The 72089-nt window shown below is 32.8% G+C and overlaps 1 protein-coding gene across 1 annotated transcript; it reads left to right on the forward strand.

Moving 5' to 3' along the window:
- Window positions 1-7398: 7398 nt before the first annotated feature.
- On the forward strand, window positions 7399-53894 carry LOC133180328 (receptor-type tyrosine-protein phosphatase mu-like). Its single transcript, XM_061314874.1, has 25 exons — window positions 7399-7495; window positions 12248-12478; window positions 13071-13322; window positions 13502-13642; window positions 13810-14051; window positions 19041-19178; window positions 19498-19554; window positions 20235-20372; window positions 26079-26188; window positions 41512-41585; window positions 41792-42093; window positions 42168-42255; window positions 42506-42570; window positions 45151-45187; window positions 45312-45409; window positions 45641-45769; window positions 46275-46423; window positions 46827-46962; window positions 49140-49286; window positions 49498-49585; window positions 50245-50318; window positions 50588-50722; window positions 51997-52145; window positions 53290-53425; window positions 53561-53894. Exons 1-25 carry the CDS (start codon window positions 7399-7401, stop codon window positions 53648-53650), a joined length of 3303 nt encoding a protein of 1100 aa, XP_061170858.1. The 3' UTR covers window positions 53651-53894.
- The last annotated feature ends 18195 nt before the right edge of the window (window positions 53895-72089 follow it).

A 72089-nucleotide genomic window follows, 5' to 3' on the forward strand; every position in this document is an offset into this window, starting at 1 on the left:
GATACTGCGAGTATCTGGTTTTATTAGATACCCTTAGATGTCATGTAGATACAGTAAATAGACTACAGGGTGCTAAGAATAAGGTAATGCAATCTTACCTGTGTCTGTTCCTTCTATGAAATAAATGAGTACTTACCAGAACTCATGAATATTCATGTATTGACCCTGGACTATTAATTATTCAAGTGATCGAGTCACTTGTAACATTACATTCCCATACATCAAAGGGACGCTGAACCCCAGGGAATACCACTACCAGTCAATTTAAGAGGAGTACATCAAGGACAATGCTGAATGTGAAGTTTCATTTCAATATCACAGCAATAAAATCAAGAGGGGTCAAAATAAGTTTTATTGATCATCTATCATTTAAAAGAGGTTAGCGCCAATTTTAAAGTATATCAAAATCGTAGTATATTATTATTGATTTATCGAATGGTATACTTAGATATTTTGTTAGAGAGCTTTGAATGTTACTGAATTTTTCTACGATGATTAACTTTATAATTGCCCGTTGTAAAAAAGAAATGAAACTTTAATTCATTCAATTATAATCCTCCCATAAAATGGAACATTAACACTAAAAGAAAAAAAAAACCTGGAGTGAATCTTTCAAGTGGTTCAAAGGATGTAGCATTGCTTTCTTTGAAAATGCTTCTGTTAGTTTTGGTTTTATTAAATTCCTGCTTAAAAGCGGAAGTATATAGTGATGGGGGTGTCTGCCCGCCTGAACACCAGTTACGCTAGGAAGCAGCTATTCCTTATCAGCAATATCTTTTATATTCAATGAGACTTTCACAGAATATTTATGATTTAGTGTCATTGCACACCTCCTATATTACATTTTCATCGGTCAGATATTTAAGGGGTCCCCGTAGAAAAAACATGAACACTTTCATTCCTTATTTAATATTAAGAGTACCCATCTCTTATCCATAACGCCTCCTAATCCACTGAATAAAATTTAATGATACTTTCACAGAATCTTTGATACCCTATTTAATGTTTTGATCAGACAGATACTTCGGGTTACAATAGCCAAATACGGAAACTGTTATGCTTTCTAAAATACTAGGGATACCCCTCTTTTATCCGCAATTCATCTTATATCATTAAATAAAATTTAATGAGACTTTTTGCAGAACCTTCATTATATAGTGCCGTTGAGCACCTCTTATTCTACGTTTTGATCAAACATATATTTGGGGTTTCCAATAGCAAAACACGGACATTGTTCATTGCCTTTCTTTCTTTAATATCAAAGTTACTCCTCCCACACCACTGAATAAAAATTAAGACTTTTACAAAATCCTTTTTTACACAGGTCATTGTACACATCCTATTGTACATTTTCGTATATTTTGGTTTACCCATATCAAAACTTGAACCTTGCTATTATACACATATGAAAGGGGGATGTTAACATTTTGTGAGCTCAATGGTCATAGTACCTTTAATATAAATTAAAATTTGATCGAATTAAGATGACATCATGGTAAAGGCGAGAAAAGGAAATGCTTCAACTGTTGCTCCGAGAGCATTAACTAAGAAAAGACATGTCTGATTTATATTTTTACTTAACAAAGATATTTAAATAGTTATATGTATTTATAATATTAAAAACCAAGCACATGATTAAAATTTTATATAATTCAAACTTTTTAAAAATAAATATAAATTGAAATATTTACTTCAATCCTCTCACATTTTATGATCTTGAGAACATTTGTAACTTTCTTTACCATCTTTACCAATTTTATAAGTACACTGTACTGTAAAAGCTTGTAATCTAACCAGAGACTCCTGAATTTCAAATGTTTGGAAAGTACTTATCAAACAATACCATGCGGCACCTCAGCCTGGTTGTTTTGAGAAAGGGCTGGCTGATGAAATAAAACAAAAAAGGGATCGTGTACTAAGTCTTCCTTTCAATAATTGGATTTAAAGTGACAAAACATTGTATAGATTAATAAGGATGATTACAGAAAGGTGGAATTTTGAACACCGTAGAACGTTTACAATTTCTGCATATTTCAGAAATTTATTATTGTAATCATTTACAATCATAATAGGTCAAAAAATATATACCAATCCAGGCATCCATTTTTTGGTTTGTATCATCTGTCCTTAATAGAAAAAAGTAAAATTTTAACATTTGAAAAATAACCTTGGTTAACATTTTTCATTTTCACCCGTCGGTTGTTGAGAAATAGAGATTAGTACTGATATTAGAGTGATCTAGTGGCTTATGTCTTTCACTCTCTGATACACTGTAGAAAAAGGCAAATATGCAGACAATGGTTTTACGAAAGTCAAGGGGGACCGAACGGTTCATTTTTGTCCAGGTTTGATACAATGTGTGCCTCCGTTGTGCACGATTCCTGTTGATTTTTTGAAGTATTTGTCCTAAGTTTGGTTCGTTCCCCGAGACTTAAATCGTACCCTTCATGCATCTGCATAACATTTTGACTTTAAAAATACTTCCTACTTTATATTTCCTCTGGCTTTTTAGGCATATACATGTACAGTGTACCAGTCACAGCGTTATCTATGTGTTTCCGGAGCTCGACAGCATTAAACTTATTTTAAGATGAGGGGAAACCTCCTCGAGTGTCATTGTATTTTCCATCTTGCAACTCGACATCACACTTCTAACGACGTTTACTATTTATAATTAAACTGGTCATGCATGGAAATTTTGCAACAAGTTTAATTAGATGCAGGAGAAAGTATAAACTATCATGGAATTCACAGTCTAGATCGACAGAGTATCAGGACTAAAATGCATTTGCACTAACATAAGGTATATAATTTGTCACACGATTGCCTTAAAAAAGTAATTAGAGTTATTTCTCTGGCACATATATTTAACCTAGGTTTTAAACTGTCATTAAAAAAACGCCCTGCATATATATTTCCTTCGCGGTAGATAATGCTGATAGTACATCTGTTTTATCTTTATTATCTAAAATGTAAACAAGGTTTGTTTCCTATAACATTTTAACTTCTCAACTTAATTTTACTTTCCACGTGCTTTTCTAATTTAGAATGGTAGTGTTTTATCGAAGTGGGCTTTAACCTCCTAAAAAAAATGTTCTTAATTGTTACGTCTGGACTTTAATTATTGTGAGTATTAATTATATTTTGTCCCCTATGCTTAATACCACTGACATCAGTATCATAGGGGTCATGTATTACCCGGGGCACGTTATATATGTGTGTTACGTTTTCCATTTCACTTTTTTTTTTTACCTTATTCAAACTATCAAAACCAGTTCCGTTGAAAAGAATACAAGTGCGTAGCCCTCAAGAAGCTTTTATATAGACTGCTGAGTATTCAATGACTTTCAAACGTTTAACTGAACTCGCTCTTAATAAACTTCCTTGTCCTCGGCCCTGCATAAAACAAAAAGTAAATGTTACCAATCCGTTTTTGACATTTATCAACGAGGTGTCTGCATTATATGGTAAGTAAAGATAGAAGATAAATAAATTTGCCTTTGGTGTGTATTTTAATATTTTGCATACTTGTGGAATCGAAAAATAATTACATGTATGATAATAATTAGTTGACCGTATTTTTACTATTTACAATGTGGTGAGCTTATTACATATATGTTCCTTCATATGCATTAATTTTATGTACAGTGTACTTATTCAAAAAATAACCAACACCATATCATCACTTTATACCTGTACAGACTCTAGCTACGTATAATAAACATGCAGTTGCCTTTTTTGTCTTGCTGAAATGCACATTTCCTTTTTCAGTTCAGTAAGGCTGTCTTAAACCTTTTATTTCCTTCACTACAGAAAAATGCTTTAAACTGTTTCTTCTAAATACCTTGAAAAACGAGCGTGCATGCCTTTTTGATAGATGTTCATGATTTAAAAAAAAAGGGGGATGGGTGAACATTGTAATCCGACTTTAACTTCGATTTTGTGATAATTAACGACAAAGATTGGAGCTCAATAGCGACTTATTTCACCTAGTAAGTTGTCCCTAAGGTTGACAAAAAAGTGTTCTTATATACCACAGTTGCAAACCTTTGTTTTCCTCATATGGTCATTGTTATTATTGCCGACGGTGGTTTTTACGACCTGTCCAATCTGTAAACAGTTAAATGAATAGCAATGTATGCTGGTTTACTGTTACTTTTCATTTTTACTTAAAACACATGGTGAAAGTCAATCCACAATGCAATATTAAGCGGATTTAAAGGAAAACAATTGAACACAATTTCATTGTTTTTTTAAGGAACAAAATAAAATAAAAAATTAAAATAAGGAACTTATACAGGAGTCATATTCTCTCACTGTGGTTTTTCCGTCTTAGATAGAGTATTGAAATACCCATCATAAAACCCTTCTCAAAACCAGGGAATCTACCTGACATCTGTATTCACTGATAGTACAACAAAGAAATGTAGATATAATGAAGTAGAAAAACTAGAATTATATGTTTATTTAACAGTTGTATATGAATCTGAGCATGGGAATAGTAAAAAATAATTTTCATCTGTGAAATGTACGTATAAAAACAAAATGCTTGTGTTTTTTTCGTGATCGAGTACATAATTTTGTACAATTCCTGTAATAGTTTTAGTTACCAATTATGCAGTTCAACTGGGGTGATTTTTTTCTGTTTATGTCACGCTGGAAACTCATTAACTAGTAGCAGGTAAATTTATTCTGATGTCAGAAAATACAGTTTCTTATTCAAGCATGTTTGTCGAAAAAGAAAATCAAATACATAACTGCAAAAGCTGCAATAAAAATAGCTGATTGAAGAAAGTTTAAATGAATACTAAAGAGAAAAAGACATTTCCACTGATTTACCTAGTCCATGGACAGTCTCGCTGTAGTCTCATTAGCTCTACTGGTCAAAGACCAGGCCCCAGGATTATGAAACAGCCTTAGACTTAAGTCAAATTTTCAATCAGCTGTAAAATGTTTATTAATTATTGAATCAATCTCTAAATTTCCAGAGAGCAACATTTTCGTCAAGCAATATTGAAAAATATTTTAATTTTGGTCTGCTTGACATCTATAACATTTAAATACAACTGAAAGATTTTGACTTAAGCTTAAAATGTTTCATGATCCCGGGGCCAGAGGAGCTTATGCGGTAGTAAGGTGTCCGTCCGTCCGTCCATCTTTCTGTCCGTCTGTCTGTAAACAACTTTTCAAAACGCTACTCCTCCTAGTTTTCGGTCTGATTTCAGTATATAATTAACTTGGCACACAAGTACAACTTCTGTAAGATACATAATTTAGTGCATCGGTTTTTGATTTTGATGAACGGTGTCGCCATGGTTACTAAAATAGATTTTTTTGAAATTCTTTCAAAACGCTACTCCTCCTACAGGTTTTAGTCCAATTTTAATAAGATGTTTTACACAAGTAGACAACATATAGATGTATTGTTCCATTTTTTGTTTATTAATGATGATGAAAGATGTTGCCATGGTTACCAAAAAAAAATTGTTTTAAATGCTACTCCTACTAAAGTTTAAGTCTTATTATGATTTTTATGTAGGTACACTTCACTAAAATATATCTTTCTTTATTATAAGTACACACCAGTAGAGCTTCAGTCTCGTCAGAGACTTCTGGCTTTATCTAGTAAGAGCTACATCTACTTCGATCTCCTCGGGCGGTATTATTATTTGAACACAGAAATAAAAACATTCTTATACATTTCAAGGGATTAATCTGATCCTGATAAATTTCGGTCGATATCTAGTGCGTTATGTAATAAAAAGGTTTTCTTTTTCCCCTAACAAAATATGAGTCGCTATCATTCTTAAGTATTGTCCTTTTTTGTGTTAAACCAGCATACGTCTTTTATCTGTCTATCTAACTTGATGTCAGCCATGTACTGTTATACCTCTATACTGATTTTTTCACTTCCTGAAAACCACGGTTCCTGATACTCAATGATTTTTTTTATCCATTTATGATGCAACATTTGTTGTTGAAATCAAATGACCGTAAATTAATAATTGAAAACGTCCAAGAGTGTTTTCAACACACACGTAAAAAAATTGTTAAAAAACAGAGCCATTATAATCGAATCTGAATATTCCGAATTTCATTCCTCTTTTGATCTCTATTTTTTTTTTTAGGTCCCTTAAATTTCGAAAAAAAAAAATGATGGTCACCTGTATTATTTTGCCCGTTAATTGAAGAGTTTGGATGAAGATACTCAACTAAATAAGTTCGATTTTAAAGCAATATGTATATGAAATAACTATTTTGTAAAAAAAAAAAAAAAAAAAAAAAAAAAAAAAAAAAAAAAAAAAAAAAGCTTCGAATTTCAAATGTAGAAATGTTACCATTTCGTTTTGTTTTAAGTTTATCCAAAAATTGATATGTAGCTAAACTTCGAAATCTCGAACACGAATATCTCGAATCGAATACCCCGGATATGTCGAAGTAAAGCCGCGGTCCCGACAAAATCTGCTCTATAAATGATTAAAATAAATCCCTTTATGTCGAACAGAGTAATATCGAATACCCCGGTTATCTCGAAGTAAAATTGTGTATCCATTCATTCAAATCACATGCGTCATCTCGAAGTCACGATAATTTTCCGCTCTGATTATCAAGTCGTTAGGTAAACTGAATGCTCTACTGATAACACCCACCTGTCTGTCACGCACGGGTTACCTGTGTTCCGTGATCAACAGATAATAGCGATATAATTATTCGAGGTGTATGTATGGCTTTATTACCTTGAATTAAATTATGCAAGCGTTGTGTGTATAAGGCTAATGCATACGCGTGGATGACACGTGAATTGTTTTTGTGGCTGGGGTACGTTAATCTTTATAATAGCTATTTTATGCTATGTGTAATATACGCTCTTGCTTAGTTTACATTGTATGCGTATCAAAGTGAAAACTATTAACGTCAAAGTGAAACAAAATTCCGTAATTTAATGCAATTAAAATTTATTTTTCCTGTGTAAGAGCGCGCAGAATTTACAATTGTTAAAACGCACATCATGTTAGCGTGTGTTTGAAATTCGTATTAACGTCAAAGTGAAACAACATTCCGTAATTTAATACATTTAAAATTTATTTTTCCTATGTAAGAGCGTGCAGAATTTACAATTGTTAGAACGCATATCATGTGAGCGTGTGTTGCAGTGAAAACTTGTGCTATAGTGCCATGCGATTCCGTGTTGCTCTGTAGTAAGAAAAAAGTGACTGTTCTTCTTTTGCATTTGATTTTATAATGATAAAATATTTTTTTGTTTTCACTGATTATACATGTATGACCATCTTTTTACAATTTAAAAAAAATGTATATTTCGTTTACGTTATTCTGAAAGCGACCGGTTTCAAATTTACAATGCATAGACGAGATCCGGTTATGTATACATTAGAAAGGATGCTAGAGGTTGGCAATCGGCAATCCTCGGCTGATTCCGCTACGCTCCATACAAATTATGCGAGGTACGAGCCACCCGAGGAGCTCCGAGTGAGCGGTTGGTATCCGTGCATACTATACAAAGTTTTTATTTTGTGAATTTTAAAGGGGAGGTCAAAATCTTTTTATTGCTAAATACATGCACGTGTATATTAAAGAAATCTTAATACAGAATTTCAAACAAGGAGGAGTTTGTGGTGTTATTACTATAAAGTACACGTTCAATACGCGAAGTTTATTTGAAGTCCATTTGAATTATAACCCTCGATATGTCGAACCCATGGATATCCCGAAGTTCATCAATGGTCCGTTCAACTTCGAGATAACGAAGTTTAACTGTATCAAATGTTAAAACAAAATTTTCATTCCAGGAATCTCTATAGAATTGTAAAAGTCAGTGTACTGAATTTCAATCGAAATGGGCATGCATTAATCCTAAATCTTTTGAAAAGAAAAAAATCTCTCTTTTTTTTCAATAAATAATATGTGATGAAATCCTGAGATTCTACTGGATATACTCGTACTATTAAAGTCCTTGATTTTAAACTAAAAACGTCCAGCGTCTCGTTTATCTGAATTGAGGATTCATTTGTTTATGCCATATTTAGGCATTTGTTATTTTTTTAGGGTGGAGATGTTGATTCTAAGCTTTGTCCAGTTTCTCTTGTGTGTGACATCTGCTTGTGGCGTTGGTAAGTTAATGAAAGATTAGGAAAAAACAGGCCTGGAATACATTGCATGTTTCTTATTTTATATTATTCACAGGTAATGTATCAAAAGCCACGTATTAGTCAATCCTTTAGATATTCAAAATGTTGCTTTGGTGGTTTTCAGCATGATATAATGTCAATGTAGCACATGTACAAACATAATTACATTAAGAGTTTTCTGTAATAAATTTTCGAATATTTTTCATTGAAATATTTTAAAAGACTGTGTTGAGTTTTGTGCAGGAGACACTCTACAGAGTTATCTAAAACTGCATGAATAGTAGCTGATCCAGCGATAAAGGAGTTAAGAAGGGAGTCAGGACACCACTTAAAACTTTGCCAAATACGCATGGCATCCTGAAGGGCTTAAGGAAGTGCAATACACTAATTATTTACTAACAGTTTAATGCTACTATAACAGTGTTTAGTTATTCATTATACAAAGTTGAAAATTGTAAATGTAAAAATAAAAAAAAATAATTATGTAATTTCATATGTGAGGGTAGATGTAATCCTTCTTTAGCAAGACAATTCTCTTGATAAGATTTAGCGAGACCCAATCTACTTGAAATATGCATACGTTTTCACGAAGCGTTGTTTCAGACGTGTCACGTGCACAGTAGCATTAATTGCCGTCAGAATTGAGTACAATAACCTCACAGTTCAAATGACGTCAAATACGCTAAAGTTTATTGCGATTCTTGCATAGGAGTAAAAAGCTTTATTTTTTTTCTGCCATTTATATCTACATGTATTATTATAATTTATTACATTTTCAACAGTGAAATACTGTAATTTATTTATTGAATAAAAGTGATATTCTCACACAGTGTGAAAGGATATCAAAATGGTATTCTCACAGTGTGAGAATATCAGAAGTACGGCAAAACTCTCCACTAGTGAGACAAGTTTTTTTTTTATATTTTCACTCGTGCTTCACACTCGTGAAAATATTTAAAAAAATCCTGTCCCATTCGTGAAATAAATTCCATATTTATCTACAAAACATAGACTATCCTCTATAGATAAATGTCGGATTCGATGCCTTCCGTAAATAATCTTATGCCCTGTTCACACGAATGCGCATTAAAAATTTCATTCGCAATAAATTTATTCGAAGTAAAATAATGAGAATTAAACTAATACGATTTAAATTGCGTTCACACGACAGCTAATGCGAAGTGAACTAATGCGCATTAGAAATTTGTTTCAACAGTAAGGCAATTATGACGTCATTTGTAAATCACGTCATCTGCAGAGCAGATGTACATTTGACACAATGTCTTAGCGTCTGTACACATTTTTAGCAATAAACTTGATTTTCCTTTGTTTTTATTTAAAAATAGCATAAGTACGTAAATCTGACCACCGCCATATGGCATGTGGTTTAATTTTGCTATTACGCATGCGTCAGAATTTAATTCGAATTAGCTTCGCTTGGCGTTCACAAGGAATTAATGCGAAGTACTTTGATGCGCAGTAAATTAATTCGAATTAAACTAATTCGCATTAAATTTTCCGTGTGAACGTGTTCAAATGAACAGGACACAAACTGTGTAAACATTGATATTTGTAAAAAAAATTCATAAATCGATTGCATATTATTAAAAAGTCTACCTCGAATAGGCGAAAAATCAGAACATTCTGAAAGAAACTGACTTTTAGTTAATGGACATGAGTAATTTTTAGATGGCCAATGCGTGTTCTTGAAATAATAATTTCATCCTGACGTTTCAGGTCGAAGTCTGAACTTTTATTAACTCTGTTTTCTACAGAATATTTTTTTTGTATCACAAATATTCCAGAAAATTTGCCAAAGAGAATAAAGGATAAAGTTTTACAAAATATATCAGATCTGCAGAAGGAATTTCAAAACGTGTAATTTGATACTGAAATGCTATTTTTGTAGCATTATGGGCCTTAGTGTTTCCAGGGATACCAATATGACTTGGAATCTAAAACAAGTCAATTGTTTTACCTTGTTGATTGAAAGGATAGCACTGGCTTAAGATGTATGGGTCACTAATGTTCATATTTTTTATGGATTTTAAACAAGAGAGCGATTTCGAAAATATTGTATAAAAATGTGAATACATGTTGAAGATTAAAAATATTCGAATGGAAGTGGAAGTGGTATATTGCTTTTGCTTCTGCTGTGAAAATTGTTGCTTCATTCGAAAGCTGTGAAAATGCCTTTTTAATCACTGCAGCCGATGCAACTTTATTTTTGTCTTTTGAACTATTTGTATAAATTTTTTATAATGTTTTTCTCGACTAATTTCTGTTTGAAAATGAGAGAATTTAATTGTCTTTGATTTCTTCAATTCCGTTAAAGATGTATCTACACTTGGTTTAATTAATTTACATGGTGCTATCTCAGAGTACGTTGAGTGTTTAATTAATGTCAAAAGGTAGGTCAGGGTCCCGGGTGTGTTTTCTAGATCTTAAACCAATGGGTTTTATACATGTTTTACTTTCATCATATACATCTTCACTCTGCGGATGACAAACACAATCAAATGCAGCGTTTTCAGTATTAGTTTTTACTTTCAGTATATACTCTAAGGTGAATTTAATTCTTCTTAAGGGCAGATGATATAAGCAAAAAATTGATTCCTGGATTGGTATATATTTTTAGACCTATTTTGCTTGTAAATGGCACAAATAATAAATTGCAGTTTCTTTCTATTACAGCTGTATGTTAAAAATTCTACGTTTCTGTAACCCTCCTTATTAATCTATACAACTTTTTGTCACTTTAAATCTCATTATTGTGAAACTTTTGATGAAAAATTAAAAACTATGCGGTTAAACTTACTCATTTTACTTACATAAACATGTCTTTAGTTGTTATTGTCAAGATATTTGATAAAAATTTGTTTGTATCACCTGTCCTAAAGTCGAGAAGTGGTTCATTTGCTTGACTGAATAAATTACTAATGACATTTATTATCGTTGTTGTTTACCGAAAACGAAAGTAGACTTAATCATTACTACATGTGTATGCCAGTGAAATTTAAGTACATTTTATGAAGAATATCTGTTACCTAGGGTAATAATAGAGGAGTAAGTATGAGTTCTTGTGCAGGCGTTTCGGAGTTTATCTGCAAATTTCATTAATTTATAATTACGAGTATACATATTATTTCTTTTATCAGATGACTTTTGATTCTGAATTTTCAGAGAATGCAGAACAGATTGCCTTTTTCCGTATCTTGTATCTTTCCACTTCTGTTCTTAAAAGATTTTTATGTATCTTTATACTAATTGCAACGTTGAAATATTTGCTACTATCATGACTAACAACTAAGGCGTTTTGACTAGTGATTCCTTTTCTTGCATATTTTTATGTTTTAGTTGTAATTGAAAAAGGGGTTCCAGACTATTGCAATTTTTGTAGGTCATACATGTAATAGCCAGGAATCTGAAATGTTATACATGTATTTAAAGTACATGAATTTATATTTGTTTTTGTTTAATCCTCAACACCTTTCATGAAATAAGCCCAATTTCGATATTCATAAAAATTTTTAAATTTTCACTGGAATTGTATTTATTGGTTTGAGGGTGAAATGGCAATTTTCACTTTCAGATAAACTTAACATTTCAGCATTGTTCACGTCACAATTTGGCAACTTATAAATTATATGGCTTTAAACTTCATTTTCTGTAAATGTACAACTTAATAAAATTCAGTTCTTCTCTCCTAGTCGCAGTGGTTAGAGCGTTTGCTCTAGATTCACGGAGTAAGGAGTTGATCCTTACCTCGCGGTTTCGAATCCCACTTTGGGACGTGGAGACCGGTCCTTCGGATGAGACTGTATTTATAAACCGAGGTCCCGTGTCGCAGTAGGTGCTGGCACGAAAAAGATCCCTAACTGCTCAATTGCCCTGAGTGCCGAGTATATGTCAAAATTTTCAGCTCTTCACTGGCAAGTGGTGGCGTCTCCATATGAGCGAGGAACGTTAAACAACATTAAACAAACAATCTTCTCTCCTAACACAAGTTCCTTTAACCTCACATAACACGGGATCTTTTTCAATAAGTGTCTTTTTGCAATATTTATTGTCAAATAATGTGCGTATTATTTATTTTATAGGAAATTTAGCATTACAGAGACCTGCTTGGCAGGAGTATAATTTTACCGATAAACCTATAAAATGGGGTGCCTCAAAGGCGGTGGATGGGCTGTTTGCCAACCGTGGAGCTAATGGAAACCAATGCACGATCTCGGGAAACGAACAGCGTACTGCGACATGGTGGGTGAATCTACAGAGTGTGGTCAGCATTAGTTATGTCAAAATCTACTACAGAACTGATAATTTTCCAAGTATGTATAATATATTCTTCGAATTATTTTGTGTTCGTTGGACATCAGAAGGAGTCATATCTTCTGGGGCTCCAGTTTAAATTTTAAAACTTCATATACTGTATGCAATGTCATTTTTGCCTAGTGTTATTTTCACCCTATCGTACCTCTAAACGACAAAGGATGTTAGAGAAATAACTCCGTTGTTCTTTAAATTCTCCCCGTTGTAAATTCCCTCAAACTGCGACGAGGGCGAAAATAAAACTTTTCTATATATCTCCTTAGGAAATGTGCAGCCCGAACATTTCATACTTCTCACCAAAAACTGTGTTTCGCTCATGTTATTGTTTATGCTCATTCAAAAGCGAGAGGACAAAACAGTATTCGACAAACTTCCCAAAACTATAAAACTGTCATTTTATTGTGTGTGCACACTAAAACGTTTAACTCCAATCCCTTATTTGTATTAAAATAATGAATTCTATAGATACATGTAATAGTTGAAGGCTATGGTACGAGGATTCATTCATCATATTCATTGCAAGAAAAAAATACAAATCTGACTCAGATGGATACTATGGCCTATGTACCTCTTGATTTTATATCATTGTAGGTCCTAGCGTATACGTTAGTCGATTTGCAGGGTTTTTCCTATATGTTTCCAACACGACCGCAAAAGAAAATGGTCATCTATGCTTCCATGAGATACAGAATATCAGTGGTACACCTATAGAAGATCAAAGGATAAACTGTTCTGTTTATGGACAATATGTTATATACTACAATGAAAGGAAAGCTAATGTGACGTATCCTAGCTACTACTCTAAAAAAGCATATAATGAATTATGTGAATTGGAGGTTTATGGTGAGCTGAATTATATATATTCATGTATATCTTGCATGTTTATAATAAAATACAGCTTTTGTGATTCCTTTTTGAATGTTGCGTTCTGCATGTTGGTAGATAATTAAGTTTATAAGATAACTATACTAATTCAGATACACCAAGAGCCAAAATTTATACACATAGAATATATAAAATAGGTTGCCCTGTTCCTGGAAAATATGGAGTACATTGTAATCAATCATGTTCAGAGAACTGTCAGGGACTGCAATGTGATGCTGTTACTGGAAACTGTCTGAATGGCTGTTATCCAGGATATCAAGGCCCCCACTGTAGTTATTGTAAGTCATTCCCTGTGATCTAGTATTCTCAATTTTCTATAAATATATTATGATCACTGAGTTGTGAAGGATAGAATGATAATTATGCAATTTAATTTCAAAATAAAACACGTACGGCATATCTTAATTATTTCTAATTCATTTAATAATGAACATTCATTCACTAGTAAATTTAGCATTGCGGAGACCTGCCTGGCAGGCAAATGAGTATTCGCAAACTTGGAATGCTGCCAAGGCAGTGGATGGACAATATTCTGACCGGTCAGCAGATGGAAACCAGTGCACAATATCAGCAGACAGGAAACAAACAGCTACGTGGGGAGTGGATCTAGGTAGTGTCGTCAGCATCAGTTATATCAACATCTACTACAGAACAGAGAATAAACCTAGTAAGCGTGCCATCTGTCTAGTATTCCCAGCTAGCAAAAAAACATTTTTAAAATGTTTTTAAAACATTTTCAAAATGGTACGAAAACATTTTCAAAAAATGTTTTAATCACGTGATTTTGTATGGTTTTTAAACGTTTTTAAAACATTTTAGCAAAATATTTCAGCAAATGGTATCAGAACATTTTCTTAAAATGTTACAAAAACATTTTTCGAAGATGTTTTATTCACGTGATTTTGTATGGTTTTTAAAACATTTTGCAAAATGTTTCAGTAAATGTTGTTAGAACATTTTCTTAAAATGTAACAAAAAGATTTTCAAAAATGTGTCATTCACGTGATTTTGTATGGTTTTTAAAACGTTTTTAAAACATTTAAGCCAAATATTGCAAAAATATTTTTCCTAAATTGTTACTTAAAATTTTCGTTTGTATGATTTTTAAACTTGATGTGCTTTTAGCATGTTTGATATGTTTCATCATTAATTAACTTTCAAAGAATGAAACAGAAAAATTCAAATGAATGAATTTTTTTTTAATTTTAATACAAACTCATATTCAATATGTAAATCACATTTAAGTTCCATTTCCGGTACAAGTTTTGACTTATTTTGTTTTAACCCACCAGGTTTTTTTTTTGTTTTTTTTTGTTTTTGTTTTTTTTTGTATTTTTTTTTTTAAGGGAAAAAAAAACCTTATCCAATCCATTCACTTAATTCACTAAAAGAACAAATTCCCGGAAATCCTTTCTACTGGCAGAATAAACAGGCCTTCGTTTAGGTCACTGTTTATTTACAATTCTACAAAAAGCATGTATTTACATCTGTTCACTGCAGGTTCAACAGAGCGGCGGATCTATTATTTAGAATCACACACACTGAAAAGGCTCACAAGGAACCTGTCCTCGAAAAGAAGCTCTTGCATGTTTTGTAAAGCGCAGCCTGTAAATATAGAGAAAATACATTTTAATCATCGGTCTACAATATATATATATATATATCTTTAAATGATGAAAATATACAAGAATTATATATTTTAAATAATAAAAGCACAAGTACTTTCCCCATTTGCATTAATGAAAAGAATTAGATCAATCACTATAAAAATAATATTGTTGAAGAGTAATATTATTTAAGTACACAAATGTTCCCTTCACCAAAGACGGGTCTTTTGAATGTGGCAATTTAAATGAAATTCAAATATCTTGATCCTGTTGATGGAACTGACAAAGCAATTTCATTTTTTGATAATCATTTTATATGATGATTCACATTAAACATAAATTTGATGCCTTAAATAAGTATTCAATTCAAATACCTATAAGGCTTTGTCTTTGCTACACATATGCATACAAAAATACAATCATGTACTGGTAGTAGAAAAAGTCATTTTAAAAAAATGATCTTTTTAAGTCTATGATAGAGGAATTATACTCACCAATCAGAGTTAATAATCCAGCGCTTATATGATCTAAAGTCTTTTCTTTCAAATCGGCAACAAGAAAACGCGCAAATCTTGTTTACCAGAATTCAAATTTTGGCCTAGATAAGCTACAAACCACTATACTCTGTAACGCGCTGCCCAGCAGGAAAAAAGCATAACAAGGTTACCATGTCACTGAAACTGACCAGTGTGCCAATCCTAATCTAATGCTTTAGAGTTAAATTTTGGGAGTGGATCACAAATATGACGACAAGATTTTAAAAAGGCTGTGTTATTGTTAACAGTGTTCTTATTTATTTAATTAATTATTTATTTGTTTATTTATGCTTTTATTTATTTGTTTTTTATTCATTCATTCATTCATTTATTTTTTAAAGTATCTTTTGTTTCTTCAGTGAACCTTGTACCTGCCTGTTAATTCAATAAGAATTAAAAGGAATTCTGAAGAAGAAAAAAGAAAATTACCGGGATAATGCTTTCGAGTTAAAAAAAAAAATACAATTCCTCATTTCAACACTATCTTTTCTGGATATTCTAAATATTTTTCACATCGAGGTCATAAATGATTTGAATGTTTTACGAACACTTTGAAAGTAATTAACATTACAAAATGTTGCAGCAATGGTAAATGAAATCTGAGTCTATAAAAAGAAAACATTCAATTAAATGTTCTGAAAACATTCTTACAATATACGCTGAAAATTACAAATTGATTAATGTCGACAATGATATGCCAATGTTTTAAAAACATTTTTAAAATGTTTCCAAAAAATGTTGCACAAATTAAAAATAAAATGTTTCAGTTGTAGGAAGAGAAAACATTTTCTTAAATGTTTAAAAACATTTTCACAACCTAGACTGAAAATACTTAAATATTTAACTATTAGCAATATTAAGAATGTTTTTAAAACATTTTGACAATGTTCCTTCAAAATGTTTCAGAAACGTTATATACATTGTTTCAGATTCATAGAAAAGTAATGTTTTATTTCACGTTTTTAAAACGTTTTTAAAACGTAATATGAAAATCTTTAAAATCTGCTAACTAGACATACCTTCGGAATCATTTTTAAAACGTTTCAAAAATATTTTATTGAAATGTTCCTGAAAGGTTTTATCAAAAGCTTCCTGAAAACATTTTAAAAATGTATTTAAAATGTTACAATGAGAATAGAAAATGTTTTAAAAACATTTTTAAAATGTTTACTCTGAAATGTTTTGAAAAAACCTTTTTACAACATTAATAAAATGTTTTGAAAATGTTTAGTGCTACCTGGATTGCTACTTGTCAAGTTGTTAATAGTACAAGCCAGTAATGTATATTTTAATGTATGGCATACTTCCTCATATATTGAGAAATAATTGCAATGCGATTTATTTGTCGTTTAAGAGGGCTGGGTGGCTGTGGCCATTTTCAGACTATATTGATCTCCTTTAGAAGAAGAGCTCCATATAAAGATATACAAAAATGATCAAATTTTAAAACTAAAATGTATGAAATTTTTGTTTGCCAAATGATAGTTGACAGCTTAAGATATATCTAAAAAATTAAGTTATATCTGATGGTTAATTTGTTGACCCCCCAGCCTCCTTAATTCATAAAAGAGGCATCTGCCTAGGACTCGTAATCTAACAAAAGGATGCTTCAAGATTGTTTATATAAAATCATCGGTTTTTGTTTGTTTGTTTTCTTTTGTTTCGTTTTTGTTTTTGTTTTTTTTTTTTGTAAATGGTCTACCCCAAAATAAGATTTATATCCTTAGGAAAAATCCTTGTAAAGGATATTTCAAATTTCTATAAACCAATGCTCTTTGGACCAAGTGGAGATTTTTTGGTGATCTCCTTGTGTGAGAAGGAAATGGAAGATATTGTATTTGTATGTAAGAAGAACAAAACATGCATTATAACATTCATAAAAGGGAAGGATATTTGAGCAGTTTTTCTTTAAATGTTATACATTGTATTGCAGAGTGAATATCCTCATGTTCTTGAATTAAGGAAGAGGAAAATAATAATTTTTCCTTTTCAGGTCTGAACTTTTTATTATACATTTGAGTTCACTGTATCAAGTTAATGATTATTACTTCGATATTTTATTTCTCGAAATAATTTTATTTTGTAAAGTGAAAGTTAATGAAATAACTGTCAGTACAATGACGAAAACCGATAAAAACCTCAACTAATTTACTTCTGTTAAATAACAATTTGTTAAAAAAAAAAACTTTAAAATTGATAACTTATCAAACATTACAAATGATTTCCATTTTTAGCTCACCTCAGTCGAAGTCTCAAGTATTGATTTGTTCTAATCATGACCCCTGGGGAAGGGAGGGACAGCAAGGGGCGATCAAAGTTTTACATAGGAATATATAGGAAATATCTTCAGAAATTTTCTTCTCAAGAACAGCAAATCCGTGATAAGTCATTAATTTAGTAGCATCCTTGGGTAGTGTAGTTTCACATGTTCCCCGAGGTTAGGGCGGGGTCACTATAGAAGATCAAACGTATAGAAAAAAACTTGAAAAATCTTCTAAAGCCATGATTAGTCATAAAAATATGGAAGCATCCTCAATAAGTGTGGATTCAAGTGTGAACAAATCATGCCCCCCCTCCCCCCTTCTGGGGGGGATGCGAGCACGTGTATGTTTATTTTTTTCAATACTCAACTGAACTGATTTTTGGTTCTTCCTGGGCAATGTGCTCAGGTGTGGGATGAGGCTCAAAGGCCTCTTGTTTTTTTCAATGTCATAACATTTGCTATATTGATGTTTCCATAAGATATATGAAATATAAATGCTAGAGGTTTTAATGAGTTTGTTTTAAAATAAAAACCAGGATTTCATATACTGAATCTCCTTCTAGCTTAAGTTGTTACTTTCATTTTTATATTGATCACGCTAAACACTCATTATATACAGCATAAGAAAATACAGTATATAATAGGTGTTTCTGTAATCTCTGTTTTAGAAGGAAGTGCATGTAAACAGATGTATCTTTTTATAGGTAAATCACAAAGATACAACAATTTGATTTTTACGAAAAGAAAATTACAGCACGCTGAATCGAAGACTAATATTAAAAGCATATCAAAACTGCAATTATGAACAAAACCAACAACATCCATATTATCCATATGGATAATTGGATTGGTTTCAGAAGTGGTCCAATAACAATGGTTATAATCAACGATTTGTTTTCTTTTTAAATTTCAATTAGGTCCTGGTAGATTCTACAACCGATTTGCTGGATTTTTCGTTTACGTTTCGAACGATACATCTAAGGATAATGGTAGCTTGTGTTTTCACAAATTGCAACAAGTGGACCATACACCAAAAGAGAACCAGACAATTATCTGTCCATTTGACGGAAGATATATCATATACTACAATGAACGTGGGAAAACTGGTGTTACCTATCCTGGATACTATTCTCAATATGCATTCAATGAATTGTGTGAATTGGAAGTTTATGGTGAGTTGTAAAATTGTTTGTTTTTGTTTATACTAAAATTGTGCTATTTTTTCAACCACCATGATTAGATTTGAAATAATTTTCATGTCTTTAAACAGGATGCCCTGATTCTAGATATTACGGAAAATACTGTGACCAACTTTGTCCAAACAATTGTCTTGGACAGAGGTGTAATATATCAACAGGGAACTGTCTGGGATGTAAACCGGGATATAAAGGACCTCGCTGTAGTCAGGGTAAGTAAAGCACAGAGAGAGGAAAGAAGTAAATCAATAATCTAAGGGTTTGACAACAAAGCTGATAACAATTCATTTTCGTAGTATTTCTTTTAAAACATTAACTCATGACTCAACTCTTCTGTTTTATAAAAAATGTACTAGGTTAAGCTTTTTGTTACAATAGATTTCAGTGTTCAGTATCGTTCCCACTAGCGAAATATGATATAAAAAGCAATAACAATAAATTGCAATTGCTTTCAATGCATGGATTGATATTTAATAAACACGCTTCTTATATATAGACAGTACAATTTAATATATCATAATTATCTTAAAGAATGTGAGGGTGGAATGTACGGAAGTGATTGCAGTAAGACGTGTGGTCAATGTCTCGGTAACACACAGTGTCACCATATAAACGGTACATGTGAAGAAGGATGTTCCGAAGGATATGAGGGATCTCTTTGTATGAAAAGTAAGAAATATTACAAACGTAAGCGAACCTGCAAATTGATACTCATGTAAATTGGATAAGTATACGTATATACACTTAACTCTTACAATTCATTTAGTTCATTCTTAAAAAAATGGCAATTGTATCTGGCATTGAGTGAAATACATGTAAATGTAATGATATCTGTGCATATTCTTTAACTCTTTGTATGGAAACAAACAAAATAACAAAAAAGACTTATAGGAGTATTGATATACTTTTAAAGAATGTTACATTTTAAAATTTGGCTTGAAATGCAAGAGAATCTGTGGATACTGTCGTGATGGATCACCCTGTAACCATATAGAAGGTACATGTCTTCTATGATAGACATGTACAGGATCCCATGTATCTCCTGGATATATGGGATCCCTCTGTGACAGTTGTTAGTAATTCTTTATTTATAAACAATTCATTGCCACTTTCTGACATTAATAAAGCTATGTTTGTCATACAAATAGAAAGTAAAATATAATCTATATATTGTCTATTTTGTGAAAGATGAATGGAATCACGTGTTTGAAAAAAAAGACACAAATAAAGATATTTTCATATTGTGTTTTTTTCTGATTATATCTAAGAATGTGACGGTGGAATGTATGGTGCTAACTGCAGCCGAACCTGTGGTCATTGTCTTAATGATACACAGTGCCACCATATTAACGGTACTTGTTTACAAGGATGTTCCACTGGCTACAAAGGATTTCCTTGTACTGAAGGTAAATAGGTACAATTAAATCCTACATCTGTATTCAGAAACGAAAATATAAAAAATCATTTTGTTACTGATTTTCTAAAAGTCCTTTTTTTCATTAATTTTTTTTAGCTCAACTGGTCAGAGACCAGAAGAGCTTATGCGATAGTTAGGTATCTGTCGTCCGTCTGTCTGTCTGTCAGTATGTAAACAATTTTTCAAAAATGCTTCTCTTCCTACAGTTTCTGTCTGATTTCAGTATAACTTGGCACACAAATAAACTACACTTAGATACCTAAATGTCTTTTTCGGTTTTTGATTTCGATGAACGATGACCAAATGATTACTAAAAATAAAATTGATGTGAAATTTTCTGAAATTCATATTCTATTCCTCCTAAAGTTTTGGTCTGGTATCAATATATAACTTGGCACACAAATTGACTACACTTCGAATTTCGATTTCGGTGAACGGTGTTTCCGTGGTTACAAAACCAGAATTTTGGTGAAATATTTTTAAAATGTTATTCCTCCTACAGTTTTGGTCTGATATCAATATAACTTGGCCACAGGTAGAATATACTAGGTACAATATTCTGTTTTTTTTTTTTTTAAATTTCGATAAGCGGGTTGCTATGGTTACCATAAACAGAAAAAACCACGTACGCTAACTCTCGATTCCCGCCTACATTTTACACCCATTTAATTCAATACTAATGGCAATTTGGCCAAGAAATCTTTGTTGAATGCAAAGAAAATTCAATGGTAATTGATTAATAATTTTAATACCAGTGTTAAATAGTTAAAATTACTCTTAATTTCAGGTCTTTTTATAAGGGGGTAGACGATGTTTTCCATTGAAATAAGGCTTGAAAACATCGGCATATTTTAAAATATTCTTGGATATGGATAAATGTTCTTAAAATCTTTTCTTATGTATTACATATATATATATATAATTAAACATATGTAATTGATTAAATACAACGTTTAAGTTGTAAACTCTTGCGAAATTGGTGAAAAAATGAGCATTTTTGTCGTTTGTCTGTAAACATATGCCCTCCTCCCCCACCCTCCACCCCCAGTGAAACATAAGAAGCTTTGGTATGAATTTGTGAAATAACAATCCATATTACCTGTAAAAAGATTTTTTGTTTCACGGGGGGGGGGGGATGTTTTAAAAATATTTTCCGTTTTCCATTGATTTCTGTAGTGAAAAACACAAGTTCTACCAAAATTATAGAGTTATCTCTCTTTGTTTTCCCAAATAAGTAATGTTTATGAAAATTCATTGAAATATCTATATGAATATGAAAAATCATTCAAATATTTTAACATTTGAAAATTGACTTGGAGGTAGGTGGGAGAACAATACTATCGTTCGCAGTTCTTTCTGTGAAACGCTCCGTGATTGGGAGGTCATGAGTTCGAATCTCGGCCGCGACTGACCTAAGTCGATAAAAAATGGGTAGCAACTGTTCCTTCGCCTTGCGCTCGGCACTTTGAAGTGAAAGTTGCGGGTCCTTCGGATGAGACCTTAAAAACCGAGGCCCCGTGTCACGGCAGGCGTTGGCACGATAAAGACTCCTCACTGCTCAATGGCCCTAAGTGCCGAGTAAAGGTCAAAATTTGAAGCCCTTCACCGGTATATGGTGACGTCTCTATATGAGTGAAAAATTCTCGAATAGGATGTAAAACAATATACAATCAATCAATCAATCAATCTTTCTGTGAAATGCTTTCAAAACGCTACTTCTCCTACAGTTTTGGTCTGATTTAGGGAATAAGTACCTTCTCATTTGTGATTTGCCACCAGTAATGCTTGTTTAACGGTTGCAAATTAAGAAATAAAAATGAGAAGATAGTTATTCCCAATCGAATGCAATTTATGCTTGTTGTTTATGTATTCGTCTTATTTTGTCACAATTTGTTATATGAAATACGTCGTAACGGGTCATGTTTTTGCGTTGTTCTATTATGGCCTCACTATCACAAGCTTTCACACTCCTTAATAATTGTCTAAATACCTAAATCTTCAGTTCATTCGCCAATCAAAATGCGTTTTACAAAACAATTGCACTAGAATTCAATATAACTTGGCACTCAAATAGATTACACTCAGATACATGTACATAATTTTTTGACTTCGAGACTTAACAAAGGATCATATTCTATTTATTGCTGTTGCATAGTTTCAAATCCAAGACAGTGGTACTTTTCTCTTCCTTTGTTATAAGTATAAACAAGTAGAGCTACAGTCTTGTCAGAGACTTCTGGTTTTTCAGCAACATAGAGAGAAATAGATTTGCATAATATAGACATTGATGACCATTCCCTCAGAATTTTGTATAAAAAAATATTGTTTCATTATATGTTTTATGTAACATATTTTCTAAATTAATTGAGATGACGCTTAACTGAAATTTTTATAATCCAGAAAAGTTAAATATTGTCAGAATGTTTAGGGGAAAAAACCCAACAAGACATTTCGTCTAATGAGAAGATAAAAGTAAAAAAAAATTGCTTAAAGGAAAAGGGAAATAGAGGATATCCAATGTTTTGTAGTTGGATATAGAATTTATTTCACCGGTGGAATAGGATTTCCTGATATTTTAAAAGGTGCGAAGCAAGAGTGAAAATATAAAAAATTCCTGTCTTACGAAAACATTGAATTTTCTTTTCATATTGTACATTTTCCCTTTGCCTCTGTCTTTTCTTAACACAGTGGCACAGACTGTGACGTCATAGTTAAGCGGTTGAGACGTCATAGCTTAGCAATTGTGAGATTAAAAACGTTGTAACATGGATATTAGCAACATAAGTGGTAAAGAAGTGGGAGGAAATTAGCAGTTTTAGTCTCTATCAAGATGGTTTAGTTACACTCTCTTTGGACAGGCCAAAATTTAATTTTTACTGATTTTGATATCCTTTCACACTGTGACAGATTATCACTTTAATATCCTTTCACACTATGACAGAATATCACTTTTATTCGATGAATAAATTACACTATTTCACAGTTGAAAATGTAATAAATATCCCCATAAAAGTACAATTGGGACCTTCTTTGACTGGTAAGTTCATTTTTCAGTAAGTGATAATAACATACCGGAAGCTATTAAACCACTCTTTGTGACCTGTGTCAGGATCACATCGAATATTTACCCTGGGAGATAAAAGGACAATATATTTAAATATCATAAACTTTTTAATTATTTTTTTCAAGAATGTGATGGTGGAATGTATGGAGAAAACTGCAACCAAACCTGTGGTCATTGTCTTAATAATACACAGTGTCACTTTATTACTGGTACATGTTCAGTAGGATGTGCGGATGGTTACGAGGGTTCCCTCTGTTCAAAGGGTAAGGAGTCACCGAGTTCAAATCAACACAAAATGCGGTTATCGTTATAATAAATTTTTTAACTTTTCAAATGATAATATTTTCATTGCAGATATATATTTTGTGTGCTGTTTAAAAGTTGCGTTTAAACAAAAACAACAAATGCTTTTTAGCTCACCTGAGCTGAAAGCTCAAGTGAGCTTTTCTGATCACATTTTGTCCGGCGTCCGTCTGTCTGTCTGTAAACTTTTCACATTTTCGACTTCTTCTCAAGAACCACTGGGCCAATTTCAACCAAACTTGCCACAAAGTATCCTTGGGTAAAGGGGATTCAAGTTTGTTCAAATGAAGGGCCACGCCCTCTTTAAAGGGGAGATAATTAGGAATTAGTGAAAAAATAATGGCAACATTTAAAAATCTTCTTCTCAAGAACCATAGGGCCAGCAAAGATGAAACTCATGTTGAAGCATCCTCAGGTAGTGTAGATTCAAATTTGTTCAAATCATAACCCCCGGGGGTAGGGCAGGCCCACAATGGAGGATCAAAGTTTTACATAGAAATATATAGGAAAAATCTTTAAAAATCTTCTTCTCAAGAACAGCAAAGCCATGATGAGTCATATTTATAGGGAAGCATCCGCAGGTAGTGTAGATTCAAGTTTGTTCAAACCATGACCCGCGGGGGTAGGGCGGGCCACAATGGAGGATCAAAGTTTTACATAGAAATATTTAGGAAAAATCTTTAAAAATCTTCTCAAAAACAGCAAAGTCATGATGAGTCATATTTATATGGAAGCATCCTCAGATAGTGTAGATTCAAGTTTGTTCAAACCATGACCCCAGGGGGTAGGGCGGGGCCACAATGGAGGATCAAAGTTTTACATAGAAATATATAGGAAAAATCTTTAAAAATCTTCTCAAGAACAACAAAGTCATGATGAGTCATATTTATATGGAAGCATCCTCAGGTAGTGTAGATTCGAGTTTGTTCAAATCATGACCCCCGGGGGTAGGGCGTGGCCACATTGGAGGATTCAAAGTTGTACATAGAAATATATAGGAAAAATCTTCTTCTCAGGAACAGCAAAGCCCAGATTGTTCATATTTATATGGAAGCGTCCACAGGTAGTGTAGATTCAAATTTATTCAAATCATGACCCCCGGGGGTACGGCGGGGCCACAATGGAGGATCAAAGTTTTACGTAGAAATGTATAGGAAAAATTTTAAAAATCTTCTTCTCAGGAACAGCAAAGCCTTGATTGATCATATTTATGTGGAAGCATCCTCAGGTAGTGTAGATTCTACTTTGTTCAAATTATGACCCGCTTGGGTAGGATAGGGCCGCAATGGAGGATCAAAGTCTTAAATAGAAATATATAGGAATATATCCTCTTCTGAAGAACTGCAAACCATGATTAGTCATTTTGATATGGAAGCATCCTCAGGTTGTGTAGATTCAAGTTCAAATGATGACCCCTGGGATAGGGAGGAGCCACAATGGAGGATCAAATTTTTACAAACGAATATATGGGAAATTTTTTTTAAAATCTTCTCAAGTACAATAAAGCCATTTGTTGTATTGACATGGAAGCATCATCAGGTAGTTTAAAATTCAAGCCCCCCCCCCCCCCCCCCAGGTAATCTTTTCAATACTGAACTGATTTGTGCTTTTGTCTAGCCAGTGTGCTCAGGTGAGCGATGTGGCCCATGGGCCTCTTGTTTACGAACGCAAGAGAGTTCTGTGAAAAGGATATGTCATTTTCTCTTCGTAAGAATTTAGTTAAATATATATTGCGACTTTTTTTTTTACAGAATGTGGCCTCGGAAGATACGGATTTAAATGTTATCAAACTTGCGGTCATTGTGTCAATGATACAAATTGTGACCACGTCAATGGTTCTTGTGTACAGGGGTGTTCATCTGGATACGTGGGATTGCTATGTAACACACGTAGGAAGTCAATAATTTAAAAAAAAAAAGAAGTCCGTTGCAAAATAAATATCGATAGAATATACAAAAAAAGGTTCAGTATGTAAATTTTATTATAAGAACCTCTATACCGTTTTTTTTTTTTTGTTTTCTTTAAAATTATCCGTAACTATCTGTTTTGTAGATAAATCTTTTACAGAGTACATGGATAATGAAAAATTTTTCAAGGATTGATACGTGAATTTTTGTAGAATGTAAATTGAGGAAGTGGGGTATAAACTGTATGAACTATTGTAGCACAGACTGTGTCGATCAGAAATGTTATCATTATTCCGGAGATTGTATAACAAATAAGGTAAACATTTATGGCGCTGAAGTAGGACGCAATTCAAAATTTCTCTTTAGAGGGCAACGTAACTTTAAAAAAGTATTTATACTGCATTGATTTGAAACATTTCAGCCTTTAGAACTGCAGGAAGATGAGCCTTCAGCACTTCCTATTGTTGGTGGAGTGATCGCTGCTACTGTTGTACTCCTAATTATTATAGTTTCCATCATCTTGCGCAGGAGGTAAGTCCATCATAACCAAACATCTATAACGCATCTAAATGTATCCTATTTCAATTAAAATGGTTAAGTATTTGAGAATTTTAACTTTAAATCTGATTGAAAATCCTTGATTGTATTATATGATTATTTAATGTTACCAAAATAGTACTCATGATAGTTCTTCACATTCATGAATGAGGAATATATTAGTTTTGTTTGTTTGATTATTGTTTAATGTCCCTCTCGAGAATTTTTCAATCATGTGGAGACACCAGTTGCCGTTGGAGAGCTGCAAATTTTGACCTATCAGGGCCATTAAGCAGTGAGGAATCTTTTCTGTGCCAGCACCTAATGCGACACGGGGCCTCGGTTTATACAGTCTCATCTGAAGGACCGGTCTCCATGTCCCACAGTGGGATTCGAACCCGCGACGTAAGAATCAACTCCTTACTCCGCGACTCTAGAGCAAATGATCTAACCACTGCGACTGATTTTATCAGTGTTATGCATTTTATCTCAAGTAGCTTAATGTGAATATTCAACTGTGGCATCTCTATGGATTTTATCATGTCGTCATGTTTTTGTTATTATAAAGTTAACATTCAATTAAGAAGGGATTCTTGTCAGGTTTCTGACTAAATGAAATTTTCAAAGTATATTTCCTTATATTTCTTATGTATCGAGATGTAAGCGATTAGAAAGATCAGATTTTTCTTTCCTCTTCATAATTGTACACTTTTGAAAAGAGATGGTAAATTGAGTTTGAAATCTATAGCAGGTACTGTATTTTTGGTGGAAGGGCGGCGTATGAAACTGTCTCCTTTTCTGCTTCTCAAAATTACTACAGAACAATGAATTTAATTATAATTTTAAACAATCAAAAACTTAAATTTGCTAATGTAACTTAAAGTTATAACTATGGTTAAAAATTTTACAATATATCAAATATATATTATTTTCAAACAAACTACAATCTTGTTAGCTTTTGAAAGCTTCAATTTCTAATCTAGGAAAAAACTGATTATAAAATCAGTAAAAAGTGGGGGTATTTTCTTAGTAAATGGTAAAAACCTTTTGTTTTTGTATCAATTAGTATCTTAATATGAGAACAATATGTAAAAATAAGAAAAATCAAGTAGAGATGCATATAAAAATAACTTATATTCCCCCCAAAAGTATGGAACACAGAGGAATTTCGGGGTAGACAGTATCAATTTTAGTTATATGATTTATGTTAATTTGGAATTTTTATTCTTAATATCAAGGAAAAAGATAATATGACTTCAACTGACCTTGCTTCTTAAATAAAACGATCAAATTTAATTTAATTGATACAATCAATAAGTGAAGTGATATTGCCGATATGAATCTAGAAAAAAAATCGTTAAAATTTGAATACAATAAATATGAGAAGAATCCCTCCTTATATTCATTCATTTAAATTTCATAGCTAGAAATTAAAATTGTTTTCATGTTTCGGCGATTCAAACTTCGAATTTGAATTTTTTGATGATTAATTAGTGATAATACAGTTATTGACAGTAAGTGTTGTGTAATTTGCGGTGTATGGATTAAGGAATATTTTTGTTACAATTCCTTAGACTCTTGGGGAAGGAAAAAAAGCGTCGTTTTTATTGGAAATGGGAGGGGTTTGTATCCAATCAGAACGTTATGCCCAAACCCGTTTTTTTCTGGTACAAAAAAAGTATTTTTAAGGAAAAAGTATTTTTCAAGAAATTAATTTCTAACAGCGTAATGAAAAGCGAAATTTCTAGTGCGTGATATTCACTACTTGAACAGACAATGGATTTAAAGAATTTCTTTGAATATCAAATATTGTTTTATTGTCTGTTTATTGTTTAACGTCCCTCTAGAGAATTTTTCACTCCTATGGAGACGCTACCACTTGCCGGTGGAGAGCTACAAATTTTGATCTATAGTCGGCACTCAGGGCCATTGAGCAGTGAGGGATCTTTTTCGTTCCAGAACCTACTGCGACACGGGACCTCGGTTTATACAGTCTCATCCGAATGACCGGTCTTCACGTCCCACAGTGGGATTCGAACCCGCGACGTAAGGATCAACTCCATACTCCGCGAGTCTAGAGCGAACGCTCTAACCACTGCGCCACGCGGGCGACTATATCAAATATTAAAATACAAAATGAAGGGGAACTAGTATTACTCAAACTCAGATAGGACAATAATTAGTCCAAATGCAAATGTGAGAAATCATTTTATATTATTGTGAATGTCTCGATTTGTCACTGAATTCGTCTTTGCTTTCCTCAGTACTGGGTTATTTTTCTCTGCTCGAGGTTCACACATGAAAGATTGAACGTCTATTATTAAAGGAATACCATCGATGTGACAGTCACTATCCATACAGTTGATTTTCTCGTCAAACTCTATTTGATATATTTATTTTTAAGATCAGCAATGACCAGATGATTGAGAATTGACACAATTATACTAGCTAGCTATTTACTCAGTGGAGTTCTTAATGCAAGGATCATTTATCACATTTAGTGATTTCACATTTATCACGGGCGTTTTATCAATTTTTAAATTAGGACCTTTTTTCAAACTAATTAAGCGGGAAAATAATAAGTAAGAAGATAATAGCTTTACGATTTTTTGGAAATTAGGAACCTGGTAAAAAAAAAAAAACAACGTTATTTGAATGTAAGTTTTCCTATTAATTTTACTTCGCAACACAGAATATTGTTTAAAAAAATTCGTTAATTAAGAAATCTACGTAGAAAATATATAAGAGGGGTTAAACCGGATGCCATGGCTTACGTCAGGTTACGAATGCGCGAGAATGCTAGAGAGTTCGCCTCTAATACAACTTGCCCTTAGAACAATTCGCCCTTTTTGAATTAGAATATGTCAATCATTGGCAAACCTCGCTTTAAAATCTGTACATCGTATTTATGTATTCTTTGGCGTAACCTAGATTCAAATTTCTCTTTTATACATATATCCATATATACAAGCTAAATTCTATGGTTCAAGAATTTTAAATAAGTAGGAAGAACTTATATAGATAGCTTACACTGTAACAGCTTGAACATGTTGAATTACAAACTATTAGGTTTTCAAAGATAGTCTTTACCATGTTTACCGGCATTAGTTTTATGCAACAAGATTCGCAAAATAATTTGATAGACAGCGATCCAAAAATAGCTTAATAAAGGCCTGTAGCAACGTTTTTCCATGTGTGAGAGAGGGAAAAACATCAAAAAAAAATTCTGCGTACTACAGATCTGTTCTACAAGAGTACCATCTATCTTTCCAATGATAGAATATCTAGTACAGATTTTAAGTCCCAGGCGTTATGGGTTACATGTATCGATACAGCCCGATTTTTTTAATGACAAAACTATAGGCCATACAATTGGGGATAAAATTTAACAATTTTGATATGAAGGTACAATCACTCAAATAAGGCAGATCAATGTAGAAAAGGTTAACCTGTGCCACCTTTCAGAGTAACCAATGAACTCGTCCATGGATGCATTGACGGTCGTTGTAACAAGAACAGATGTGAGTTACCCCATATCCAAGATATTCGACTTTTAATTTACTCCAATTTCACTAGGAAAAAAACTGCACATGTTTTGAAACTGGTGTATAGTTCTTCATGTCCGTAGCAAATACTGTCGCCAGTATAAGCGTCACTAACAAATAGTGCACACACCTGTGCTTGCAAGACCAAATAGCCAAGGTCTACACACGTGCGATGAGATTGTCAATCGCATCTCCTCAGACCTTTCTGGCGAGCTCGGAAAACATGTTGTTTTGCCGAGAAGTTACGATCGCAGGTAATTACACACAAAATTGATCCTTTTTTGCGTTTTTAAATTGATCGAGTTAATTGATAACCTAGCATCGCTTTAGATAACTCGAGACCCTCTAGTGCCGAGACCCTCTAGTGCCGAGACCCTCTAGTACTCCAGTACAGGGTCGGATCCAGCAGGTTTTGAAAGGGGGTTCTAGGTCACATCGCAGGCACTTAAATTCAAGCCCGTAGCAACGGTTTTCAAAGGGGGCAACATCTTAAAAGAGTTGACAAGCAAAAAAAAATCAATAAATAAATAAAATAAAAATAACAACCTCTGCACCACACTATAAAATCCTATTTCGGGGGGGGGGGGGGACTTCGTATAACTTTTCGGTACATTTTGATTTCTTTTATATGTTTGATTTTTCCGTATTTTGAACTTTCCCGCAAGAAAAAGGCCGGGGGAGCTTTCAGTGCAAATCAAAACTTATATATTAAAATCATAACAAAAGATTATTTTTTTAAGAAAAAGTGAGCCACCCCTCCCCCACATACTAGGGAACATTTTGAACCTTTCTCTTCATTGATTAAAATATCCCCAAAATATAAGGAGACAAGTATTCTCTTATGCATGCTTCCTTTCATGACTTTTTATGCACACTTCTTAAAGATATTAACTTTAGAAAATGGTCCAAAAATGGCATAGCCGTACGTTCTTCGGAACCTTCCGATGATATCAAAGTTTTTTCATGTTACGTGTAAGTGGTCGAGGCCAGGGGTCGGGGTTGTGAAGGTACACGGAGGAAAGCAATAAGCAAAACTCTATCTAAAGAGCAGAAAGGTCAGAGAATGAAGTACTTAGTACTGAGTACACCTTTCCGTAGACAACGAGAAGAATTTTGGATAAGAAAGCTAGGGACAGCCTTTCCCTATGGATGTAATGACAATGTCGATAGTGTAGGAAATCTTTCCAGTCCACAGTGTAACAATGTAAATGTGATGGGACTTTTTAACCATACACAGAGACGTAAGCGTAGTCATGGGCATCGGTCTTACAATAAACCTTTAATACACGATGTCTCTTTTGATTCATTACTACCTTACGTAAATCAACAGTTAGGTCTACATCATATTCGCACCAAACTTTACTCTGTCCCTTTGAAACTTTTAAATAGTCTTATTGAAAAAGTCAAGGAAAGTCCATTTTTTGATTCCTCGACACCAGACACTACTGGACTTATTATCCCCTGATATTCTGATTTTTCTCTGAAAATCTCTGTCAACCATTGTACTTTCACTGTACATTACTGTACTTACCTCTGTATTTCACAGTACATAACAGTACAACACTGTACAGAAGCACAGCATTTCACAGCACCTCCCTGTACTTCACAGTACACTTCCTCTGTACATCACAGTACCCCACAATACTCCACAGTACGCAGCCACTGCTTACCACTGTACGTCACAGATATTAGCTGTACAGATAACTGATCTTCACAGTACATTGCTGTTATTCCCTGAACCCTCATACTGTACATCACAGTACATCAAAACATTCTACAGTTTATTCAGTAAATACCAATGTACAACCAATTTTACTCTGTCCTACTCTGAAAGCTTTGTATCCTAGGAAATTTATTTAATATTTTTTTTAAAAAATCTTATTTTATTTCATGGTTCCTTTTGGATACATGTATTTCTGAGAGATTAATTTTCAAAATGGATAGAGCGCCCTTGATTCTAGATATAACTGAAAATGTTTTATTTAAATGTTCTATTTTCTTTTTAATACTTTTGTCCAAGTATTTTAAATGAGTTTCCATTTAACATCTGAGAAATGAGTAAACGGACATTTTAAAGAGTTAAAGAGTTTTACAATTCTTTTAAATTTATAGTTAATTAATTATATTAATCTTTTCTCCACACAGTATTGCATGTTTTTAATTCTACATAATTGTGTACACTGAAAAGCTGATTAAAGCCAATGTTATGATTTAGATTTCTGATTTTCAATTAATTCAACTTTTCATTTTCCTTGAATTATCTTTCATGTACAGCGTACATCTACTGATAATTTTCTCTTTATATTCATATTATGAAAACAACTAGAATTAATTAATCGTACTGATAACCCCCCCCCCATTTTTCTCGACAAAATGAGAGAAATTATTGAAAATGTACCGTCTTTACTGCAATATGTCGATAATTATTGACCTTAAGTTATATTGCCGGTATTGAACTCCAGAACAGTGCTGATTATCTTGGTTTGTGATGATAAACGTAATAAAATATAAATAATTTTATTAATAACATAGTTGCCAATTAATTTGATATAAAATACAAGGTATTAATCTTGTGAATCAAGTTTTAACTTAAGTGAATATATGGAACCGTTGCTTTTTACCTCTTTCCAAGTTCAACCTTTAAATCAATCAATACAGGCCCGTAGGAAGCAATTTCACATCTGGGGGGCACAACCATACATTTTCAGTTGGGGGGGGGGGGCACTATGAACTACCAAAATTCCTTGACAAGCTAAAAAAAGGTCATCAGACATTATTATTGAGTGAGCACAAGCATCTAGCAGCTATGTTTTCTATAGTATTGTATATATCGGCAAAATTATTGGGGGGGGGGGCCGCGCCCCCGTGCCCCCCGGTTCCCACGGCCACGTAATAAATTTAATTCAAGAATTAATTATCATTTTATTCTATTCAATACAATGGGTACGTATATCCGTATACATGTAGCTTGCTTTATTTCCTTTTACCATTGATTAGAAAAACATGTTTTTAAATATTTCTCAACAAGACAAGCGCCTCTGAATTTTTTTTCTCTATGTACAATTTGGTTTAAAATTAAGGAGTAATTGTACATGTAATTCAAAATATCCCTGCTAACCGCTTTTGAGGATTTCTGGTATCCTCAGACAGATTTCTGAAATGGGTAAGAATAATGATCGTATGACATTTGTTACAGCTGATGTGGAAACACACCTCCCGCCAACCGCAACCCCTCTTTCCACCCCCACCCTTTACGAAAAAACACTAGACACTTGGTATCAATACTTCATAATAAACGAGGTCCTTACTAAACTTCCTTGCTGATCGAAAATAGATCGTGAATTTTTAAATACTATATCAAACAATTGTGTCCTAATTAGGCTCTAAACCATTACATATAAGAAAACTTAAAATATGAATAGAATTCCCCGAATTACATAAAAAAAACCCCTAAATATCTGGTATGCATCAAAGGGATCCAATTTTATGTGTCGTTTTACTTTAAATTTCTTTGACCACTTGGCACAAACGTATTCATCATAACGTTTTGTCTCAGTTTCATAGATCTCAATCACTGGCCCAAAAGATAATCAGCGCAAAGTTTTACCGTCATCTCTCTCTCTCTCTCTCTCTCTCTCTCTCTCTCTCTCTCATGTACATATAAAGACAGAGGCTGTGACATCAGTGTAAAAATAAAGTTTTACATGTATATGCAGTGCGTATAATTCCGACTGAAATTTGATTTTTTTTTTTATTTCTTCTGAACTTTTTGCATGTGATTTATTTTCAAATTATGAATTTATTGAATTATTTAAATAATAATTGCAAGTTCACATAATGTACCCCATGAACATAAGAACAAGGTGTGTATTTAAACTATACTTATGAAAAAAAGACTTAATTAGACTCTGTTACACCACCCTTTTTGTTGCTTGATATTGCCCACCCAAACTAAAAATGTATGGACATTCCCTGTCAAACCAAGTAAACAGGTCTTTCGCGGGACTGCACTTGTTTTATTTTATTAAAGTTTATATTCACACTTAAAGTTCGTTTTCTTTTAATATATGTTTATAGATCTATAATTAATGTAGTTCGGACGACATCACAATAACTTATTATTGTGCGATCTATAACTTTTCAGTCCTGTAAAATGCGCATCGCACACTAAACCGATCTACCAGAAAACAGGGGGGAGGGATGCTAAAATAATTTTCTTTTTTCCCTTAAATGAGTTTCACATTATCAGAAATCATTTCTTTTTATATATTTATCTATTGTGAAGGAAAGTGATAGATTATAAATATTTCAATTGATAAGGTGTTCAATGGCTCAAACTTGTGTCCTTAACCTCGCTGTGGCCGTAATATTGCGTAACTAACTTCCTGTGAACTCCGGCGAGTGCCTTTCTGTATAATGCAGTGACACCTATTGTCTTAGTGTCTCGCTACCGTGCACACTCGGATCACCTCAGTCGATTCTATCTACACATAGAGTAACATCACAGACTTTCCGATTGTTTGTTTGATAATTCCGGTATTCAACAGACTCGAAACATTTCGTAATTAGTATTACTGAAAATGAAACTTGTTTATATACATAAAAAAAAGATTCCGACTGGACTTTGAAACATCAATTAAATTTTTTATAAAAGTTTTGGTGTAAACCTTTATGAAATTAAAACTATTATTAACCCTAATCATTGAAATAAATAGGAACGTTTTATCATGTTATAAAAAGAAAATATACAAATGTTACAAATCATGCCATAAAATAAAATGAATTCTTCTCTACATTTTAGTATAAAATATAGTATACACTATTTAATTCACCATATTTAGATTAGCGTACAAAATGTGGGCACATTAATACGACTACAATATTTTGCTGTTAAATCAGGCGAGAAATTATAAATTAAAAATAATGATACCGTATCTACTGAGAGATCAGTCGCTCACACACACAGTAAAAAAAAAATACATGATTGTCCGTGTGTCAAAGTTTTGAGAGATCTGAAAAGTTTTCGCCTTAGTTAGTAATTAGACACTTGTTCATTATACTTCCCCGTCCACAATTTTATTTTCAATTAAATCAATAACAAAATGGCACATGCACTTAACGTTATGTATTTTTATTATTATTATTATTTGTTATCTTCTTAATCTCGCTGGGCTTTACGTACGAATGAAAATGGACGACTAATTTTTTTTTTCTTTTTTCACACTTCCCGGTAATTGCTGGCTATTTTTTTTTAAACAAATAAATAACTTACATGGTTTTTCTAAGATAGCCAGGTCTCTGAACTTCCATTATAACTTTTACATCATACGTGGAATCCTCAATGATCAAAATGTTATTTTTAATTCCGAAATCATTGATGGCTTGTTCGAGTTGTCTGGAAGATGTCCTTGAATCTTCACGTTTTTTAGTCACATTTCTCTCCTCCTCTAGTTGAAGATTGTTAAGTGCGGAACACGATCTCGATTTTAATTTCATATATTGAATGCCAAGTGCTATCGTATGCTGTATACGGATCTGCACATAGATATATTATTCTCATCTGTTTGACGAATGAAGCATTTCTTTAATTGTGAATGCATTTTCTTATGAATATGTACATAAATCGTAAATTATATTAGCTTAGGGTCATATTATTGATATTGATACATTTGGTTTGTACAGCTGATCATGAATAAATGAACCGAATTTTCATGCATATTGTTCGATTTTAAGGTATATGTCATAATATGTGCACCAGATTGATGTCAGACCCCCCTTTTTTCACCGTTGAACTGGGGTGCCGATGGGGACATTTTACTTTAAAAAATTCACTAAATGTAGTAATTATAAGATTTCAAAATTAATTTTATTTTGTTATTCTCAACTCAAATTATGGGAAAAGAAACAAACAAAAATTCATCCAACACTTGATCTGTGGTTCGCATTTTTCGACTTACAATAACCCAAGAAATATTATACTAAATATAGTATGTCAGCTTTTCAAATTTATCTTGGATATATTTTTCCTCTCCATATGGTCATGAAATAGACAATGATCTACTAATAGCAATGGCCTTAAATGTATATTTACAGACTCAAAGTGCTAAAAATGTGTTTGAAGCAACTAAAAAATAACTAATTAAAGAATATATTTCAAAAAAAATATGCGAATTCAACCTTTAAAAAATGGAATAAATACAAATACAGCAAAATATCCTGAATAAATTTGAATTCACATTTCACGGCATTTGCAGCAAATCATAAATCAATTCATTGAATTTTTTATTAATCAATCTTTCTTTTAAAATTTAATTATAAATATCAAGCTTAATGGAACCAGTTCGGGGGGGGGGGGGGTCCTTCCTTTTTTTGGCTCACTAAGGAATTCGAACAGTACGGTGTCCCTCAAACTGAAAAAAATTATCTGTTTGCCCCCGGCAGATCCTGGGCTGCCTATCTGATTTCTCTGTCCCACGGAGCTACATGTACAATTCTACTTTCCGTATAAGTATAATAACATTGTTAGTGAAACTAGGCCTTCCAATGTAATACTCTAAGGGTATGCAAGGTGTATATTGTATATGAAACACATCTTAAAGTTTTTAAACACAAACTTATTTAACACTGATTGATTACTCTTGCAATTAAATTGGCTTATCCTCTCTCTCTCTCTCTCTCTCTCTCTCTCTTTTACAGAGAGGTTCTGTATACTTTTATCTGAAGTGCACTTAGTCTACTATTTACACAGCAAATAACACATCAGCTGCATGTTACTTTTTTCGTCCTAATTTAATATTATAATTATAATAATTATTATTAATATTAAAATTTCAAATAACTCCCTTAAGTTTGTTGTTTGTTTGCTATTATATTTGAAGACTTAGAGAAAGAGAAAAAAAATTACAATCCAAATGATAAATAAAAATAAATAAATAAATGAATAAATAAATAAAAATATAATTTTTCATAAATAATTCAAATAATGAAAGTATTCTGAAGTTTTTTTGATATCTAATTATTTGATTATGGATATCAAAATAAACGTCTCAATACGTATAATCTAAATCTGTGTTTGAATTTGCGTTTCTATTAATTCAAAAATATCTTAAGTTTGAAGCTCTCAAGAAATTATAAATATATTGCTTCCTGTCGTTGTGTAACCACCCCTTGTTGATATATCAGGACACTCAGTCTTGAAACCTATTGTTTAAATCTATGGCTACTGTCCGCTGTTTAATCCACCGTTTTCCTGTTTGGTATACATTTTCTGTTGGGTGTACACGTTAACCCACAACCATGATAAGCGACCCTACCCACTGAATCATTCTTTTCATTTTTTGATATTTTATTTGTATTGACAAAGTCAATTCAAACAATAATTAGGTTTTGTTTTTTTTATCACAAGCCGTGGTGAAAAATAATTAAATTGACAGGGTAAATGTATGAGTGAGAGAAAGAGAGACTTGATTTTTTTCATAAAAAATATTTTAAAAATATATAATATACTTAGTCTAATGTTTCAAAATTTTTCTTAACATGTAACTTTGCCTACCAAATCAGGTTGTTAACCGCATTATCGAACTATGGAAAATGACAATGTGACGTTAAAATTGTTCAATACTATGAATGATAATTATTATGTATAATTTAATTGCTCAGTAAATTCAAAACTTTAAGACTAGAGGAATCATAATTATCAATTAAATGATCTTAAATATAATTTATAGGATTTATTTTTTACTTTTTATGTATGTTGCTAGTGTGTGTTAAGTGTACTAACAGCACAAATTTATCACTCTTGAAATAAATATTTTATTCGCTTAAATCTAAAATACCAAAGGCTTCTTAACAATTAGAGAAGTAATAAGAGAAGAATAAAATTTAGGAAATTCAAAAGTTAAATTTCATTCATTTAATAAGTCTAAAATATTCGCAGTATGGTTCAGTGATGTACAGTGCCAAACTGGGATGCGTACATTGAACTTCAGTGATGTACAGTGCCAGTCTGGGACGCGTACAGTGAGCAACAGTAGTGTACTGTGCTGTACAGAAGTTGAGTACTGTACACGTCTGTGATGTACAGTACTGTACTGTGCAGGCGTACAAGGACAGACAGTGGTGTACTGGGCCGTACAGAGGGGACGTACAGTAAAGTACAGGGATGTATAGAAAATAACAGTGGGTTTGTACTGTGATTTACTGGGGATTACAGTAGGCACAGGGATTTTGTACAGTGACTGTACAGTGTTTATACAGAGAAAAGCAGTACTTAAACAGTGGATATCAGAGTTTATCAGAGATTTTTCAGAATATCAGGGAATTTTAAGTCCAGTAGTGAGAATACAGGCTCGGATCTGTAGTTATGGATATTGCCAATCATAGGCTTTTTAAACCCCTGCGTTTTACTGAAGAAAATGCAGCTAAAACAATCCGTTTTTTCCTTAAACTTCAATATGCCAACAAAGGAATTGACGCGGTTAATTTAAGTAATATTCTTAATCACAAAAGGGTCCAGTCTTGTATTCCACCATATTTCAAGTTAAAGACTACACCTTGTATTTCCTACAAATATACATCGACTATTGCTTCCAAACTTTTTAATTACAAGAAAACTTTACAGGGCCTGGATATCGAATATCTGAAACATAATCCTCCATCGTGTCCATGTTCTTCTTCGCCCTATAACTATAGTCCTGCTGGACACGTTATTACTGGTGACTAAATATAGTTAAAAATGAGGACCTTAGATCACTAATTTTAAAAGGTCCTAAATTTAGGGAACCCAGATCCTTCAACTGGCGTAAGAATTTCATAAATATTATGGATTCTGTAGAGGACTACGCCAGGCGATGGGCCAGACATGAAAAAGAAGACCTTGACACTTTGTCAGAATGGATTAAATGTATCAGATGTGTGTTAAAATCGCGCACTAAAAGATTGAGAGGCAATATGAAAACCATCTATCCTTCTGTATTCAATAATCCAGAAGTGAAAAAAGAATTAGATAGATTACATGATCAGTACGTACTGGTCCCTGCTGACAAAGCAGGTAACAACATTGTCTTTGTTTGTAAGGCTCATTATATTAAATGTATTTTAAAGGAACTTGGATTTAATTCTACAAGTGGTAATCCAACTTATACTCATAGTTCCCTTTCTAAGGAAGAAATTCTTCAAAATCATATGTCAATTTTGAATATTTTTAATATTCCAAACAACCAAAATGAATTAGAATTACCATATTTATATTGGATTCCGAAACTTCATAAAAATCCTTACAAACAAAGATACATAGCGGGTTCCAGTAAATGTTCAACCAAGCCTCTATCTTTACTCCTCACTAAGATATTAACAGTGGTGAAGGAGAAACTTCAAGAGTACTGTGCAACAATATATTCGAGAAGTGGTGTAAATCAGATGTGGATACTTAAAAATTCCAAGGAACTTTTGGAAAATTTGAAATCACAAGATTTTACCAAAATCAACAGCTTAAAAACTTACGACTTTTCAACTTTATACACAACCATTCCGCACGATAAATTAAAGTCCAGGCTTTTTGGTATCATTGACAGCTGCTTTTTCAATAAAAATGGAACTCGTAAATATACTTACCTTGTCATTGGTCATTTGCAAAATTATTTTGTTAAAAAACTTTCTGATTGTACACACAAGTACTCTGAAGTTGACATTAAAAAGATGCTTGAGTTTCTGATTCACAATATCTATGTGGTTTTTGGAGACCAGGTCTTCCAACAGTCTATTGGAATTTCTATGGGTACCAATTGCGCCCCGTTATTAGCAGACCTTTTTTTGTATTCATATGAAGCAGAATTTGTCCAAAATCTTGTACGTGATAAGAAGAAAACACTTGCTGTGGCGTTCAACTCGACATTTAGATATATCGACGACGTATTGTCAATTAACAATGGCTATTTTCATTCTTATGTCGATACGATATATCCTGGTGAACTTGAGATAAAAGATACCACAGAGTCTGACACATCTGTTTCATATTTGGATATTTTACTTGAAAAAGACGTTAATGGTAATCTAACAACCAAGCTTTATGATAAACGTGATGACTTTAACTTTTCAATCGTCAACTTCCCTTACTTGTGCAGCAATATACCTTCATCACCTGCATACGGGGTATATATCTCTCAGTTGATTCGATACGCAAGAGCATGCTCTACGTATGTACAATTTCTAAAACGAGGTAAATTATTGACAAATAAGTTGATGAAACAAGAATATCAGCTGTCTCGTTTAAAGTCATCATTTCGTAAGTTCTATGGTCGATACAATGACCTTGTCAGCAAATACAATTTATCATTGAGTCAAATGCTGACTGACGTTTTTCATACTAATTGTTAGGCCATTATTTACACACTGAATTGTCGATGGATTTCTCCGTTATTTCCCGATCATGACAAGGAGCACACGGCGGGTGTGACCGGTCGGCAGGGGATGCTCACTCCTCCATGGCACCTGATCCCACCTCTGATGTTTGGAGGTCCGTGTTTGCTCTGCTCCTATTTTGTATTGTATAATGGACTTTTGAGCTTGAATACTGTTCGTTATCTCCATATATTTCACTTATTGAAGAGATTGAAGTACTTAGTACTTATTTCATTGAAAATACTAGACGTAAAAATATCTATATTACAGAAAAAAACATTCTCTCTCTCTTCCTCTTTTTGCAAAAATAAAGGGGTTCAAACACCCGCACCCCCCCCCCCCCCCTGGATCCGCCAATAGAGTTAAAATGGAGTTAAAATTCAACCATTACGACACCTGCACGCTTAAGCCTCTTTTAATTCTGTTGTTAATTTTAAAGGCTACATTTCAATTGTGATAGATACCTAGATCAGCATTTCATATCATATCATTTAGAGGTCATAATTTATTACCATTACAGACTAATTAACCAGTTTTATATAACGATAAAAATTAAAAGATACTTGTACAAAAAAATTGAATTTAATTACAAATTAATTTATAAAATCATTAAATCCAGAAATTTTCTTTGAATTTCGTTTAGAAACACATGCATATGGTCCACGTATTGTAGTCTTTTTTTAAAAGAGAGCAACTTGTTTTATTTACATTTGTGACAAAGTTGGGTCCTAAATTTTTAAACCCATAAATTGATTTATTTTCTTCAAACTTCAACGGTATGAATTGAATGTTTTGAACGCGTCGATCACTTATGGCGTCACTATGAAATTACGTAGATCGTTTATGACTAAACAATCAATTTATGGTTACACGACAAACCTGTTTTTACACATGCGTAAAAACGACTCGTTCAAAATAGTATTATTTTAGGGAAACATTTGCAAATGTAAATATAAAGTATGTATAAAAGAGCTTTCGGTTATATCGCTGTATATTAAATTCATTTATATAGGTTGATAGTTTAATGCAGGTTGTTTAGAACATAAAAAGGTTTCTAAGACTACTATTTTATTCCCTCAACTAATCTATTGAATGTGTGCTTTATACAATAGCAGAACTGTATACTGTGAAATTTAGTGATTTCACAGTATACAGTTCTGATGTTTTCGAGGTATGGAGCGACCAACAAATTCATGTCCACCAAGAAATGTAAAATTTCATATACATAACTACTCAACACTTCTCTCACCTCGAAATCAAATCACCACAAACCATAATATTGTCCTCAAACCTCGAAAATTTGACACCCTCGAAAATATCTGATTTTACAGTATGCATAAGTATAATCAGTAATAAGTACATATGTACTTGCAGAACACGGACATTGAAAGCCAGTAATGCAGACAAAAGGACAATGAATGCAGAAACAAACCTATCTGATATTAATAGTAAGTCATATATCACAGGGTTTTCCTATCACGAAAACGTTAGTGTCGAACAGAGTTTAATTAAAATGAAATATTCAAATTAAGAAAGTTAAGATGTACTGTTAAATACTGGGGAAAACATCTTTAATTACACTTGATTTTGAAATTTAACAACATAATTGAATTCGATTTCATTTACTGTAAAAATGTGTTTTTGTTAATTCAAGCACCCTCAAAACCAGTAAACGAAGGTTTAAGAAATATTTATGAGAATATGGAAGGAACGTCATATTTAAAGGAGAAAAAGGACTCTAACAGTATTTCCAATAAACACAGCAAAGAACCGAAAACAAGAAACAATGAGCGCGACGATGATATTGATAACGATGAGAAATTACATGACGAAAATCCATACGGAGATTTCTATATAAACGAAGAAACTATCCCAGATATAAATATCGAAGATTTAGAGAGTACTATTAAGGAAAAACGAAAAAATAAAGATGATGGCTTCAAAAGAGAGTATGCGGTAAGGAAATTTTTGTGTAAAAATTTCTTAAATCTTTATTTTATTTTGATTTAAGTATTTGATTTGTATAATAGGCCATGCCTTATGGTGAGAAGTACCCTTGCAACGCTGGAAAACAACCAGAAAACGTACCAAAGAACAGATTCAAGACAACATTTCCTTGTACGTTTAATATCTTCTTGCAAAATTTCTTATTAATAAAATAAAACTACTGTAAAACACATATTTTTTTTTCCAAATCATCATTTTTCTTTGACAAAGATATTACAAATAAGGTCAATGTAATTTCTTATCATGCCTGAGAATTATTCAATGTTGTAAAGGTATGCAAACTTTAATGTCTAGCAATCTAAATATGTTAAGCATTATATATTATGCTTAATTTTTGACAATTGAAAATTAATACTTTCAGACGATCATTCCAGAGTCAAATTGTCCAACAGCCAGTCAGACTACATCAATGCCAATTTTATTGAGGTATTTATTTGAAAGGATAGTCTACAAAGATATCCGCTCTTCCTCCAGGAACAATAAGTCTTAAAATTCTCATTGGATTTCTCTTTTAAAAAGTCTCAAAATTAAGCTTGAAATTGAAGTTTTTTGTTGCAACAATTTTTATTTCATGCATCTTAATATGATTCACTGTTCTTTGAAGTCTAAGAAACAGTCTTTTTAAATGTTGACATTTGTACCCCAAAAAACATTTTTAGAGAAATTGAATTTCCTTTAATATAGGCTTCGATACCAGTGCTTATTTCTTGATATGAAATAAGAAGTGATTTTTGATGTCTTGCAATGATAGCATATGCTTTTTAATATATTCGATCAGTGCATATTATCTATTCAAGATATATTACTAAAGTCAGGTACTCTTCACACAATTGTTCCGAAGAAAATAGTTCCATTCATGATCAGTAGATAAAACATTACAACAAATATTAAGAATAATCATGTATATTTAATACGTTAAAGAAAACAAAATTAACGTTAAAAGATTTTCAGAAAATCACTTTTTCCCCAGAAAAGCAAATAAAAAGTTTTCATATTCCTACGCTCGCTGCCTCCTCAGTCTTTTTCACGAAAATATATAGGTCACACTTCCATTGATAATGATAAATCTTTTCACCAATTATATTACTGTCATGATTATTGTTCGTTAATTGCCGTATATTTTCTTTTGAGTTAGAATGTTAATCATTAACTGTGTGTGTTTTTTTTCTCTCTTTTTTTAAATAACGGAATGGTTATTATGGTTAAACACTTCTCGGCAAAGCAACTTGATTTTCCGAGCTCGGAAAGATCTTCGCACGTGTGTAGACCTAGGCTATTTGGTCTTGCAAGAACAGGTGTGTGCACCGTTCCCTAGTGACGCTTAGATCAGTAGACTGGGTATCAGTACTTGCTACGGACATAAAGAAGTTTAGAACTATACACCAGTTTCATAACAAGTGCAGGTTTTTTACTCCAGGTGAAGCCCTAGACTGGGCTAGAGGGGCTGAGTTATGGTCATCGATCTAACACGAAAATGTACTATTTTTGTAAATAAAAACATTTCTAGAAACAAAAATGAAGTTTATCTTCAAAACGTCTGTATATTCAAAATCAGTATATGGTGGAGGAATATTCAGTGATGCTCCATAGCCGCAACCGATCTCGCGCTTTCCTTTGCGTTTGACAACGGCCGTCAATGCATCACTGGACGAGTTCATTGATTACTCTACAAGGTGACAGGTTGGACCATCTTTAACATCTGCCTATACTTTGAGTGATAGTACTTTTTAATAGCACAAAATCAAAAAATAAATTAAAATCTATCCTTGATAGATCTATAGTTTTGCTATTTATAAAAATGGGCTATCTTTGATAATCCATAACGGCTTGGACTTGTTTTGAATTTTTTTTTTACAGAAGATTCTATCATTGGAAAGTTAGATGGTACACATGTAGCACAGGCCCACAGTACGCGGGATTTTTTGGGAGTCCCCCCCCCCCTTTCACTTTGAAAACGTTGCTATAGGCCTGTAACATGCTATTTGGATTAAATATTCCTGAAAATGAGTGAGGCGTTAAATACATTTTTAAAATTATACGATTAATTATATTTAGTTTATGTTCTATGTGAAATTAAAACTATTTTTATGCATGTGCAACTCTGTGATAAAGTCACTACATGCATGTAACGTTATATATGTACATGCAGTTTGTTTCCTACTACATGTATATGCATATTTTACTCAACAAAAGATGTTGAAACTCAGTAGCCTAAATATTATGTCATTTTAGGATATTTATGTATATGGCAGTTTTATAGTTGACTTTCTACAGCTTGAGTATCTCTGACGTTTTGTCAGTAAATACTTGTTTTTTTATTAGAAATCATCGGAACACAATGAAAATTCGAATAAATTAAAAGTCGAATATCTTGGATATGGGGTAACCCATATCTATTCTTGTTACTCCATGTATTTTACAAAAATTGAAGCAAATCAGAAGAACTAAAATACGGTACAAGTACAACAATGCAGTTTTCTCCGAATGCCTTGATACCTATATAGTGTAATTTTGTAATCCTAAAATATATTTATTGATCAATTTTCAATAAGAGAACGCAAAGCTGGCGTTTTTATATGTGTTTCCTGCAAATTTATATGAGATTTCATAATTTTCTTTATATATATATAATATGATTAACTGCATTGGTGAACTTTGAGGAGACACCATGGGCAAATACACATTACTTTGTAAATTCAGAGACATTTTGTGAGCATGTTTAATTACTTAACTACAGAGGATCGGATATCTTTAGTTAAGGTCATATAATGGCGGTCTATACATATCATTTTTCATTTCACAAAAATAACTCGAGTAACTACATTTCTCTTCTTAATTTGCAGATAATTTTATTGTGAAAACATAAGACATAAACTGCCATAGTCCAGATTTTATAATCAATTATACATTTACCTCTATATGTGTCACATCGTACTCTTCTGAATAGGGATATTTCTTAGGGTGCAATTCTATATAAATTTTCTATATAATGATGCCTTTTTTCAGGGTACAAAGAAGCCAGATGAATATATTGCAGCACAAGGTACAATATTTTCTTTCCCTTCATTGCTACATGTACTATATTAAGACACTTTAAGAACAAGTGACGGCAAATATAGACTCATGTTTCAATTTCATACACATTTCTTTTGTTCTCGTTGACACAGGACCTCGTCAAAACACACTGACAGATTTCTGGTCCATGATTTGGCAGGAGAATGTCACCCAAATAGTTATGCTTACCAACCTCAAAGAAGGGAACAAAGTAATTTGATTTTAATTTGAAAAGTTACGGAAAGTGATATGGGAATTCGATACATTAAATGCATAAAATGGCATACATGTACATATACTAAAATGTGTATGTTATCATTGGATAATATGTACTTCGCTTTGCAATAGCAGATATCAAAATTCAATGTCATTTGGAAACCTGAGTGAAAATTTCGAGTTTTGTAACGCTTCAATCTAAGATAAACCTTCTTTTACCTAACAGATAAAATGCACCAAGTACTGGCCAGATCTGAATCAATCTAGTGCCTTTGGTTTAATATCGCTATGCACGGAAGAAGAGCAAAGCTATGCCAATTATAAAATCAGGAAATTTAGAGTAACCTACAAAGGGGTGAGTCATAAAATTATGTTTTGAATTGTCTTTTTTTTTAAATAGAAATATGACTTTATTTTATAGGCAAAGTTTCCGAAATTTATTTGAAAAGTAGTTACAACTAATACTTGTTTTGGGGATTATTTTTGCTTAAGATAAGGGGACATACTGCCCCTATAATGAAAGGCAATTTCATGCATATAAGTCTGCAAACTATTATCTGAAACACCATTTTATAAAAAAAAATATTAATTCTATTTTTAATGAATGTTTTAGTAGTACTGACAGCACATTTAAAAACGATCACATTTACTCCAAACATCAATCGTTTACTTATCTAATGAACAAATCTTTCCTTTTCACTAATAACCATTATGTTTTAGCATGTAAAAATTATCACAAGAAATATTAATAACTCTACAGAAATTTTCTCTACATCTAAATTGGATTTCTGTTTAATTGAATGTATATACATGCTAAATACTTATTCCAAAAGAAAATTGTATTTTTTTTTAACCATCAGATAAAAAAATCTCGCATGGTAACTCAGTATCACTACACAGCCTGGCCGGATCACGGGACCCCGGAACCGCTCTGTCTAGTAGTTTTCCATGACCAGGTGACAAGGACAAAAGATAAACAAAATGGTGGTCCAACATTAGTACACTGCAGGTTTGAAAAATATGATTACTCCTAAACCTCATAGACTTAATACTACCATGCTTTACAGTACTCAAACGTCGTTATAGGAAATTTAATCATGGACAGATACATTTGTTTTAAGCAAATACAAAACTGTCTTCAACTTTTTCATCTTATTCCTTACATAGGAAAACATCTAAACCGCACATTTGTTGCAAACACAAAAAAAACAAACAAAAACACAAAACAAAAACAAACCAACAAAAAACAAAAACAAAACAAAACAAAAACGAATGAAAACTACTGAAATGTATCAACACCATTAATGTTAAATGATATGTTGGTTGTAATTATCTTACATTTTATAAAGATTTTATTAATTTTATAGAGTTTTTATTTTTATTTTTTTCAAAAGTTCTTTTGATAATTCTAGTGCTGGAATCGGTCGTACAGGGACATATATCGCTATTGACTCTTTATATAAGGAAGGCGAATCAGAGAGGAAAGTCAACATCGCGGAATACGTGAAGAAAATGAGGGAAAATAGAATGAACATGGTTCAGACATATGTGAGTAAACTTGCGTTAGTAAGCATATAAGTCCATTTGTGGCAAGTTTCAAGTGAATTACATACACGTTACAATATTAAGTCATAAAGTTACAAAATTTGCTAGCAGTCAAGTTTAACTTCAGCATTTCCTCTCCGCTCAAAATTATTTATTATTCCATCAATATATTTTGTTGCCAGATGATAATTTATAAACAAGAGGCCCTAGGGCCTTGATGGTCACCTGAGTATAATACAACAATTCAGAGAATCCATAGAGTATAAAATGAACTGAAAGGCGAAGCTTTGTTGCCTAAAAGCAAGAAAAATAGGGTGATCAGGATCAACAAAATAATTAGTCTAGTATTCATTAACAGTTCATAAATTATCTATTATTTACAAGTCTATCTGATCATTAAAACTATGAAAGTACTTTTTGTGTTATGCAATAAAAATTCTTGCATAATTCTCTTATTCTATTAACCTTTCAAGTACATTATTTACAGTGATTAATTATCAAAAAGTAAATGGCAAAGGGGAATAACTCCTCTCAGTAGAATACAAATTAATAGAGCCCTGGCCAGGACCAGAACACTTGACCAAATGGTCCAGATGTTCAAAAATCTGGTAAAAATACCCTTCCTTATTAAAACTTTTACTCGTTTTGCCTCTGATATGCCCAGGTGCAGAGAAGATTTTTAAAGAAATGATGCATTTTTACTACAGATTCTATATTATCAATAGAGCCCCCTCCCCTCCCCACCGAGAAACACCAGAGCCTCTCACCCTGGGACCAGAAGTTTAACACTAAGGAGCAGACAGGATTTTTTAATAGAATTAATGCATTTTCACTATATTGTCAAGAGTCCCACCTTTACACACAAGCATGTCTGACCCAGGGGTCATGCAATTCACTTCTCTGGAAGAAGTACTCTTGCTCATCATTACTACAGTGTATATACTTAGCTTCTTTGCTTTTTAACCAGAAACAGAAAAAATATTTTCAAAGAAATTTTGCTTTTTCACTACACATTCAATAGAGCCCCCCCCCCCCTTCACCAGAACCCTTGACCCTGGGGCCATGAAATTCACAATTTAGGAAGAGGCATCCTTGCGTATCATAACAATGTACTTAGTTTGTTTAAATGATACCAAGGGGCAGAGAAGTAGATTTTCAAAAAAAAAAAAAATAATTCACGTTCACTAAAGGATCTATATAGATCCACCATAGCACCAGAATCCCTGTCCCTGGGGTCATGAATTTCACAATTTTGGAAAAGGCATCCTTGCTTATCATAACTATGTATTTGATTTGTTTAAATAATACCCAGGAGTAGAGAAGAAGATTTTCAAAGAAATAATGCATTTTTACTATATGATCTATATAGCCCCGCCCTAGCACCAGAACCCCTGACCCCGAGGCCACGAATTTCACAATTTTGGTAGAGTCACCCTTGCTTATCATAACTATGTATTCAATTTGTTTCAATAATACCCAGGAGTAGAGAAGAAGATTTTCAAAGAAATAATGCATTTTCACTATATGATCTATATAGCCCCACCCTAGCACCAGAACCCCTGACCCTGAGGCCATGAATGTCACAATTTTGGTAGAGTCATCCTTGCTTATCATAACTACATGTATGTATTCAATGTGTTTCAATAATACCCAGGAGTAGAGAAGAAGATTTTCAAAGAAATAATGCACTTTCACTATATGATCTATATAGCCCCACCCTAGCACCAGAACCCCTGACCATGGGGCCATGAATTTCACAATTTTGGTAGAGGGCTCAATGCTTATTACAATCATGCCAACAGTTTGACTGCTTGATGTCCAGGAGTAAAAAAGAAGATTTTTAAAGATTGCATTAAATTTGGTGGTTTTAGCCCCACCCCTCAAGCCCCAGGGGGGCAGGGACCATGAAATTCACAAATTTTGTTTCCCTTTACACATAGATGCTATATGCTAAAATTGGCTGAAATTGGTTCAGCGGTTTCAGAGAAGAAGCTGAAAATGTACAAATGTTAACATACGACGGACGTCGCACGACGACGGACGAAAACAGATAGCAATAGGTCACCTGAGTGACTCCGGTAACCTTAAAAAGGAATAAAGTCTCAGTTATTCGTAAAAATATATATTAAGCATATCGGAATTATACACATGCTGGGTAGAATGGTTTTTGAATCTTTTAGGAGCAGTATATTACTATATTTCTGGCACTTGACGCAATGTTCAAAGCTCCAACCTGTGTATACACCAAACCTGAATTCTTAAGGAAAGCAGAGTTAATGACACGTGATAAACCAGCCAATGAAAGTGAACTAAGAATGCAGTTTCAGGTAATTTTAAACATCAGGGAATGGAGTTAGGGAAGGGTTGGCATCAAGAAATCATAATGTGAAACACTGTTTTTAACATACATGACATAATCTTAGAAAATTATCTGTTTCATGTTTATGTAATTATCCCAGTCTGCTGAAGGTTCATACTTTGCTTAGTATCAAAAACTAATTTTTTGTGTATAATTCAACCATGACGAATTTTTTTTAGAATCTACTAAGAGTTCGACAGTCATACACAGAAGCGGACTATAAGCTGGCATTACAGAGCGGGAAAAGTATATCACCTGTTCTTCCACGTAAGCTATTTTACTTCAATTAAAATGAATGTTGATAAAATGAATGTTAATTTACTGCTTATAGATATAAGTGACCTCGCTGATCAGTCTGCAAACGAATCATGATTCGTTCTCTTTCTGTATGATGCTGTGCTTTATTTCAACCAAATATAATTTTTCTTTGCAACAACACTGACGAATCTTGCTTATGTCAATCAAATAGTTTGTGTCAATTATATACGTATGTAGTAATTTTCTCTTCAATAAGATCCACCTTTGTTTATTGTCTCTATCTTCAATGTGTCAATTTTTTTATGTTGTTCATTCATTTTTAGATTCTATTACAATGACTTCAAATTATATTTAATAACTTCATACTTGTACAAAATGTTTTTGCTTATACATTTTAAGTATTTTATTTGCTAACTTAAAGTTTCGCTCGTACCAAAAAAAATTTACCCGTGCCTTACCTATGAGTGCTATTTATTTATGTTCGTTGGTTGGTTGTGCACTTGAGTACTTCATGTCATTGTTATAATGCGAATTGTTTCAGCATACAATCTATTAAATTCCACGACATATATTTGGCTTAACAACATTTAAATACTTTTTTTTTATCATTTTAAGTCAAAAAGTATATTTTATAGTAAGGTGTATAAAGTGAGGATTTCTTGTTCTAGTTGACAAGTACAGTCTTTTTCTGTCTTCAAATATACCAAAGCGAGGCAATTACATCAATGCGGTTTCACTATCAGTACGTAACTTTTTTTTTTATTAAATCATGGCTCTTGCTATTGTTTCTATAAAAATCTAAAAAGAACGTAATAAAATGGATACTGCAAATAAGTTAGATTCTAAATTAAAAAAAAAAAAATTTAAAAATTATACTTGGACAAAAAGATAAAGATCTCGTAGTTTTTGATTTCAACTTGGCAATATTAATATTTTGATGATTTTAATTCAATGCAGACTCTGAATTTTTCCTAGTGTAAATGCACTTGAATTCTTTACCTTTTATCTCAGTCTTACACCAAGAATAATGGATTTATGATAACTCATTATCCGTCACCAGAGGACGCTGTAGACTTCCTGCGCCTGCTCACTGACCATGCGTCAGAAACGGTGATTTGTATGGATCCTTTGAGAGAGGTTGAGTCAGTAGGTGGATATGAAGTCTTGTTCTGCTCATGTTCATCAACTGTGTTTTTTTAAAGAACTCAAAATGAAAAATTTATGTTTATTATGTAATTTAGACAAAGAAATGGTTGCCATCTACCAACAATTCAAAACCATTATCCCTCTTTACTGTACACTGCGAGCAAGAGAAAGTCACTGAAATTAAATGTACTATAATCAACATCATTCAGAATGGAGTAAGTAGTATTTTTGGGCAATGTGCATTTTAATGTTTCATGACTGATATATCGCATAAAATGTTGATGTTCATTTATTGCATTTGTGGTATTTGTGAATACTAATTGCACCTGATTACTTTGTTACCTCATTTGTCAATTCGTAATACATGTACATGCAGTTTCCCATTTTGTTTATTAGCTAAAAGAATCGGAATAAAAATAAACAGAGAAAAAGTATCTTCTTATGTTATATGACTTAAATTCGAGATGGAGAATCGATCCCAGGCCTTTGCTTTGAAATGCAAGTGTATAAGCTACTATGCTACCGTGACAAGTCCCCCCCATTTACAAAGAAGTTACATGAGTATAACAAAACTGCCCAGTTTCAAGGTTTTCTGTCTTCTAAGCATCTATATTAAATGATATAATCCCACAGGAGGCAACCGCTCTCCTGCTTGTTCATTCAAGTTACCGGGGTCAGGAATTTGGTTCCACCATGGTACATTTTGATCATTTAAAAAAAAATTGCATTCACTAAATAAAAAGAAGCCTATAAATAAAAAGAATCCAAACATCTGAAATCTACTTAATATCCAGTTGAAAGGTGTGTAATCTGTTCCACATATAACTAGAAATGCATGAATATCGGTAGTGTATACACTAATATGTAAAACCTCCGGAAAATATTTTAAAAAAGTACCCACATTATTTTTTGCCTTTCTCGGAGGACGTTAATCAAATCCCTTTGCCCCGGTCTGTTTTTTTGGAGATATGCAACAAACGTGTACATGATTTGATAAGCATATACCCTGTATTTTATTTTTAATTCTGGAATATCAATGTTCAAATTGTTTTATATTATATTCTCTCCAAATATTATATTTCCGTATATAAACACAACTTTCACGTGTGAAATAGGTTTCTCATGATAAACATATGACCCATATTAGATCATCTGGTTTTCTCTCTTTATATAAAATGATATATGGCGATATCGAACAGTAATAAAGCTCAAAAGCCCAATGAAACAAACCAAAAATATATCTGTTAATTTCTTTTTCCGCATAATTTCTTCAGGCAAATGACGAGAGTTGCTTGGTGTCGGTGATAGAGCCAAAGGAAAACTTTAAAACAACAGATCGTTCCCAGGCGACAGCGCAGATGTTACGTTTGGTTTCATTGGTTCTTCAGAGTCAAACAGAAGGCCCTATAACAATAGTTAGCAGGTAATTTAAATCAAGTACCTCTGAGATTACTCAAGGATTTTATTTCTGGTAAAACTAAATTTTATATTGACTTATAGAATGAATGAAATCCTCATTAATGAATTAAACATCACTGAAAAAATGCCCCCCCCCCCTCCCTCAATCAAATATTGTCATGTTTTCAGAGATACCAAATATGTATTCATGGTCAGTTTAATACCTGTATAAGCCCTGACAAACAATCAGCGAGAAATAGCATCATAATCATATCTTCACTTGATAACTTTGATATAATTTATAGTTGTCCAGATGGAAAAAAAATGGTGTACATACTTTTCAAAGCCTGAATCTACTCGTAGCTTGCTGTAGATATTTAAATTTCTGATCAACATAAAACGGAGTGATGTTTCTAAGTGTAACAGTGGTCAGTTAAATTACATATTTCCCAGATTATCACGAAATACTAGGTCATGAACGAAACGAATAAAACAGAAACAATAAATAGATTTAAATGACGGAGATTTATTGTATAGATAAAATAAATTGTCTAGGGTATCTTTATAACAAACAACTCAATTGAAACTCACAAAACGGAAGGAACGTAGTGGATATTTACCTAAAATCTGATAGTTTTACTGCAATTTTCTGTCTTTAAATAACTGTAAACTATAATCATCTATTAAGAAAGGAGACAAACTCCTGAAATATTTATACGTCCGTACTGGAAAAACTAAAAAGAACAAGTGACCAAGATCGCGGAGCGGGAACGCCCGGATCCCAGACGGTAGCACCGGTTGTCAATGACAACCGCGCACTCCATCCAAGATCCAAGAGAGATAACTCTTAAAATAACGTACACGTCTCTACTACATAAGAAACAAAGTTCATTTCAAAACAATATTAAACACTATTTTATATATAGACATGCATCATTCTAAAATGATCAATGTGTTGAAATAAAAGAAAGAACTCGGAGAAGTTAAGATATTGAAGTAGTTGTCAACATCCCTTTCAGTTTAAAGCAGTTACCTATACGCATGAGGGTTTAAATTGCCAGTAAGATTAGAACGCATACAAAAATTACATAGGATTTCACTATTCCCGTGTTGAATCTAAAACAACAATCCAAGTTTGTTCAGTCTTGCATATTGATTTTGATTATTAGTGATGGCGCTGCCCTTTGTGGAGTGTTCTGTGCTGTATATAACGTACTTCAACAGTTATCTATGGACGGGGAGGTGGACATTTTCTCTACTGTCCGTCAGTTACAGATACGACGACCAGAACTTTGCTCTACCATGGTAATTTTCCATCATATTAAAACATCAGAGATATACATTTGATCGAGTACATTTCTCATTTTCTATGTCTAACTACTCTGTGCAATGAAAATTGTAGGAAAATAATAAAGTTTTCTGTATAACATGATGTTTTAGGAGGAGTACAGAATGATTTACGATGTCGTGTTGGATTACATCCGGGCACAAGATGACTCATCTGAGGAAAATATTTACTGCAACCAATAATGACAGTCTGTAAAGAAAGAGTTAATGTAATTAAGTCTGGTTCTTAAGTATAAAAGATGGAATGAAGGATTCCAGTGTTTTATATGGGAAAGTGATATGTAGCAACAAATATAAATCCTTATCCATTTCTTCTCATGATAAACATTTGTTTTGATGTCAGTACAATGCTTATTAGCACTAATATATCTATGCAATTCGCTGATTTACTGTCCACTATAGAAATAGATCGAAAACTAATTTCTTATCTCCCACAGAGAAGATATCATTACTATTATATTTAAAAAATATTAGCATTTGAAATCTCACTTGGAAATCTATTGTGTAAAATGTAAAGATAGATTCTTGATTGATTGATTGTATGTTGTTTTACGTCCCATTCGAGAATTTTTCACTCATATTGAGACGTCACCATATACCAGTGAAAGGTTTCAAATTTTGAGCTTTACACGACACTCGGGGCCATTGAGCAATGAGGGATCTTTATCGTGCCAAAGCCTGCCGTGACTCAGTTTTTAAGGTCTCATCCGAAGGACCCGCAACTTTCACTTCAAAGTGCCGAGCGCATGGCGAAGGAACAGTCGCTACCTATTTTTAATCGACTTAGGTCAGTCGCGGCTGAGATTCGAACTCACGACCTTCCGATCACGGAGCGAGCACTCTACCGACTTAGCTACCTTGAACGGTTATAGATTCTTGAAATGTTCCATGAAACATTACACTTACCAAACTTCACAGTCCTTAAACTTTTCCAAAATTATATAGGTGTTTTTCCCACTTTTTCCCCACTTTTCACCAAATTAAAAGATTTGTCGAACATTGCCTTGTTTTACCAAAAAAGATATCAGTTATTTAATGAAAGAGACAAGATATCTGAATTTTTGACAGTTTAAGAAAAATGTAGTGGTTAGGACCAGAATATGTAAATACATAAGAGGTGATGTGTTTAATTTGTTGATTTTAAAGTATCTCTGCATATATAGCATCTTTCTGTTCATCTATTAAAGAATGATGTATTTCCTTAAAGAGGGAGGTTGAGGATTAAAAAAAAAAAACTCGGATACGGAATCAACTGTCACTGGTGACTAGATCTTTGCAACATATATTTTATAATTTGCATGTAGAGAATTATAAATCTTTAATAGGCGTATCAACACTTCTGAACTTGGGATTTGTTTTTATGAAAGCAATCCATGAATGTGGTTCTTTTCCAATAGTTCATTTAAATTTTTATTATAATGCTGTTTATTTTTGCATAGATGGGTGTTCTGTAATAAATTTCATTAATACATATTTGTTGTTCACAATAATGTGATTTCATGAATATATTGAATTGCATTCATGCAACTCACTGTATATAAAAATAATCTTTCAAACACAACCGTACATTTATAGCAATATTTTTTAAATTATAGAACATATTTATAAATGTGACATTCTTACCGTATTGACAATGAGTGGTATTAGTATATGTGGCTAGATAATGCTATTGATGAAAATATTCTTCCTGTCGCATACAATGATTTAATGACAATATCGACGTTTAGTGTTTATCATACAAAGGACTAAAATGATGTACAGTAAAGGCTCAAAAATGCTGTATTTTAAATTTTTAACATCTATTTTGATTTAGAGTAATCATATACATCAGTGAACGGGAAAATATATAGGGTATATATGTAAAGGTGATTTAAAAAAAGAATTCATCAATTTCAATTTAATAATCTTTTAAAACACTTAATTTTGTACCATAGTCTCTTGATATTCTGATATGAGGAATTCAAAATTTGTTTACGCTATCTGAAAGCCACTCCAAAAATTCTTCCAGACTACATTATATTTATTCTAATTTTTGATGTAATTATTATTTGCTATTTCTTTTAAAGATTCTTTTTAATTTTCAAGTGCGATACTGCATGATGAGATTTTGAGGCTATCAAAATATTTATCCACTGGTAGATGCTCAAATATGAATAATGATGGGTGACCAGGGGCCCGTTTTACAAAGGAACTTACGACTAAGACCAAAATTTAATTATGCTTATTTTCTATTTTACATTCATTTAAAAATGGTTTTAATCTTTTTTAAAAGAATTTAACAAGATATTTTTATGCTAGCAATTTCAAACAGAATTATCATTTCTGCAAAAGTTTACAATCAACTTAAGTTTCTGATCTTAGTCGTAAGTTCTTTTGTAATACGGGCCCCAGGAAAGATCGGAGCTCATCTATATTTGCTGATGCATGACAGAATTAAAGAAGAAGGTACGTTATGTACCAAAATCCGCCCTGTCCCAAAATCTGATGAATATTTTTTTGAAACATATCTAAGATGTCTGCTTTTTAATTCGGCTTAATTTTTTTAATTATGTCAAATCAATTTTCCTACAAAGCTATCTGAATATAGATAGCTTCTTTCGAAAAATAATACTATGACGTTATGACGTCAACCTAACAACGCTACGCAAATACAAGGATTGTTGGAGAGTTCGTTATATTACTTTCAAGAAATATTGTAATATGCAGGTCCGTGGTCATTTGTATTTTGTCTATTTTCGTTTTCCAGAGTTGCGTTCTTGTGTAAATTACAAGAATTAAGTAAGTAATATTAGAACGAGTGCAGATTATTGATGATACAATGAACATGAATTATAAAAAGATTGATGACACCTTTGTATGCTGACTAGTATCTACTACGAAGATGACAGCTTACGGATACGTGTAGAATTTGGAACACGTGTTGGTGACATGGTGCAAGGAAAATAAACAATAAAATAGCGCATCACTCGTTTTGTGACAAAAAATATACCTGCAATTGACCCTTGCTGCTTTCTACTTTGTTCTGATTTATTTATTTTCGCTGGCACTCAATAGATTAACGTATTTTTACATAATCAGTTTTGTTTACTGGATCGCCATTTGGTGAAGCCACACTTCCGGTGCAGAAGTCACCAAAGGTATGACGTCAAATTGGTACTACGTCATGATTTATATTGGTAACATTGGGGTTCCGGTGAAAATAGTATATATATACACTAAGATTTACCAGTTGGAGTCGGGGGACGAGTGGTAATAACACACGTTGAGAATTGAGAGAAACAAAATGTAAGTTTGGGCAACAGTTTCTATTAGACACCAAACATAACAACTAGATAACAGTAATAAACAGTCTGTTGGGTGTCAGTCATTTTTTTTATCCCCCTCCCTTTTTCCTTCCGTTTAAGTTTGTCCTGCATAATCATATGGAAATATAACAAACTAACTAAGATTTATTGGTATTAAAATATACTTCATATTGTACCAAACTCTATAATATTCTCTCAAATAAATAAATTGAAACTTGCAAAAGTTATTATTTTGTTGACAACAGTACTACATTGAAAGTCTCAGGTACGGTACAAATTTTGGTGGCAGCGGCGGGATCCTGTAAAAAAAAATTTTCGGGATCCGGTGGTCGAACGTACACTTCATTTGTTCTGAAATTAAACAAAACAAAGAAATATAAGTAAATCACATAAGGTTATAAAAAAAAAATATGGCAGACTCTCCTGACGAAGAAGTTCAGTTCAATGCCGTTCGAGGTGACGGTGATGAGCAGTTACAAGTCCACAGTGAAGACGAAGAATCGAAATCAGAGTTACTGTAGATTCCTTATTTTACGCGAGTACTTAATATTGCGAAATGGTTCAAAGGCGTCAAATCGCGAGAACAATAATTCGCGAATGGGTGATTTATCTCGAGATTTTACATACATTAAAGCACCATAAAAATAAATGCAAGTATTTTTATTTCGCGAGTAGTGCTTCTCGCGTAATTAGGCGATAATTAATTCCTCGCGTATATTTAGGAATCTACAGTACATATTGGTCAAGGTGATGTTATGGATGAATGCGATGGAAGATGTGTAGATAGAATGATGAGACCTGTTTCACCTGGTAGACGCCCACCTTCTCTGAAACCAGAAACGTATGACGGCAGTGCCGATTGGGAGGAATATTTATGCCACTTCCAGGTTTGTGCTGAATTAGGGAAATGGGACAACAGAGAAAAGGTTCTAGCTTTGTCAGCAAGTTTAAGGGGAGCAGCGCGTACATTTTTTATGAGCTTGGGGACATCTGAAGGAAATGTTTAGGAGACACTTTTGATGAAATTGGGTCAGAGATTCGGTAGTTTGCGGCAGCAAAACAGGTGGCTAGCGAGGTTCGAGTCTAGAAAACGGCAACCTGGGGAGTCAATAGCAGCTTTGGGGGATGATTTAAGACAAATGGCTCAAAAGGCATATATTGGGCTTGACACTGACACTACTGCCCAAGAGGCCATAGCGCTCAACCAATTATACAAGACCATTACCTTAGAAATGAAATGCAGATGTATAGATCGTAATTGTCAAACTGTATCAGAAGCAGAAGATGTAATAGAAAGATATGAAGGCATTCTGGGAGACCAAACTCTGAAGAAGCCTAGTGTTCGTGTTGTGGCCGCCGAGACTACTTCAAAGACAAATAACTCTGAGGTCCAGAAAATGTTTAAAGAATTGATGGACAGAATTGAGAAGCTCGAGAAAAATGTTTCAAACAAAGCTACAGTAGATCGAACTTGTTTCCTTTGCAAAAGGCCAAACCATTTCTACAGAGAATGCCCAATGAACAAAAAAGTTACAGATGCAGAGAAACGATCAGAGATACATGCCTCCACCTCAGAGACCTTATATGGCAGGGCGACCCAATGGACAGTTCCAGGGAAACGCAAGGCCATCCTCTCAGTAGGCCCAGAGAGGATGGAGGAAAAAGGGCCTGTTTTAGATGGTTGCAAGCTTTTGGATGTGAGACTTTGTTATCCTGGAGAACTGGGAATATGGGACAATGGATTTTATGTAACAGCATCAATTGGGAAAAATGTTGCTAATTTTGTCATTGACAGCGGCTCCACGTCAACATTGCTGTCTAGTCAATTTTATCAGTCACTTAATACAAATGAACCAATCCCATTACACTATGTCAAAAAGAAATTAAGAGATTTAAATGGCAATGATCTAGAAATTCATGGCATGCAGAAATTCCTGTACAGTTCAAACAAGCTGTATACCAGATTCCTGTACTGGTCTGTGACATCACCCAAGACGTTATTTTAGGGCAGGATTTCCTCTTGAAATATGCCTGTAAAATAGATTACCAGAAATTATAGTTAGTTATAGGCGATGAGACTTTGAACTGCTGGACAGGTGGCAATGCTGCAATGGTATGCAGAGTAGAAGTGAAAGAAACAACTAGTTTACCACCCCAGTCCCAGATGATGATCCCAGTCAACATTCCTTATGCTTGCAAGTTATCTGAAACAGCCCTTATTGAACCATCAATTGAGTTGATGGAAAAGAAAGGAGTTCTTCTAACTCCGGGGATAAGTAATTCAATTTCAAATAATCAGATGGTGAATGTTATAAATTTTTCAGACAAAGAAATAAATCTGTACCCAAATACTCATCTTGGTTGTTGTAGCTCTTTAATTACAGATCCCTCTAAATGTGACCAGCAAATGTGTGCTAGAGTCGTCAGCTCTGAGAAGAAAGTTGAATTTCCTGAACATCTCAAAGACCTATTACAGCGCAGTTCCGTTCATCTAACAACAGAAGAAACCAAGCAGCTAAAGCAATTGCTTTTCAGATACGAAGATGTCTTCTCAAGAAACAATCAAGATATTGGCAGAACCGATAGAGTGGTCCACAGAATCGAAACCGGTAATGCCCCTCCAATTAGAACACAACCTCGCAAATTACCAATAGGTAAAAAGAAAACTGAACAGGAAGAAGTAAAGAAAATGCTAGATAATGGTATAATTGAGCCTTCTAGGAGTGCTTGGTCTAGTGCTATTGTACTTGTTCCTAAAAAGGATGGTTCAACCCGCTTTTGCGTAGACTACAGGAAATTAAACGAAATTACAATTAAGGATGCTTATCCCTTACCCCGGGTGGACGATTGCCTAGATTCCCTGGCCAATTCAAAATGGTTCAGTTCTGTGGATTTGAACTCAGGCTTTTGGCAAGTTGGTATGGCAGAGGAACACAAGGAGAAAACTGCCTTTTCCACCAGCCTTGGTCTCTTTTATTTCAAGGTCATGCCATTCGGGTTATGCAACAGTCCAAGCACTCTTAGAAGGTGTATTACGCGGGTTGCAGTCGGAAGAATGTTTATTGTACATGGATGACATTATCGTACCAGGTTCCACCTTTACCGAGGCACTACAAAGACTAGAAAATATTTTTGAAAGGCTGAGGGATACAAACTTAAAGCTGAAACCTTCAAAATGTAATCTTTTTCAAATATCTGTTAAATTTTTAGGGCATGTTGTGTCAGAAGAAGGGGTCCAAACTGATCCAGACAAAACAGAGGTTATCAAAAGCTGGCCAATTCCAAAGACAGGAAAATAAGTTAGGTCATTTTAAGGACTTTGCTCCTATTATACAAGATTTGTACCTGCATTTGCCAACACTGCTAAACCATTACACAAACTTTGTGAGAAAAATTCCAAATTTATTTGGACAGATGACTGTCAACAGGCTTTCGATTCTCTTAAAACAGTATTAATAACCCCACCTGTATTAGCTTACCCAATCCCGGGAAAAACATTTATCCTTGATACAGATGCCTCAAATAAATTAATTGAAGCTTGCAAAAGTTATTATTTTATTGACAACAGTACTACATTGCAAGTCTCGGGTACGTTTCAATATTAAAAAAAGAATACATTTTCTTATTTAAAATATTAATTTCGTTGATGTGTGAAGTTGCATTCCATTAGATTTAACAGAAATCAATTTACTTAATTTTAAAATTAACATGTTTGGTAATCCCGGAGCTACATTATTACGTCAAAAACATTGCGTCATGGTGTTTTTTTTTTTTTTTTTTTTTTTTTTTAAATCTCCATTTATATTTCACACAGTTTGGTCCAATAGCCACTTACTAAAAACCTGTCTCTATCAATTTTAATTTATTTTGCTAACAATCGTACCAGAAGCATAGTTTTGTTTGTCTATGTTTATTTTTTTTTTTATTTATTTTACCGCGTAACTGTGCATTTACAAGATCAGCAACTGTGAAGCGCCTTTCTCTTTCCATGACTTTACCAACTCAAAGTTTCTGTTTAGATTCTTAGAGATAACCAATTTTCTCAAAGACCGCCCTTGTCTGATGCAGATTTTTAATCATTCGAATACAGCCTCTATAATTTATAAACATATGCACAAATCGCTTTTGACATTTCCTCCCCACAATATTTTCAGAGTTTATTCTGAAGATTTCCAGAATACACCACAAAATTTTGTTATATCTTTAAAAATTGGGTTCTATATAAATCTATACACACATTTCCAATGTTGTACTGAGCGGTCATAAAAACAAATCCATGTTTGGCCGTAAGTAAGACATTTGACCAGAGAAATTGGACCGCTTGTGTCAAAATTGTGTGTGGGATCAGCTAAATCTCATTTGCATTCGTTGGTGTTCGACAGTTGTGGGTGGGATCAGCTAAATCTCATTTGCATTCGTTGGTGTTCGACAGTGACGAAATTGACTACGTTTAATTGCAGTGTGATTTAAGTAAATTTACATCGTGGAAGCCAGCACAAGATACAAAGGTAAAACAAAACATTCATTGACTATGTTCTGCGTTTTGTCGACCCATCGACCGGTTAAATAATGGCCTCAGACAAACAGTTTGGCTTTTGGGTCTGACAATATACGTACAAATAAAAGATTTATTTGTATGATTTTAAAACAGGGGGGGGGGGGGAGATGCGTAACGCATATTTAATAGTACGTTTATTTAACGTATCCGATAATTATCTTAATTTAAGCAAGATTTTTATTTTTAAAAGCTAGACAATATTTCTAATGCGAATTACTTGGTTTGTTTTTAAGATTGCATTAAAACTTTTAACACTATTTTATAGAATGTCAGATTCCCTATAAAATTTTATAAGAAAGTATTAAAGATTAGATATTTTAATTAATAGATACTATTGAAAGAGCAAATTCCCCAGCTCATCCTTTCTAACTAGTCGCGGAGTCATTCACGAATTTATCTACAAAAAAAAATGTGTTTAAAACGTTTCTGTCCTTTCATCTGAAAAAGCCCCATCCTCCCAAAAAAAACTGAAAAAAGTACTGTCATTCGATTAATAATTTATATGTCACTGAATAGCCCTTCTCAAATGCACGGATGAAGTACCCCCCCCCCCCCCTCCTTTACAAGCTGGTAGAGATGCAGCACTTCTCTTGGATAGTTGGCATAGGCAACTTTCTATCTTTTTCACCAACTAAGTATAGCCTTTCAAAAAAAAATGAAATAAATAAATAAATAAACAAAATAAAATAAAAATAAACATGTACATGTATAGACATTTACGTTCTTTGAAGAACACTTTTACGATCTTTTTTTTTTAAAATACTTTCTTATAATTATAGATAAATACAGTAGTTTGAAGTTTCGACTTTGTTGCTTGAAGTTTCGCTCAATATAAGAGCCTATCTTTAAGTAAGTATTGTAAGCTTTCGATACCAAACCTATGGAGAGAAAGATCATAGGCCTTAATGCCTGCTTTTCAATCCATTTAAGGTAGAGCGCTCGCTCCGTGATCGGAAGGTCGTGTGTTCGAATCACGGCCGCGACCGACCTAAGTCGATGAAAAAAAGTAGTTAGCAACTGTTCCTTCGTCAAGCGCTCGGTTGCGGGTCTTTCGGATGAGACCTTAAAAACCGAGGCCCCGTGTCACGGTAGGTTCAAACTTTTTTCACACGTTTTTTTCACAACCGATCCCCCCACCCCCAATATATTAAATTCCTAAACTTTACCTATGCTACAGCAGAGGGGGGGGGGGGGGCAGCCTTTCAATGAACATTTTCAAAGTTTGGAAAAAAGTGGGATGGGGCCCTGCTCCCCTGATTCTTCGTGTCTGCTAAATAACTTGCTTTCAGACTTGTCCACACTGACAGATAATTTTGTGTGATACACATACACCCCCGTAATGGGGTGAAAGAATTTAGTGACAGGTAACCTTGCTGAAAAGTGAACCCCTCATCCGATACAGCTTTTTATTATTTTTTTTGTCCAAAATTCTTTTTTGGACCTTTCTGTCCCTTTCTCATTCGATCCAGTCTTCTTTTAACTTCACCGGATCCTTAACAGATAAGAAATTACAACTCTGGTATATGTGGAATGATCTTAAGCAGAATATATGGGTAAAAAGAAAAATTTACTAGGTGAAATATGAGCCTTTGTTTTTATATGCATAATATTAACGGCAATGTCTACAATGTAAACTTAATGCAGATGCAACGCGCTTATATTGTGCGTGAAATTATAAAATCTGAAAAATATATTGAAACATCAACCGTGCACTTGTATAAATGACTGAAAATACAAGACTTCAGAATATTAATTAATCTGATCAATCCTAACCAACGGAATCCAACAAGAATGGGAATTTATCCCCCCTACCTTCCGGAAAAAAAATTGTTGCAAGGGGACCTATTGTGAAGTCATCTTTGAGTTTATGGTGTAATTTATTTACATACATGTATGCAGACGTCAACTAGGCCGTTTCAGTAGCAAAATAAAATAAAGACTAGGAATTAAGCATTTTCTTTTCTGCAATAATACTTTTAGTGAATTTATTTGTCAGCTGAACATTTTTATTTTACAGCTTTAAATTTAAAGATCTCTTCCCTTCTTGCTGGCAAAATTTATCAAGTGTAAGGCTTATCTGCATAAAATAATATCGCAATTTGTCATTTCTATAAAACATTTTTTACAAATTTTTATGCTATTTTCATGACAAATGTATTTGTATAAGCAATATAAATATGGTCAATCAATGATAAATTTATTTTTTAACATTATTACACGAAATACACCATTATTATTACTCCTAGATAAGAATTCGCCTCTCGACTAACTCGTTATCCGCCACCGGAAATAGTCATGAAATGTAAAAATTAACATACTGCACATTCCTCGAGCAAATTCTTGCCATTATTTTTGTTTGTCTTTCATCAAATTATTTTCAGATATATATGTTTTATTTTGCTCGAGGGGTGTGCACTACTTCAATTTTGCGAATTTGTTGTAAAAATAATGAAAAAAAATAGCAATTTCCGGAAAGAACGGATGTTCAAATCCTGTGAATACCTCTAATCAACTACTTGCGAAATTTTATTATGCATCTATCAAAACTACAAATCTTCTTCTACATGTACATAGTAGCTATATTTTTGCAAACGTGTCTATCAAAATACGAAAAATTGTGGGCCTTCGAATAATACGTAACGTACTTAGTTCTTAAGGACGCGATTGCAAGGCGTCACGTGATCGACTCATGTGATGTTTAAAAAAAGAAAGTTTACGGTAACCATTTCCGGAATAAGGGGCATGATGACCAAAAAGTCCTCCTGGCAATATTTCTTGAACAGAGAAAGAGTAAGACGTGACGTTGCAGAATAATGGGGAGAGTCGAAGCAGATTTTTCTTATCCACGCGTTTTGTTTTGACACGTCTAGCTTTTGTGGTAGATCTGAACATTGAAATCTATTCCACAATAATTTGAATTTATATCTGGATCTTTATGTCCTCTTGTTTTAATTAATTAAAATATTAGAATTTATTATTGATCTACATCAAATATATATATCCATTTCCTAGAAGCTTCAGACGGCATGATTTTCTAAATGATTAATGAATATGGATGAACAGATGAACGAATGCGATTTTGATATTATACGTTATAGACTAGTTTGAGGTTGCATGCTGGACATGAACATATTTTTTTGACATTGCAGAGGAAATTTGTTATCTTCTATAAGATCTTCTCTAGCATTTTCAACACCTAAATCGGCCATGTAAACATTGAATCATCGGTGCATGTATTGTGTAAACATTTGTTGTAAAATGTTTTATGCGTCGTAATTTGTCAAAAATTGAAACTGGACACACTTCTTCTGACAGAAAAGAAAAGTTTCTTTAATTTTTCACAAATCTAGCGAAAAATTATTTTTAAAATAATAATTTTTGAAAATTCACGAGGACATGAACAAAGACGCTTCACGTCGGCATATTTTATGAAGCGCATAAACACGAAGCGAAGCAAATGTATGTCATTCAACAATTACTTTTGAAACTAAACACTTTCTAGTTTTGACGTCAAGTGTGGAATGATGACGTCACAATGGAGATATTCTTGCTCCCTCATGTACTCATGTACCTAGTTCATGAGAAATTTGCAAATGTAAATATTAAAAGCAAATCACTATTATTTGCGAAATAAGATATTAAGATTTTTATATATTTATTGCATATACAAGTTCTATGAAATAACCCCTATTCATTTAATGTGTTCAGACAAGTGTCTACCCCCACCATCCCTCCTCCCCCGATTCCAGGTTACAGTGCAGAGACCTCGATGTTTGTTCAGCACATGAACAATTTGCCCCTTGGACCGCTGTGCACTGGTGTAGAATATAATATTCATATTGATATAATAGCGGAATGAATGTTTTGAAGAAAATAAAAAAACAAATGGGCATGTTGTTATTTCTTTGAGTACATGATTTTTTTTTTGTTTTACTTTTGTTTTTCTGATTTACATATAAAATGAACATCAACCGCAAGATTTTAAGATTTTCAGAAAAAATTATTTATTTATCTATACATTTTGTTTTTTCTTTAGTCTTTTAACAGGCTATACATTTTTAAGGTTCAGTACCAAACCATCATACGAAAATTTATGAAATGTTATAATATTTTAGGAAGGGGGGGGGGTTACTGAAAGGCATGTAGCTTCAAAATGAATGTGATGACCTTACTTTATATTTTAACCATAAGTGACTTATATTAATTTGTACAAAATATATCAGTTTTAGGAGAATTCATTGGGCAATATTTTGTCAGGACGTTGAAAACTGCTTTTGAGGTGAAAATATTACTGCAAATTTACAATGAATACTCCCCAAAGCAGTGGTGGCATTACTACATCTATCAATAGTTTCCGATACAATTTTTATTTTCATTGAATGTAAAGCATATTATTTAATATGTAGTAGAAATTTTTTTTTTTGTTTCAATTTTGATACATGTATGGCATATATAAAATTTCACCTCATGAATATCAAAATATTGAAAAACTGTGGTTACCATGGCAACCATATCATCTTTATAAGCCTGATGATCATTGTTGACATTTTCATATTATGATACCATTAACGTAAGGCAATTTATATGTAAAAATGAGAAAAATTCATGGAGCGGATTTTTTTCACGGACCCTTGCAATCGCTTCCTTAAGTAATATTAAGGATCTCGTTTGAAGTTAATTACATAAGAAGCAAAGCTAACTTTAAATGATCTGTAGTATAGAGCAATTATCATAAGGTTTGCGGTGATTATTATATGTAGATAACTCTCTTTGATAATAGTCACTCAAGCCATTTCTTTTGAAGGATCTTTTGAATCACGTTCTCTTCAATATTAATACTGCTGTCTGGCTTCAAACAATCTCTATAATACTTAACCAATTTGCAAGATGCTAATAATTTTTTTTTGTGAAAAGTGTTATTTTTTTTCCTCTTGAGTCAATGTTAAGGATAAAAGTTGAGTTTGGACGATTATTTTGTGAAGCTTAACCTTCTGCCTCCTTTTAAGGAAGAAGGATATCTCGTCCAACATTGTTATATTCATATAAAATTGATTCAGGGTTATAATCCCATATTTTGAAATTGGTATCAATATAAAGAAAATCATTTAGTTGTCCGAAAATATTTTGTTGACTAAAAAATCTGCAATATTCCCTTACAAAAAAATACTATAGTTAACTATAGTTAACATAGTTAACTGTAGTTTACTACAGCATCAATTTTTTTTTACTAAAGTAAATCAAAGTATTATTACTTTGGATTTCAGATTGTTATAGTTTTTGTTCTTCAATTCATACATGCACATTTTTTTACATTGAATAGAACTATCACTAGAATGTTCACAAATTATTTCCAAATTTTACATCACTGTTATCGAATTAAAGAGATTTTAAGCTTTGAAATCTCAAAAAAGTACAATTAGTTAACTATAGTAAATTTTTGTTAGGGTTGCTATAAAAATCCATGTCCAACATTATGAGACATAGATGGAGATCTTTTGTACCTTTTGTTATAGATATAAAGTCAATACTTTAAATAATATTACTTTTTATTTAGCATATGTGTTCATTTTAGAAGATTTACATGTACGAAAAGATTATTTAAGTAACTAGTGACATTAATAACGAATCCACTTTGATATATTTAATCATTTCTTTATTCATTCAGGTAGAAAGACGAAAAACTTCCCTCCGTTATTTTTTTGGCAAGTATCTTTAAATATTAATGCTGTAATATGACAAGCCGCTAAAACTTCCCTTTTTATATACTTAAGCTTTATATTTACAATGATCTGTGAATTGTCCGGATTCGTATTAAATAAAATTGTTCCCTATAAATAAAGGAGGCGTCTTAAAGGAGATATTTAAAATGCAGTAGTTCATGACTGTTTTTTTAATATGAAATGTTCATAATTTAATATAGACGTCGTTGTTTTGATGATATATGAATTAAGGATACCTTTTGTGTAATAAACTATACTTTAGGAATATCACATTTATCTGTATTTAAGGGTAAGTTTCTGTTTGCAGTTTGGAAGCAATTACTTTTAATAATTTTACACATTCTTCTGAGACTTTTAGTTAATTAATGTCATTGCTTAATCAGGGTTACCATCCCATACAATGAATCGATCTAGGTTTACTATATTATTAGGACGGTCATAGTTTTCCTTAGCTAGGATCTTATCTTGCACCTCTGTAGCAATTTTAAGGCTGAAAAGCTAAACGTATAATACAATTTTCTTTTAAAACAAATAAATGTCTTTTTTTTCTGCTCAATTACGTGTGCCTGATCTTAAGCAAGTTTGAAACTAAATGGTCAGCAGTTATCATATAAAATCATTGCCACGGCCATTATAAAACCTTTGTCTACCAATGATATCTTGAATTAATATATATGATATTCCTTCGACTATACATGCACCAACTCTAAAGCAGGGTTTTACACCAAATAATACTCTGTGCATTGTGTAACAAACACTGTTAAGGTCTTCCTTTTTCTCTGAATCGTGACATTTTAACTCTCAAAAAATAAGCCGGTTTCTCCTTTCACCAACCTCCTCTTTCAAAAGTTTAAGGATAAATAACACAAACTTTTTTTCAGAAATCAGCAATATTTCTCATAGATTTATATTTAAATTGGTAACCTGAATTATGTTTGCCAGGTATAGTGTGAGAATTTTGTAAGATTTTGTCATAAGATTAAAAAGTTGTGCAAAATTTTGTAAAGAATTATAAAGAAAGCGACAAAAGAATCACATATCTAAGCACCAAAGAAAACTTACGATTTCTTTATATTTTAGGGATTTATTATTTATGTCATTTCTTATCAAAATCAGTAAAAAAATATATATCAATCCATGCATCAAATTTTTGTTTGTGTTAAGTATCCTTAAGGCTGAAAGGTCACACGGCACTTTACATATGGTATTCACAACTCTGTTGAGGACTCCTGTTGTTAGACCTTAAAATGAAAGGGTGTGTTCTCTTGGTCAAATATATTTCATATAGAGAAATCCAACAATTATTGCAATATTTTATATTAACAAATAAATTTACCTAAGATTCTTCAAAAACTCAATTCAAACGGTTCATTTTCCCAGGAACTGTTTTGTTTCAAAAATGGTAGTTGCATGACATAATTTAAGGTCAGTCATCAGATAAATTATTTAATATAAGATTTGAATTTAATTTTCTTGAGGTATGTTTACTACAACGCTTTACGCATATATATCATGAAGCGCTAAGCGATGGTGCGCCGTAGCTCATGCCCTCGTGAATTTTTGAAACAATAGCACATTAACTTCTTAAACGAACTTTGATATAATGGATCTGGTCTGAATTTAATTGTACCTTTGTTATATACCACCTGTGTAGGAAGTATGCGACAAGAGGATCAAATAGTACTTCATACACCGCGTCCTCAGCATTATTAAGGTAGGGTAAATTCATATCCCCTTGCAGTCAGCAGAGGGCATCGTTGTCAGAGGTCACTTATCAGCAAAATAATGTCCATTTGTTTTTAAACTAGATCTGTTTCATAAGATATAAAATCAGAAGATTCACAGCTACTATAGCAATACTTATCCTCAAGATTATTGTTTATGAAAGACCTATAGAGCCAAAAAGAAAATAGCTCGGGAAAGAATTGGGGAAAGAAATTATATCCTAGGCTTTATTTTTTCCTGGCGAATTAATGTCTGCTGGCAGAAAAAACTGAATAATAAAATGTTGAATTGACTTTTCGTGAAAATAACTTACTATCTTAAGCGTTTCGTACATCTACAATAAATTATTTGTATTTTATATTTCAGATTTTTGTTGTTTTTTTTTTCAGATTAAACATGATGAACCTCAGAATCGTGCAGTTTCTCTTATGTGCTACATGTAGTTCTGCTTATGGTGAGATTTAAGGTTCATTCTGTTAATTAAAAATTGAATGGTAAAATATTGAAATATATTGAAGTTCATTTGCAGTCATCACTATGACGTGCAGAGTCAAGTTAATGAATAAGTCATTTTCGACGTCTTAAATCCTTCCAAAAAACAGCAGAGGTTTTTCTATGTGTGAAAGTATATATATGGTTAAAGGTATCCAATATATATATTTATTGTCCCCACATTTCATTTCACACATTACGAGTAGATATAAATATTATAAATGGACCAGAAGAAACTTCCAGAAATAAAATTCTAAATTATTCGATTCATGGACCCTTAGGGTAGGAATGAACAATATTAAGGGATCAAAGTTTTCCTTTGAAATATATATATGAAAAATCTTCAAAAATATAATCACTAGACTAGAAAAAATTAACATTAGCGAAAGATTCTATACATAATACAGTCCCTACATTTTTCAAATCATGAACCCCTGAGGCATGATGAGGCGACAAAATGGTAAAGAATTTTTTACATTGAAATAAATAATGCAAATATTTAAAAATCTTTCCCTCAAGTACTACCGGACCAGAAAACTTGGCACATTAGTGAAAGCTTGCTAAGTAGTGTTGATTTTTAACTATATATCATAGAACAACCTTGAATCTTCAACAGCTAAGAATGTTTACATATTAATTCGACTTATCATGGCCTTGTTATTCTTGTTTTTTTTTTCAAGATTTCTTCTATATATACTCAGGTAAGCTTTATTCCCTTATTGAGGCTCCGCCCGACCCCTAACAAAAATTTACTACAGTTAACTCTAGTTTACTATAGTTACAATGTAACTATAGTGAAAACGTTGATACTTTGATTTACTATGAAACTTTACTAAAATAAAAAAAAAAAACTTTGATACTATAGTATATTAAAGTCAACTTAAGTAAACTATAGTTAACTTAAGTAAACTAGTATTTTTTGTTAGAGTACACAAGCGATCCTGATTTAAATCTGCTCTATCTAAGGGTTTTTTTCATATTAATATGACTTGTCTTTGTCCGCTCTTCCTTTTGTATTTTTTTTTAAATATTCCGATGTAAAATATTGATCCCCTTTGAGACCCCACCTTACTGTTGGGGCCATTATTTGAAGAAATTTGCATCTACTCTATGTAAAGAAGCTTTTATGTAAGTTCCAAAAGTTTTTTTCCTGGTGGTTCGTGAAAAGAAGCCTTAGAAAGGGTGTCACCAACTTTTGACCAAATCTTGATTACAACCCCCCCCCCCCCCCCCGGAAAAGGTATGGCTGTTCGTTTGAGCAAAATTGAATCCCTGTCACGGCAAAGGCTGTTTTGTGGCACGTTTGGTTGAAATTAAGGTCAGTCATGCATAGCAATTTCTTCTAGATGACGCTATAAAGTACACATTAAATTAATACACCTACCACTTAAATGTTAAAAAAATCATCAAAATTACTGTGTCTGTGTATATTTAGTTTACCTAAAAATCTTGAATATAAAACCTACAAGACCAAGATGAGATTAAAGGAAAATGATGAAAGTTATCGCCCATCGAAAATGTTGTTAAAAAAGTTTTTTTCTTATTTTTTTTTATGGTGACCTAACGCAGATTATAAAAAGAAATATTTGCATGGGTCTCTTTATCAATTTTTCTTTCAAAATTTCAAATGTTTTAATTTCTTATTCCTAAAAATTATACTTTGAGCACAGACGTATATGTCATGCTGATCAGGGTATATCTTCCAATTTGGAGAAAATTTTTTTTTAAAACATCGCTTGTTGAAGCTTCTTCCTTTACTTTGATCTATGGAATACTCAAAATTTTCTTTGAATGGACTCTATGTTAAGAAGATTTGTTGGCTAATTATGCATCGACACCTTAAATAAAACTAACACTCTTAAAAATGAATTGTATTAAATATTAATGAAATTGAGAGAAGCAAAATAGAAATTGAATTACATATGTACGTCGTTCCAAGTTTGTGAAAGTACTGTTTCAAATATTACTGTTACATTAATTAATTTTGAAATATTTCATTCTGAAATTATAGGAATAAAAATACTCTAAATTTGATGATTGGATACACTCCAGGTGGAACTATCAGTTTTATTCATACATTTGTACTGTGTTGTGATAAATTCTGGGAATTAAATTTCCTTAAATCGTTGATAACATTCAACAACAAAATAAAATACCTAACAAATTTATCTGGAAGCCCTCATGATATAAGCTTGGTTTTATTGGGGAAATGAAGCCCCATAATATTAATATAAAAGCAAATTAACCAAACTTTATGCCCACAAAAACATCTGCGTCTACAGTTCAAGGACACACAGTAAATTGTCTGACAGCAAAGTCATTATAATATGCTTTCTTGCTAGAGCGCTACGCGGACATCCCCAAAGTAAAAATATATGGGATCTTAAAACTGTGGATAAGAAAATGATATCCTATGAGCTATACCTATATTTATTAATTATTTTATCTTGCAGGTATGAATCATTTGTCAAAAATTGTTGAGAAAAAAAGATGCTAGGAATTTTAAGACGTCACGCGTCATATAAATAAAAATAATATCTCGTCTCTCAAATAAGAGATCTAGAGTTGATGAAACCTTTTTCTAGATTTCTAAAAAATGGTTAAATAAATCGAAGCAAGGATTTGATATTGATGTTATACAACTCATGAAGTCATTCATGCATGAACATATTGGGAAATTATGGGCTTTAAGGAGGTAAATATTGATCTCCTCGTACATGTAAATCTTTAATCAAAATATTTTATATGCATTTTTAAAGATGAAATGGTTCTGTTGGCCCTTTTTACTTTTTCCTATATTAAAAAAAGGTCCCATATTTCCG

This window comes from Saccostrea echinata, unplaced genomic scaffold (genome assembly GCF_033153115.1).
Source record: "Saccostrea echinata isolate AGI-Se365-2 ecotype Australia unplaced genomic scaffold, CSIRO_AGI_Sech_v1 ptg000006l, whole genome shotgun sequence".
Lineage (NCBI taxonomy): Eukaryota > Metazoa > Mollusca > Bivalvia > Ostreida > Ostreidae > Saccostrea > Saccostrea echinata.

Excerpts from the sequence above, each read along its gene's own strand:
- LOC133180328 (XM_061314874.1), top strand. The coding sequence starts at position 7,399 with ATGCTAGAGGTTGGCAATCGGCAATCCTCGGCTGATTCCGCTACGCTC. Across the intron at positions 7,496-12,247 it reads CGAGGAGCTCCGAGTGAGCG|GAAATTTAGCATTACAGAGA; the intron begins GTTGGTATCCGT and ends TTTATTTTATAG. Across the intron at positions 26,189-41,511 it reads TCCATCATCTTGCGCAGGAG|AACACGGACATTGAAAGCCA; the intron begins GTAAGTCCATCA and ends ATGTACTTGCAG.